Here is a 72089-nt window from a genome sequence, read left to right as displayed (position 1 = left end):
TTTGGAGGAAGGAGCAAGAAAATGATCGCGCCACGTCCATCGTCCCTTGCCACGTCTAGACATCTGATTATCACGAGTAGAATCTGGTGTGCATGTCCCAGCAACATAGTGTATCTTCATGATTATATCTGTTACCAGCATGGCCCCAACAAGGGGGGGGGGGGGGGGGCTGACAGGGCCCTAGCTTGGAGGCCTGGCCTCAGGAGGGGCCCGGCGAGGCGAGTCGATCAGATAAGTGAGATAAATACGCATCATAAATTTGCTTCACTAGTAGTAAGTCGCCTGCGGTGCTATTTCACTTCGATAATATTCTTATTTAAAATTATTTGGTTGTACAATACAATTTTTAATTGTGTAGCTAAGTATCAATATTCGACAACTCCATAATTCAAATGGATGTATTAAAATATACAAAAAAAAAACACTAAATATACACATTAATTTTACCGCGTACACCATTTGGGAAACGCTACTGTTTGGAAAGTATTACACTGTCTTTATCCTTAGCGATATGTAGGGGGCCCGCCAAAGATCCTAGCCTGGGGGCCCGCTTCAGGATGTGGGGGCCATGGTTACCAGAGTTGACGCGTGAGGAAACTCTAGTGAGGCAATCGTACTAGTGTATCCCTAAGGTTAAGCAGAGACTTCGATTTGAAAATTTCAAAAGTCGAGATCATTGAACCTCGGTTAGATTTTTAAAACAATATAAAAAATCACCTTGTCATCAAAGTTCAGTTAAGATTAGAAAATTGTCGATCTTCAACAGTTTTCAAAGACTGATTATCAAAAAATACAACTTTGGCCAGAGCGTTTGCATTTGTATAAATAATAAACAGCGGTTGGTTAACGATATTGAATTTGACCCTACACAATGAACTAAGGAATTGGATGAAAGGCTAACTAGTATTCATCGGCCATGTGCTCCGATTAGGATCAAACGTGGAAATTTCCTTTTTTTACATTATTTTTAAAATGTATCTGTATAAATAAATAGCTGTTTTAAAAATGTCCTTCTAAAGTCCAAGTGGATAAAACCGATCCTGATCATTAATAAATTCCATGAATATAATATCTAAGCAATATAATAATATCCATTTATATATTTTTATTGTTAGAAAGTTTAATTATAATATTGCATGAATTTGTCAATGTCCACCGATATAATATTTGAAGCCAAGTCATTTATCTCATAATACGAGTTGAGATTATTCATTTCATGAAGGCAGTATAGTAGTTAAATTTCTTTGATTCCGAGTGTATAATTATTTCTATAAGGAAATATGTTCGAATGACAGAAGACAGACACGACATTTAATAATTATTAATGTGTTTCTTAGAATAGAACCAAAAAAAATATTAAATTCAGCAGATCAGTCAGGCTGCGCAATAATTTTACTTTGACGAAGGTTCTATAATAATAAAGGACCTACGGACCCTCAGGCTTACTAGGCTTTATAATTCTCCATACCATAAACAATAATATTATTTGAAATAAATATATACTATCCACAGGCAAAAGCATCAAATAAGTGGGCAGGTATATCAAAAATTTGGCACAGGAATTCTTATAATTTGGGATTGCTTAAATTCGCCCGAGGGGACCGTTTATAAGTCCTTTTGATGAAATGTTTCGCATTCCGATATGTCCTTGCATACTTTTGATATCATAACACCAAGTATTCTGCTGTGGATTGTTTTCAAATTAAACTTTGTTTCCTGTTTTCTGTTTATGAGTTATTTTGTCTGTCGAAATAAAGCAGAATGGAAATATAACATTCGTGCCAATTTTCATATGATGAAATTAATTTAGCAACTGTATATAATTGAATACAACACATAAAAATCATTCTTAAAATTTTCACAATGGTCAAATCAATTATTATTTATTTGACGTATTGTAATGAACATAACAAATTATAAATTCAAAGCGTTCACAACGTGACATAAAATAATTGTTAATAATTTAAAAAAAATAAAAATACAGAGAAATGTGAGTTAATAATATAATAAGTAATAAAATAAGAAAATAAATAAAATAAAATAACTAAAATAAAAGTAGATGGAAGCACACAGCGTGAACTTTGATAGACCCTATCTTAAAAACCTATAAAACAACGTTCACCTAAATTCACCCTCACGTAAGTGGAATATATCAATATCCGAAGTGATTTAATTAAACATGGTTATTGCCCTCCCAATTGGCATTACTAATTGGCAGATTAGTTCTGCACCTTGGGAGAACAAACAACGGATGCCCTCGATTCCTAAGGTAATTATCAGAGACACACAAGCCAACAACACCAAGAATGGCAGAGTTCACATTTACGCTACGTATAAGTCTGAAAAAATACGTAGCTTAATGAAGATCCCTTCTAAATTTTATGCTACAGTATGTAAGCATCCCTAAGAGAAAATCAGTCGGATAGAGCCACGGATAATATCAATACAGACGAAAGTAGAGGAGTCTCGAAAATTTCTTTTGGATTCTATCCATCATAAGGCCGTACTTCAACTGATGCGGGGCCTACACGATAGACCCACTCTCAAGTCTGCTTCTAACTAAGGAGTTAAAGGTATAGTTATAGGAGTTATAGTTAATGGTGTGACAACCACAATTATTAGCTATTGACTATTTTAACAGTCGTTGTCTCATAGCTGAGGATCGTGGCCACTTTAAAATTAATTATTTGTAAATTAACCTTTGTTAGTTATACGTATTTGTTTTTATAGAACTAAGACTACAATTCAGAGATGGTGTTAGTTATATTTTGAAAATCAATTAAACCTTGCCTAAACCAAAATTATAAACGTTTTGGTATACTTTGCGAGATACGACAAAATTTTGCACACTTTTTCATTCATACTTATTTTGTTTTCGTTGGATTAAGAATACATATTACACACATTGTTGGTTCATTTATTTAAATTTATTAAGCCCCGCCTAAACCAAACTATAATACATAAAAATATTATTCTATCTATGAATAACATCCAAAGTTATGTATGATTTAATAAATTGCATAATTTTAGATATTTTATAGATAGATGAGTATTTTCTGACTATTATCTATTATAGCTTGGTTTTCGTAGGGTTTAATTGAATTTGAATAATTAACCAACACAAACTGTACATTGTAGTCTTATTTCAATGAAAACAAATACCTACGTATGACTGATTAAGATTAGTGTGCACTATTTATGGCGGATCTTAACAGCCTACCTCCACCCTTCGCCACTGATACATACCTATATTAAACTGTGCTCTATCCAAGTAAATCAAAAGTTTCGACGCCAGCACTATATTTCTAAAATATCAATTGCCCTTTGTATTTGGTCCCATGTAATTTACAACTTATTTTAAGTAGCGTCCCAACTCATTTAATACATAAATAATGTTTACAGATATATAAAACTATACTTTTATTGTCTCCTAATGCGGTTTGTACGCGGATATTAATTTTAATTAGATATTAATTATAACTGAATTTATAACTAGGTTACTAATTTACAGAAAATATGAAAAGGAAATACACTACGTTGATTTTCTTAATAATAAAGACGTGAATATGGATATACCTTCAACTAGAAGTGTATAAATAACCATTTTTATGGTGAATAATGACATTAAAATTAGCAGCTGTATAACTAAGAACAGTTTCTTTGATTTGATTCCCAGATAAGATGATAATCTGAATAAAACAATCATTTCCAGGAAAATTTTAGTCGTTCGTTCAAAATCAAAACATTGTTTGAATATTCAAACATTTTTTTTCGCAGACGGCGCTGTCTTTGCGCTGTTTTTACTGTTATAAAAAAAGATAATTAAAACAATAATTATTTTAATCAAGAAAACCTTGCGAACGAAAAAATGCCGTGTTTTGATGCTCAGAATTTTAGATTTAATTTATGCAAATAATATATTACGACGGTGCACGTTTGTCATATAAAATATGATTAGGTATAGATAAATAATATTATCAGTGCCGGACTAAGAAGGTTATTTACCTGGGGTGTTAATTTTTTTGGCCGTTTATTTAATGGAAAGAATAAACTTGGCATCCAAAGCCTGATATATCATTATATTATACAAAGAGTCTGAATTAAAGATAATATCTAAATACAATGGAATCATAATATGAACTTTTTCAATCAATATTAAAATTTGTTTTTTTTTTTTTAATTTTCTGTATTTTGATGTGATATTTGATTAATTAAATTATGGTGGATTATAATATAAATATTTTTTAGACTTTTAAATTTATGAGCAGCCTCAGAAAAGACATCTCGAATATGTGTGAGTAGGTATGATTAAATTATAATTCTTTGTTTCGACCATGTCCCATCCTAAGAGAATCATATGGGCCCCTTTAGAGTAGAGGTTTGTATTAACAGATTTTGTTTTTTACGAGAAATGGATGTCAGCCACTTGCTCAACCTATTGGGTCCATACCCTGACTTACTCGCAAATTGTAAAACAATATGTGTACTTGCCAGACCCAGGATTCGAATCTGAGACCCACGGCGTGATAGTCCAACGCTTAAACCACGCGGCCACCGTGGGTGTTAATTATAATTAATTTTAAGTTATAAGTTAATTATAATTTACTTTTCCAAAATGTTTTACAACTAATTTATTCATTAGCCTTAGTAACTCAGCTGCACTCTCACGTATAAAACCTCTATTTGCTTAGAAGAAGCTTTATCTTTAATATATTAATTGAAGTATTATTGACTTTACTTTTATTAGGTACTTCTTTGTGGAATGCTATAATATTTAATTGGACCATACATAATTAATAATCACCACCATAATCATCATCACTCTGAATCTATCCACTGTTGGATGAATGCCTCACCAAGTTGATTCCACTCCTTTCCGCCCTGTGCGTTGCATTGCAACGTACATTCACAGAACTTAACCATTTCATCGATCCAGCGGCCTCTAGGTCTACCTTGCAGACGTTTTGTACCTCTTGGTTACACTGGATGACTAGATTCGTCCAGCGATTATCTATTATTCTATTATAATATTATATAAACTTAAACTCAAAGTAGGTGTTGATACTTGATAAACCTCACGATTTTATTGAAGAACGTAATATGCTGAAATTATTATTATACCTGTTGAATTCCAAGTGAAAATATAAGACAATATTATGAAGTTAACTTTTTTTATTCAAATAATTATTCGCAAGATTTTAGTATTTAGCAATCTATATTGATTAAACATAATTTTGGAAACACCTCAGATATACCAATATAAAAAAAATATTCGAAAAAATACGATACCAGGTAGAACCCTCATCCATTCGATTCCGACCAATTTAGACACCTGTGCCCTACCCAATTACGACGAAATTAAATAGTATTCATACATCTGAACAAATTAATGTAATTCTTGTATGGCTGTATGTCATGACAAGTGTTTTTATTAGTGTTTTGTACCAGATTCATGTCAAATGTCGGTTATGTGCCATGGAATGTAACATCTTCGATATTGGAAAGATACTATTAATTGAAACATACAGGAAGATTTTTTAAACTCATATTTAACCCTTTGAAGATAATTGGCGCCAATCTGACGCCGCTGTTGACCAAGTGATTCTGGAGAATCGGCGTGAACTTGGCGCCGCTAATTTTTGGTATTTTTTAAATATAATATTTGGTGAAACCCTACAAATTATATATTATTGAAATTAAAAGACTTTATATTTTAATCTTCCAAATAGCACCCATTTATTTGATGTCCGGATCACTGTGCCTACCTCTTAGTTCGTTACTGCGTATAATATAAAGCTGGTAGTCTTCATATAATTCGCAGTTACCAATTAATCAGTGTTAGTTAGCAAAATAAAATGAATGAGTAGCCTAGCGACAATAATTAATTTAGAGTCTTTTTTGTTCAAGGACTAACCCGCTTCTTGTCGTTTTAATGAGCACCTATGTACGATTTTTTGGCAACTCATTAATATGAAACTTTTTAATACATAATATTCATATCATTCATGATAAACTCTGATATTCATGTTTGTAGGTATTTAATACGAATATCCAGGCTCTTTCAGAGAAAACGTTGGAAGAAACATAAGAAAATGAAGCTGTTTTATATGTTTTTATGATAGGGTCTACCTAGTTCACTCGGTGTGCTTCCATGTAAATCTAAATACTTGTTTTACTCATATTACGCCGTATAGATATTATTTAAGTTAAAACTCATTTTTCTTTGATTTTGAAATTTTTTATGTTCATTAGGTATGTATATGTAAAAAAATGAATTTGAAAATACGAGGCACGGGCCAAGCGGTATTTTTTCGTTTCCCCGCCCTTCATAATTTAAAACTACGAGAAAGAAAAAAATATATATTTATTTATTTATTAAAAAAGACACGTTGAGCATATTATAACAAAATATTAATTCAAGACGTTCACAACATGGCATTTAGAATAAAAAGTACAAGTAAATCAACTAGAGAAAAAACAAGGTAGAGAAAAAAAACAAAGCAAAAAATAATTTTATAGAAAAGAAATAAAATAAATAACTCAAAAAAAATACAAACCAAACAATAAAATAGTATTTTTAAACAGAATACTTAAATGCATCGCTAAAAATGTCTACATCTCTAGGGAGTGCATTAACCAGCCGCACAGCCCTAAAATAGGTCATGGCTGCGACCACGCATGTAATTGACAAATTCAAAATTTTCAGAATATCGGGATCGGAAACTATGCCACGTGAGAGCAGCGAAAAATGCTTTATGGGCAGAAGTGACATACGAGCTTCAAGAGTCTTCAACATTTAGGTACAAAATTTGTCTAACAAAAGCTTTTTACGATATCCTACCAGAAAATTTAGTATTTATTTCGGAATAATCAAAACTACGTGCAATCTCGCCAGTCTTGACTTATTATTGATTGTAGAAAGCTTTTAATTCTTTTCAGTAAGTAGGTTAACAAAATACGTCGTTATGAAAATCGTACCGCTATATATTATAACACATGAAAACAATGAGATTCGCTTTTCATTTCAAACAAATTTAAAAATTGAGACCCTAAAATTGTGAGGCCCTTGGCAACTATCCCTCCTGTTTTCTTCTATAACCTGTAAATAGCAATATCCCATGAAAAAAAATATTGAAATATTGAAAAAATATTTATGGTAAAATTACCGCCCGGACAATCCACAACGGATGGAAACTAATGTTATATTTAAAATTCAGGATTAGTTACCTTTATTTTATTCAGAAATTATAACAAATTAATTTGTATTCAATATCGTAGTGGATTCACATATCTTTGAACTAAAATAGATGCAGCTGATCATGGCCCCCATATCTTGAAACTAATTTCGTCCCATAATATATCTACAAGATGTGTTCATCATGAATGACGCTCGAGCAGGGCCGGGATAAGTGGAGTGGACGTACAGGGACGCGCCAAGCGGGGATGTTAGGGGTCGTAAAACACCCGGGTGATAGGATTCAAGGGGTGGCAAAGTCTGAAAATATGTTATTAACGATTATGTTACTTAATTACATAAACTGAATTTTATGATGAAATATATGCCTACATACGTTGTTTGATGCCGAAATGCGGCACTTACCATAGAGTAGCAAATCGAAAATTCAGAGGGAATTATAATTAAGAAAATGATAAAAACGTCATAAAAGTGCAAAATTAAAAAAAAAAAAAAAACATTAAAAACCACTCTTTTGTCTTCCATGCGAAATACTCGTTATTTAATTATTCTTTTGTTTATAAAAATAATGTCACATTAGAATTCAGTTTTGTTACATGATTATTTTGATGACAATACAATAACTTCTTTAACCATTTTTTGATATCTTTAATATTTCCACATTTTTTTAAAAAATTCTGGGGCTGGAAAAGGGGCGGCAATTTTAAGCTAGCACCTGTGGACATAGTGAGACTCTCTAACAGCAGTGGTAAAAGAACAGAATAAGGTAGACTATGAAATGCAAATATTACGTTTAGGTTACGTTATCATAAATAAACTGTCCATATTATATTAGATACCTACATTAATATTATCCTTGACTTACCAACCAATATATTTATAATATACACATACCTAGTAAAAAATCTGAGGCCTCATATAATAATATATGCATACAATAATATTATGTAAAATTATCAAAGACAATCAACCGCCTACCTGTTATAAATTGCATTTTAACATTTCCTAATCGTATACACAAGGACAGGAAATAGAACGCTCATGAAATCATTAATATTGTTTTACGTAAAACAATATTATATAAAGGCACTCGAAATGGCTAAACTCGCGTTATATTATGTCAATTAAAATATTTTAAAAATGCGATATCATTTATGCTTTACTGTCAAAATGTTAATTAGTTATGAGAAATCACCTAAAATTGAAATATCAATAGAAAACATTGCAAGAAATAACTATTAACCCCTTCACATACGTATCACCGATATCAGATAAATTTGATTGCATAATCATTCACTTATAAACCGCCCTTATATTTTTTGTTTTGATATTCATCAGTGATGGTTATATAATATATTTGTCAATGTACAAGACCTATGGCCCCTGCAAGACCCGTAGAACTCATCAATTGGTGCAACAATCAGGGGCATCCTATGGTTGCATTAATATTCTGATGCAACATGTCTTAAAGTTGGTAGACAGAAACGAAAACTACCGATCCTAATAATTATGATAGTTAAGCCAAGCGCATAATATGCGCATATCATATTATGATAACTACGTGCGGTTGCGACAGTTCGCAACAACCCACAGGTGAACACCCTAAGTTATACTTGCAGGTCAGGTGTTAACCCTTTGGCTGCTACGATGTTGTGCGAAATCCGGTCGAGGATTGCTACCAATAATTGTCGATAAATTAAGGTATTGTATTATTTTTAGACACCTTACCATTCTAATTGATTTGAATTGAAATCGGAATATTATGAAAACACGTTTCGTAATTAACTTATCGTTTTGAATAGATAATGAGGCAATTAGATATCCCCCGCTTCATTTGCCGTTAAAATTAATTAAACTTTTCTTTCTCGCTTTATCATACTGACGATCACGTGTGCGAGCGAAACGAACTATCGAGTTTTGATTTTTAAAAGCTATTGGAAACAATCGGTTACTTCAAAATATTATTTTAATTCCATTCGATTGCGTTAGCTAACAACACGTACTCCCCATAACATCTTATTGAAAAAATAATTCCTCATTCGGATTATAATTTTAATTCCTGCAAAATTGTTACGGACAGCGTAATAATGGCAGCTTTTCTAAGAACTCGAAGAATTAGCAGCTCTACCGATTCTGATAGTGAATTTGTGGATAATAACCAACTCATGGGTGATAGTGACAACTCTTTATATGACTCTGATGTAGTATAATCTTTAGTATTTTTAGGGAAACACTAATCTAAAATACTTTCTCCACTGTTTCAAATGTATAAAATTAAATAAAAAATTGTCATTCTACCCAGAATTTGACTGTAAACAAATAAAAAACGAAATTCGTTTATATTGTAAACTAAAATTTTTATTTGGAATTAATGCTTTTATTATAAAAATGCTGATGTGATGAAAAAAAATACAATAGTTATAAGTTCTAACCATACCCAGTCACAAAACATATATAAATCAAGTTATATTACACAACAATAAATTAAATATATCAAAAATGTTTCATACTGCTGGAGCAGTAGTATGTTCCAAAATTAACTTAACATTTTAGGCATCAAATGCAAAACGACGATCGTTGTTAGCATTTCTGGCCATTATCAAAAACAACGATATATCGTTGCGTAGCATTCTAAGGGTTAATCGCTAGACTTAAAGTGCGGAGGGTCTGGGTATGGGAACTTTCCTGGAAAGTGTAGGATCCACAGTTTAAGCGATGAGAAGCTATAAGCAGTGGATTCACTTGCTAGATATTGTTAATCCCACCCTTTCTCGCCGCCTTAAAAATCAATAGAATAATATTATGGATTTTTGACCCTCGAACCGTTTTTCTGTTCATATCTCGTAAACTGACATAATGAGAATTACGTAATATGTTAACGGTTAAATGTGATTTCGTTCTCAGTCACATTGAGTCCTGCTTTATATGCCTAACTGTGTATAAATATGCTTTAAAATACGTTTGAATCCTGGTCAAAACAAACGAGTCCTAATATTTTTTGAAACATAAAAGTCACTGTAGTATCTATGGACTAATAAAGGATGGAAACAATAATTGGAGGCTGCACAAAAATTGTAGGGAAGTTTCAATCAATCGGGGGACTGCACTGTCTAGGTCAGGGATCGGCATAAGCGGCTCTTTGCATAGACGTTTGCGGCTCTTCAGACATAAACTCCAATTTCACTTCATCTCAAGCAGCAGATAGAGAAAAATGAAGAACTATTTTGGTGAACGTTTTCACCAGTTCAGAGCAAATAAGACTACATTAGCTTTTATCGTACGTCTTCTCAAAATAAATGTCAATGAACTTAACTTGACATCGTTCGACACAGTGATGCTGGTTCACTGCAGATGCAGTTAATAGATTTAAAAAGCAAGGAACTGTGGACCAACAAATTCACAGATCGGACCAGCCACTTGGAAGAACTCGAAAGAGAGAAATCCAATATGATTTCTCAGCAATAAGTAGACAGCTATAAAACAACTGCCTAAAATAGAAACAATAATATTAATTGATACGTGGAATAGTTTGCCTGAAACACATGATGCTTTAAAAAAAACTAGCTTTCGATATTCGAATTCGAATATTTCGAATAAAATAATAAATATTTATATACTTAATTCTTTTTTTTTCAAAACTATTGCAACACAGTATGGTGATATAACAATATTTAAGTATATTAAAACAGACAGTAACAAAAAAATATAATTTAAAAATTCATAAAAAACAACATAAAATTCGATTGTTTATCGAAATAATAAAAATAAATTATTATATGAGTTTTCAGTATTATTTATAGATCTTCCAGAATTTCAAAAAGCAATCTCTGGAATAACAAAGTTAATGTGACTTCTGCTGCTGCTTATTTGCTATAATAATAAATTGATAACCGCGGCTTCAGCGCAGTTTTAGCAAGATGAAGCATTTTGCATTCACATCCATTCGGTTTCTTTGTTTTGTTTTGATTAGTGGCATGGTCGAAAAAGCCTTCTCACACGAATATGTTGTCGAAAATGCAGATAATTATTTTATAGCTTTAAAACTTAAAGTTGGATTTTCTTCTTTCAGGGAAATCCAAAATTGAGACAAAGTTTTTGTTTTATATCTCGACCATGGGCCCCACATCGTGAAGCGGGCTCCCAGGCTAGGATATTTGGCAGGCCCCCCTACCTATCGCTAAGGATAAAGGCAGTATTGGTGTACGCAGTAAAATTAATGTGTATGTTTAGTGTTTTATTGTATATTTTAATACATCCATTTGAATTATGGAGATGTCGAGTATTGATACACAATTAAAAATTGTATCGTACAACCTCATAACTTTAAATAATAATATTACTAAAAGGAAAATAGCACCGAAGGAGACTTTTTTTTGACCATTAAAGCAAATTTCTTTGATGTGTGTTTATCTCACTTATCTGCTCGTCTCGCCTCGCCGGGCCCGTCCTGAGTCCAGGCCCCCAGGCTAGAGCCCTGTTAGCTCCCCCCCCCCCTTATGGGGGCCATGATCTCGACACTAGAGTGGCATCAGAAGACAAATCGATAAGCGTTTCCTTTTCTTGATTACTGAGTTAGCATGAATAAATGTCTTCTATAAATTTCATTTACGAGGATCTTCTTTATTGAGGTAAGAGTGATTAAATTTTTTGATTAATCCCGTTTAATGTTCATCAATTATTTTTAATATAAATTTTCGGTTTACATCGAAATAGTGTCATTTATTCCGGAAATGACTTGTTAATTCATTGTGAACCCTCGTGCACGAGTTCTGAAAGATATTCATTACTTGAAATTTAATATAAGCTTTTAAAAATGGATACTAACTATTTTTCAACTACAGAATTTTTTTGCGGCCCATCCAAAAATCTTCGCGGACCACCGGTTAAGAAACTATGCTTTAGAGTACAGAAATAAGAAGCTGAATAGAGGCAGGTAGACATTGTTATTGGAAGAAGCCAGAATCCAACCTGAGTTATCGAGCACCTGATGATGAAACTGCGTGCCGGTTGTTAGACAATTAGAAAGACACCACTGTGGTAATAATTAACATTTACACAATATAGATTGCGCCGGTTTTTGTCGTCGGTGTGTCGGGCCTTAAAAAGCTGTCGGTCATTGGGGCGTGATGGCAATAATTGTTGTTTCTTGATAATTCCACCAAAGATGGCACCGTTATTATTTCTTTAATTACTCCACGACTCCTCATGCATTATTCATCAGTCGCCAGTGCGTCAAGTTATTGCACGCCACGCCAGTATTTTTAACAACACTTCTTGATTACTAACATTAAATTAACATTTTTAGGAATATTGAGTTTGAGTAATTATTATTTTTGTTCAGTTATTGCTTCATGGACAGAAAAAAAAATCATAAATGAACAGGTACTCACTCAATCTCACAAATAAGTTAATAACGTTAAATTACCAACAATTTTCGCTCCAAGAAATAATAGGTATATGGGCATTTTAATGTAGATATATTTTGCGATAAAATCGGCATTTTTTAATCTATTCACACAATCGACTGGGTCCATTTATACTAACTCCTGTATTCAAACAGCAAGTGAATAATCTCACAAGGCTAGACAGGATAGACCCCCCAGGATCAAAAAAAAAATACAAATTATTTAAAAATTAATGCAATATCTCTTTTTCATCGTCAGGACATCCGAATGATTTAGGTCCACTCCTCTCGGTATTCTACGACACACAAGACCTGTGTCAGTGAAAGACTCGTGGTATTCCTGAATTGGTGCAACCATCTGAGGCATCCAATAAGTTTGCTTTTATATTCTGACGCGGATGACATAAACGTACATTAACGATCCTTATAATTATGACTGTTGGACCCATGGTTGGCGCCCCCCCCCCCCAACCTATCGCTACGCTTAAGGGCAGTGTAAAATAAAGGGTATTCTGTTTGACCCATGGCCCCCACGTCCTGAAGCGGGCCCATAGGCCACGATGGTTGGCGCCCCCACCCCAACCTATCGCTACGCTTAAGGGCAGCGTCTCTTGGGTTCGCGCCCTGTGCATTACCACTATGCTACGACTGCCATGCTCAATTGCGACATTTATCGACAAACTATTGGCCCTTTTCATTGTTGAATAAAAAAAATAGTTAATTAAAATTATTAGAAAGTTCAAGTAAATTACAACAGAAAATATTGGAGTGATCCGTGACGTCGGTTAGTAATTAAAGTAATAATTAATACTCTAATTTTGAATACGAAAACCGATCGCCCACTGTAACTTGGAGATCGCGTATGAGATGGTATTAAAAAGGCCAATAGTTAAAATTTGTTACAATTAAGCATGGCAGTCGTAGAATAGTGGTAATCCACAAGGCGCGATATCCAAGAGATGCAGGTTCGATCCTGCCAGGTGTCTTACTTTTTTCAAAAAAAAAAATCTATTGGCTATATTTTCTCATGAGTGTTTTCAAAATTATGTATGTAGGTACGAGGGTGGGTCAATAATTCCTTAGAAAAAAGCATTAAAACAGTTTTTATTTTTGTATTTTTTTTTTATTTCTCAACATAATCTCCTTGGAGCTCAATACACTTGGTTAGACGTTTCTCAATTTTTTTTAAACCGTCAGAAAAATAAGTTTTCGGAAGGTCCTCAAAATAAGCATTTGTCCGATCGATGACTTCTTCATTTGAAAAAAAACGTTGTCCACTTAGCCATTTTTTTAAGTTTGGGAAAAGGAAAAAGTCACTGCTAAATCTGGCGAATACGGTGGGTGGTCGACCAATTTGAACTTAAATTCTTCAATTTTAGCCATTGATCGTAAACATGTGTGAACACGGGCATTGTCCTAATGAAAGAGGATTTTTTTCCTATTTAAATGAGGCCGTTTTTCTTCAATTTTGTTTTTTAGCTGGTCCAATAAAGATGCATAATAATCCCCTGTTATTGTTTTTCCTTTTTCCAAATAGTCAACGAAAATAATTCCACGTGCATCCCAAAATACAGTAGCCATAACCTTACCAGCTGATTTTACGATTTTCGCCTTCTTTGGACATGGTTCGCCTTTCGCAATCTACTGCTTTGACTGTTCTTTCGTCTCGGGAGTATAGTGGTGTATCCATGTTTCATCTACAGTCACAAAGCGACGAAAAAATTCATCCGGATTGCGTTGCATGAGCGACAACAGGGCTTTAGAGGCCACCACCCTATTGCGTTTATTGTCGACTGTGAGCAAACGCGGCACCCATCTTGCAGAAATTTTTTTCATGCCCAATTTGTCATGTAAAATAGAAATGACGCTACCTTTTGAGATCCCTGTAACCTCAATTATCTCACTCAACTTTAATCTTCGGTCACTTAACACCATATCGTGGATTTTATTGATCATTTCTGGTGTAGTCACCTCTACAGGACGTCCTGAGCGTGGTTCATCCTTTATTGATGTACGACCACGTTTAAATTCATTTAACCAGTTATAAATAGTTGCAAGTGAAGGAGCAGATATGCCGTGAACTAAATCCAACTCATTTTTTATTTCCTTTGCTGTTAACCCTTTTATATTAAAATGTTTAATAACAGCTCTAAACTCAATTTTCTCCATTTTCCATTTTTCCATTTTCCACAAGCAAATTTTTTTTTTAAATGTACGAGAAACACACAACAACCCGACCAATCTGATTGAAACTTCGCAGCATACTGAATCGGTAGTGCCGCTGCATGAAAACAAACCGCTTACAGTACTAGTCGCGCCACCTGTCGGCTTTTCTAAGGACTTATTGACCCACCCTCGTACATAAGGATTTTTTCAAAGAGGTTTTTGCCATTGTTCGTCGTTTTATTTCTGATGTAGATATTGCCATACATGAACTCTTCTGGTATATTAAAATGTCGTCAACAACTAATCTATACAGGTAAACGGTAATTACGGGATGTGGTCCATATGAATGACGGCAGCACATAGCTGAAGGATGTGATGCTGTAAATAAGAAGAAACAATTCGAAATCACAAAAAACAGTTTAACGCTCTTGTATTTAGATAAACATTTAGATATTATTTTATTTTTAAAATCCTTGAATCAGAGGCGGGAATTTTAATAATCTCGTATCATCAGATGACTATTGTTGTATTATGAGCAAGTTTGAACATTTTAATTAACGAAATAATGCCTAATTTGAATTTACACAACTTCATGTTCTTGGTCGTAAAATTTGAGAACACTGCCATTATGGATGTGTATCTGCTATTAAAAAAAAACATATAAAGCAAATGACTTAACTGTATTCTTATTATTTTGTGTAATACTTTTGTGAATTAATGATGTTTCTAATTTGAGTTATGTATTTGCATTCACGTTAATGGTTAACTATTTTCTGAGAGTGTGAGAAGCAAAATATTTTAATAAAATTAGGTCTACGTTAAATTTCTAATTATTTCAATGAATTGCGTAGATATTTTTGTCATACTTTTTGCAATATTTTTAAAACTTCCTTATCTTGAGATAACTCGCTACTAGGGTTTGCAATTCCGGTTAGAATATTTTGTCCAGGGATCCCGGAATTAAAGAATTAGATGAAAACTGATATAAAATGGACATATGTAAATAAAAAAAACAACACTAAAAATATATTTATTATTCACATGTTGTTATTCAATGTGAGTTTGAACCAGATTATGGACCTAATAGGTTGAGCAAGTGGCTGACATCCACTTTTCGTAACAAAAAATCTGTTAATACAACTTCCACTCTTTTTAGAGGCCCACGTGATCTTCTTATGCTTGGACATGGTTTAGTAGGACGTAAGTTCAGATATAATATAATATTCTAAAAACTCTACTATAAAAAATCTTTGAAACAAATTCGACTCCCTGCACCTATATATTACATATGTATATAACATATTATATGAGGTGTTTTCAAATTATGTATATTAAATAAAGAATATTAATTACATTCTTAAATCTTGTGAATTATTCGTTCAAAAAAAGAAATAGTTTATCATACTAAAATCGCTTTGTAAAACTTGAAATAAAGATCATCAATAATATCGTAGGTAATGTCATTAATAATACGTAGCTGGGATACGTGTTCCGGATGCCGCCAAAGAGTGCAACACTTCTTACCCTTATGGCACAGCTTCAAGGGTTCCGTCACCGTGGCCAGCCCTCCCTCACCCTGTAGCGGTGCTATAAAAATGACATACGTACTGCGGGTCTGACATGGCGGGAGGCGCAAGAGTTGGCGATGGACCGAAGGAAGTGGCGCGAACTTGTGCTTGCCCTATTCCCCAATGCTGGGTCGTGACATGGTGGAAGAAGAAGAAGAAGGAGAAGAAAGAGGGTAGGTACTGTCACCACATGAAGAAATCAAGTTGCGAGCGAAATGAGATTTGACTTTTATCCAGTATCGAGCTATTACGCCATCACACGTGTGACATGCACCTTTTCCTGTATATCAAAGTTCTAGAACCTATTGCATTAAAGTTTTTTCCTAGTTGCTATTTTTAGATTATTTGTGACAGATCCAGCCGATGGCTAATAAAAAATATTTTTGTCGTCAATTAATGTAAACTGTTTTAATTTTACAATATTTCGTTTAATTACGTATAGTTATATAGGTAATAATTAATTAATACTCCAAAAATATTAATAAAAATAATCAATTTAAGCAATGACTTTTATTTTTCGAGTACGCCCCTGACATATTGCTTACGACATCGGAAAAATTATGTGACAAGCAAAGCTGGACATGTCCAATTTAATGACAATCAAACCTGGACATGTCCACTTCGTTGACAATCAAATCTGTACATATTTCATCTTTACTTTGAAAACTTTCCAAATTCAAATGCAATTTTAACTTATTTCCACTACATATATATTCTATCTAAAAAATGTTATTAACGTTTATAATGTGTAGATTATGTATATGAAATATTTATTTATCTTTATCATTGTGGGCAAATCTAGTTACAGAAAAGTACATTTATCTCTGAGGGACGAATAGTGGACATGTCCAGTTTTGAAAATTAACCACTGATTTATAACGTTCACTACGTACTGATATGCAACAATATAAACAGAACCTGTGCAGCTAACTTTCATGTTTTATCTTTACGTTTATTTATGTTCTCCCAAAAATGTATTTGCACTTATCCTCCGTCACTCGGACCTGTCCCTTTCTTTTCAAGAAGTGCCGGGGAGGCGACATATCAGTATATTATACCAGTGGCAAGGATGGAGGTAGGCGGTTTAGATCCGACTTAAATAGTGCATACTAAACTTTGTCAGTCTAACGTATTTGTTTTCACTGAACTGCTTTTCCCTCCACCACCCGCCACGTCTCCACACCCGTTACGCAGGCGTATACCGTGGCATAACGAACGTTAGGCGATCTTCAAATTTGTGCCAAAAGTATCGAAGGAGCAACTTCCCAAGACCTTGGTTGGCGTGCACTAGAGTGTGCGTGATTCTACTTCGATATAATGTATTGCGGTCAATTCTCTATGAGAAAATACCTTCTCGCTCGCCGTAAAATGCCGCAAACTTTTTAAAAGCTGAGAAATCGTCCCTCGTCATTGAACGAAGACTATAATGAGTAGATAGTGTTTGTTAGTTTTTAAAATCCCTTTTCATTGAACTAAGACTACAGTGAATAGATAGTGTGTGTTAGATTTAAAATCCCTTTTCATTGAACTAAGACTATTTACAATGTGTAGATAGTGTTTGTTAATTTTTAAAATTCAATTAAACCCTCACCACTGGTATATGAACCTATGAACATATTGTGACTAGATATCTACAATTTAAAGACAGACATATATTTATTTGAACTGAAAACTTTATAATGAACTCATAGACAATTTGTTAATTAAGTAAATTTAAATAGATGTAAAATGTTATTGTTTCATATTTGAACAATCATACAATACAAATTAGAGCTGCTAGCAATTGGATAAGTAATAAGTATCATTACGAGACATTAAATTTAGCTGCTCTGTAGTTAAAGTTAAATCTAGAACGTTTAATTTTCCGACAAAGCCAGATTTTCTCCGCATAATGGCACATAGCGCTTTTTAGATCTCCTCTGGAGATATGCCGATTTTGTCCGATCTCATTTTGTCGGTTAGGTTACTTCAATGCACAAATTTAACCTGTAGATATTGTTTTGTTTGTTAGTGTTACAAAAAGTCATTTGACTTGCAAAGTTAGGAGAATAATAACCTATAAGGTGGGAAGCAGTGGTGGCGCCATTTAAAGTTCATGGATGGCAAAATTAGATTTTTTATAAATTGAGTATTTATTATAACAACTAAATTTGTTAATAATTATTGTTTAAAAAATAAGTATAAATATATTTTCATGAGCATAAGAACGTTTAAAAATATATAAACAATATTTGCCGCATGATGGTACCTACATATTAAAGATTACAAATTACGGACTTGACGATAGTGTCATGACTCGCTACCATAAAGCAGTACCAGGGAGCACAAAATTAACGGGAACTGGCTTACCCTACTGGGTGTGGTATAACAGGTTAAATATCTGGAGTATGGAAAAAATGGGATAAACTTAAACACGTGTTAAAGATATTGATATTTTCAATGGTAAATAATATGTACTTTCGTTTGTCACGTTAATTTAACGTGCTTTCAATCTTCAGGAACAGTCGACGCGGTTTTTTTTAGTTAGGTTTTATGGCTGTCAGGCCATAAACTACCCTGCTTCAGAAATTTGGTCTATTGCGATGGCTTTTATATTTATGAATCTGTTCTGTGCGCAGCAACAGAATGCAAGCGTCTAACTAACTTACACCCGTGGCTAAAACAGTTTCACTCACAGAACATGTAATAAACATAATAACGATTCTGTATATACCTACCAATACTGTACATTTTAACGCAGGGTTTTGAATGTGTGAGCGTCCTATGAAAATAAACCACGCATTATAGACGTGCAAAAGTGTGTGTAATACACCAATATTAAATGAGCGTCAATGCATAAACCAAGAGCAGTTGTCAGTATTCGGCGTATGACGTATTTTTGACACGTGTTTAAATTTATCCCTAATTCTTCCTTACTCGAGATCAGTTGCCTGCTTCTCCTTAGCCGTTAGATATTACAGTTCCCATTATTTCTGAGTTCCCTGGTTTCGCTACATAAAAGGTTGGCCAATTTCATGTTGATTTTTTATATATTCTAAGGAGTGGAGTGCGGATGGTGACATTTTCCATTAACTATGAGAACTGGAACAATTTAGCCGGCTCGCACATCACAACTCGCCTCGTGTGCCTTACCGCCATAAATCAAATTTTCTGAGAACAGGCGGCCAGTGTTGCATGACACAACCTCGCACATCTATCTAGCGACAGTCAGTCGCGCGTAGCCTTCGAAACGTATTGATATTTCAATGCGGCGATCGGCGAGCCGGTATAGGAATGACCAATTCGTATGTGTTTCTTTGTGACTTCGACCCTCCGACTCGGAGCCTGAGAAGGATGCAACATGTCGAATGCAACAGCCAGATGTTTTTTTCAGACGAAACATTTGCATTCGGTCGATCTGCGAAGCTCTATTTGGCAACACGTGTTATGTTGTTTCGTTAAATAACGATGACGTCACATCGACGTATTCGACACGTTTTTAGGCGAGACGAGTTCCAATGTGCGAGCCGACTTAGCGTCACCATCTCGGAGTTGCAATTTCGGTGCCAACATCTTATCGTCGGGATAACTAGACGATTGCCAAGTTGCCAGACGTTAAATAGTCCTAAGCTTGAAGTGGATTTATTAAAACAATTAGTAACTTAAGAAGAATCATACTATGGAGACCTTTATTTAGTAAGCCAAATAGTAGCAGCTTAAATTATTATAACTATGCATTATACCTTTAAGTAGTCTCGTGTCATCGTTTCACCGCCACTGTCTTGCAGGTACGGAGAGCGTCTAATTAGGTCCCCTGACTGCGACGGACATGCATTGCTGAGCAGGTGAATAAATTCGATTCGCTGTTTCGTTTCTTCCTCCCAGCTGATTAGCATATGTGTATTGTTTTGAGGAAATGCTGAGAATTCATATCAACGGCTTTTAAAAAAAATATGCCGTATTAAAAAAAAGTCTGTCCATTTTTTTGACAAAGTAATAAAATTCCAGTAGACACTGCTCTAGTATCCAGACAATGCTATGATGTTTTCTAATTCAAATTCACTTTAAATACTTCTATTTAAAAATTACATTTTGCCAATATTGATTGATTTTCAAATATCACCTCAGATGCATAGTTAGGATTTTTTTGCATTGATTGCATTACATTTTACTACTACTAGCTTCTACTAAATAACATTCACAACTTGACGTGATAAGCGCAACGAAAAACAAATATCATATGTAAAGGATCTTGGCATTATGTTTGACAGTAAACTGACTTTAGTAGCCATGCGGCTATACCAGTCATTTTGGATGTTAGCGTATTAAAAATTCTTCATATTACTAATTTATAAGTAGGCTTGAGAGTGGGTAGGTATATTGTCTAAGCCACGCATCAGATGAAATACGGCCTTATGGTTTAGTATAGACTGTTTATAGGATTCAGAAAATCTTTTTGAGACTCATTTACTAACGTACGAGTTTAATATGCTGTATGGATACTATCCGTGATATTATCTGACCAACTTATTTTAGGGCATATGCTTACATACTGCTGTTTAAAGTTTAGAATAGATTTATATTTAGCTACATATTTTTCGACTTATATACGGTGTAAATGGAAACTTTGTTATTCTTGGTAGTATTGGCTTATGTGTCCCATACTTTATTCCTCCAATGTCCGGAAGTAATCTGACATTGTCAATGCTAATTGAGAGGGCAATAACTGTGTACAATAAAATAGCTTCTGATATTGATATATTGAAGAAAGGTAAATTTAGGTGTAGGTACGTTGTTTGATAAGTTTTTAAAATAGGGACTAGGTACCTAATTAATTTACTCGGCGTGCTTCCAAGTATTTTTTTTTATTCATTTTAACATTTATTTTATTTATATACTTATAGTTAACACTTATATTATTTGTCATGCTATAAACGACTTGAATTGTTATTTTGTCATATTAATTAATAGGTAGATACCTAGGTATATATTATAAAATAACTGAATTTCAATTTGAAAAAAATAGTAGTAAGTACCAACGTCCACCTAAATTCACTTAACGTCGTTGATGGAGTATTTTGTCTATTTAATAAGTAAGAGCGTCATTTAAGTATATTTTACAACGTTTTTATTAGCTCGTATTCTTGTTTGTCTAGTATAAATCTTGCAAACCGATTTTTAACTAACTTCCCGACTAGCTAGACATTTGAAACTTTTAGAATATACCAGAACACGATGCCAATGCATTCTTTTAATATTTTTAGCCATCTTTAAGCAGAATTGAATTCATTTTCAGTTAATTCTGTTTTGTATAGAAAGTTATTTCAGAAAAATCCGTAGTAAAAGACTATTATTGGTTGTTAAGAGGGTGGTCCTAGCAAGAAAATTATTAATATATACGTGCGTTACTATGGAAATCAAAATGAAATGTCAAAATGACATTTCAGTATTCTATATTTGTTTGTTTGTTTGTTTTTTATTTACTTCATATCAAGTACAAGTTTGAGCATAATAATTTAACAGAAAACTTAAAAAAGTTGTATATAAAAAGTTCTTTTTATCTTGTAATTATTTATGTGTTAATTCTATTTTTTCGAAAGTAAGTGAATTCATACTTAATGTCATAAAAATGAACGAGCTCCTTGAATTCGAATGACGCATTGTGACATTTACTTGTAAAAATGATGGCCATTGCAAAATGTCAATTAAAATCACTCAATCGTGGTTAAGCGGGTTATAAAATTCATTGGAAGTTTTAATTATTATGTCAAAATAAAATATGTAAATAATAAAAACACACTGAAATGAAGGATACGTTATTAGATACAATCAAGTCAATAGGCGATTTAGGCACATACGTACATAAACTATAAATAATATTTTTGTGTGAACTCAGAAAAATATAATATAATAATTTAAAAAAATATTGGTGCCAAGGAACCTATATTTTTAAATCTTTTTAATTATTCATTAAATTAAATATAGTTAAATCATATGCAAAGATCTATAACTTTTAAAAACCAACCCCCATCCCAAAAATGTAACTACTTACATGAACCAATCGTTTAGAATGGTACAATGTCAATATGTCCGATTTAATTTTGATTTTTATTCATTGTAGTAAAGGGTTTTACAAAAAAGCTTTCATTTACCTCGCCTAAGTGGGAAAAAATATGTAGTCAAATATTTATCTCTTCTGATATTTTAATTATTCCATATATGATAAGCATGCTCAAGAAAAATCAGTCAGAGTTGGTATTATTTATAAAAGCATTCAATCATAATATATTACCACAAATTATTAAGTAGATAACCTGCTGAATCTCTTGAAAAGAAAGAACAATAGGTATGTGTCGCTAGATTTCAAAATCAGCCAAGTCCACCTTTAGGTATTTTTGATTTGTTTGTGAATTGCCGAAGAACTACTGCTTTCTAACATTTCTGCATTATCAAAATGTGGAATTTATTAATTTTAAATATTCTATACTCGAAATAATATAAACTTTCACCCTTGTGACTATGTATTTGAGAAAACAAAAAGCTGTTTCTCCCCTATTCATCTATTATGGACTTGGCTGATTTTGAAATCTAGCGACACATATATTCTTACCACGTTTTTATTAGCTCTTATTCTAGTTTGTCCGGTACATTTTTTTTGTTTGTCCAAGATTTGTATTGGAGGATTGAAGATTTTTAACTAACTTCCCGACTAGCTAACACGACGACAATGCATTCTTTTAATACTTTTAGCCATTTTTAAGCAGAATTGAATTCATTTTCAGTTAATTCTGTTTTGTATGAAAAGTTATTATTGTTGGTTGCTAAGGGGCTAGCAACTTTATTATTAATATATACGTGCATTACTATGGAAATCAATACAAAATGTCAAAATAACATTTCAGTATTCTATATTTATTCAGTATTTCTATCAAGTACAATAAAAAGTTTTTATTAATATATAGAATTGTCAAGTTTATATGATTTAACAGAAAATTTAAAAACCTGGTATATAAAAAGTTATTTTTATTTTGTAATTATTTTAATTAAATTGATTAATTAATTAGAGCAATATTTTTAGGACACTTGTCTCTAGTGGCAAATCCTTATTGTCTTGTCACTGTGTTTCTAATATTACATTATCTGTCTACATAAAATATGGGTAAATTGACAAGTGATGTAAAAATTTAATATTTTTCTATTGCATGAATAAAACAATTTAATTATTGGTTATAGTAAAAATGCCCGCTTAAAGGTATATTCACACTAAATTATTACTAACGGTTGCACACAATTATTTGACGACTTTGATTGCGAGCCAAGTCACGTTTAGCAATTTTTACGATTTGCTATTAAAAAATGCAAAGAGGACACGGACATATTGTAGGTAGGTAGGTATGTAATAATTATAATTATTAGAAATCTCGTATTGCACAAAATATGACGCCTCATTCAACTTTTAAATTCTGCAATATATCACAGTGCGATGCTCTCGAAAAGTGGAGTAGTGATTACACATGGCAGTGGTTCTCAAATAAATATCATAATTTATTGATAATTAAATGTATTAGGCACCTACAATGTCATATTTGATTCAATTATTTTAATATAATTGTTATTGTTACAATAAGTGCTAATACTTCGATACAAACCTACCCAAGATATCTGCCTTAGCGGCCGAAAACAGAATATGTACAGAATAGATGCGCTGTTGTGAAAATATGTGTTTTTTTTTTTAAATATTCAGGTGTATGGCAGCAAAGTGTACGCGATAGCATAAATTTTTTTACAGAAACAGCATCATATTCACCAATAAAGACAAAGGTAGGGGCTCAAACAAAAATAAAAAATAAAAAGAAAAATAAATAAAATAAAAATCTTTTAATTAGGCACAATTTATCATTTTTTGGACCCCAATATTTAATATCAGTCTATTACCATGGTCATATCCGGATTGATAGCTTATATAAACAGGTCGAAACTACATTAAAACATACTTCTTCTGCCGTATGACATGGCAAACTAATTGAGTATTTTGGGCAGATATAAATTATATATAATTTTAAAACATCTCATGCATATACACATTAGAAAAAAATATTTTTCATGTAACAACTACTAGCTAAAATCGTCGCAATTTAATAAGATGTCCGTAGCTTATTTGGAAATTCATACTGGCGCGAATCCAGCAGATACTGGTTCATATTCCGTCCAGTATCGTATTTTTTCTAGTTTGTATTATGCATGAGAAGATTTCAAATTATCTATATTCAATATAGGTACCTATAGAATGTTACAATCTCAAATCTTGTCGTTGAAAAAAAAATAGTTTATTAAGACAGATATAAGATAATGAAAAATGACACTGACGATAATAGGTATGTTGATTGATTATATGTTTGAGAGCCGCTGGTTTCCAGAGATGGTCAGCAAAGTGTACCTACCTATTTCGCAAGCAAAACTGTGAGCCTAGAACAATGGAGTTGCGACACTCTTGAAAGTGACTGTTATAAATGTATCAACATGTCTTTATGCTAAGAATTTTTATTACATTTTTTAATAATAAAAAAATTGCAACCAGTTATAGATGCAATCGTACCGTGTGTAAAATACTTATGTATGCTTTTGCAATTTTATGTAAATTAATACAGTTTTGTCATAGCTATGAACAAGTGTCTACGCGTAATTGTAAAGTATTTTTCTAATAATACGATTATTTATTTTTTCAAAGAATTAAGATGCTTAATATTAACGTAGTGTATACTACATATAAATAAAATAAAAAATTCATCATCTCACACTTATTTATTGATACGTTAAGCAAGATTCAACCATGTAAATTCTTTGAATGAAAAGTTATGAGCATTTTATTCCTAATTCGATTACAATCCTTGGACTTTCATAGTAACATATATTATCTACATTTTGGCTTGAATTTTTATCCTAAAAATACAAAAAAAAACATTGATAAACTAATTATAGAAATATATTTCTTCATAATGTCTGGAAAACCGGCGTTACTAAAGTTATTTAATAAGCCACTGTATCTACGTAAAGACCGCATCATATGAAACTAATAATAATTGTCTGAATAAAAAAACTACCGGCCCCTAAATAAGGGTTGCTTTTTTAATGATAGCTCCAAAGATGAGCTCATATTGTTTGTAGCATCACGGAAGATAAATGCGCCGCATCAACTCCCAGTTAAATTCCAAGGTAATTGGAGCCGAAAACCTTCAGGTTTTAATTTTAGAGATTACACGAATATTATGGAAAACGTGATATGTACTTATTATTACAAAACATTTTATTTCATTTAATATTATACCCTACGGTGTAGTAGTGACAGATTGCCTGTCTTTTGCTGGGTTCGACCCCTAAGATTTTATTATGTTGATTTCAATTTTAATTAATTAAAGTTTTGTATTTTTTCATTTTAATCATTTTTGTAACTCGGGTATCATGTAGAAAATATCTCAATTCGTTTGCCGGTTATATTACGTTTGTTATTTGAATAGTAAGCATGCATAGTGTCCGAAGATGCCAAAAGGTGAAACCCATGATTGCATGCAGTTTCTACTACCGAGTCTTTGATTTTTTGTAGACACTAGACATAGGTATTATTAATTAATAAATTATTGGATTCAGCATGAATGATCTCATTGCATAAGGATCAATCAAAATTGTTGTTTACAATCTCATAATGAAATGGTTAATACTCAGAAACAGTCTTGATTATAAAATGATTAATTTCATGTGGCGCTTTAATTTTCTAGAACGAGAAGTAATTTAGAATTCTTCGAAGGTTAAAAGTCATGAATACCTATGTTGGCAATAAATTAAAAAAATACTTTTTTATTATCGATGTAAAAATATAATACGATCAAAATAAAATGATTACCTATGTGGCTGCATACTTACCTGCTCCTGTATTTATTTCACAGAATTTTGTGGTTTTTAAAAATAAAAAAATATATATTTAATATCATATCCACGTTAGATAGAAGTATGTGATGTGATGATATACTAAAAAATCTTTTCACAAACCTATTAATCATCACTGTCAGAAGCTAATTGTCCCCCAAATTTTGTATTTTAGAGTCAATCATTAAGAGTAAGAATATACTATATTCAGTTAAATAGTAGTTGACGAAACAAAATAATATAAATAAACAATGCTTCATCATCAAAATAATACCTTCCTGAATAGAGTCTTTCTCTCGCTCCTTTACTTTTTTTGTACTAACTTAAACTATCACTGCATTAATTTAACCATGTTCTTCATCGACATGATTTTAAAGTGGTTCTTTGTCCATTTCGTACTTAAACCTCTTGGGTCATGTTGTATGAACGTATTAAACCAGCCGTTATCCACTCTTTGAAACATAACAATTTTAACTATTTATAACATCAACCATACTGCTTATTCTTGTCCGCCTTATAATCTATTGGCTTATTTTGTGGTCTCTCCGCGTTATGCTTAACACTCACCCTTCCATGTCTCGTTGAGTTTTTTAGCTAGCATTTTTATAGCTGAGGTAATAAATCGTACTAGTCTTAGCAGATTAATACTTTGTTTTAATATATATTCTATAGTTTCCTGGAAAATATTGCTATGTAACTTGTCTAAGGTCATATATCTGATATACAGTCTACACAATCTCCAGTCAAATCATTGAACAATATGTCATTAAAATAAAAAGCAGTGAATGTCTCTGCTTTTTCGTTCAAGGTGGCTGTTAATAATTTTGAACAATCACAAACACCTAGGCTTTAATAAAATCACATAAATATTGTGTCCTGGAATCAAACCCAGAGCCCCCGGATGGAAGGCCAGCACTTTACGCACTACACCACGAGAGCCGCCAGTATTAGGTGCATTTGTGCAAGAGTTCTTGTGATCTTAAATGAAAATATTTGAAAATTTCTAACCCTTACAAACTTACTTCTCAACTTAAATAATATAATGTTTTTACTAATTTTTACCGTATTTATAGATAAAGATAAATATCGTATTTAAAGATATAAAAACGGAAATTAAATATTATCCTATATCAGTTATCCATTTGCCATTGGTGAGTAGTATAGTAGATGAAGATGCTGAAAGGCGAAACCCATGTTGCAAAAATGACTCAAATAGAAAAGTAAAAAACTTAAATTGTAATAATAATATATAAATTTGATTATTAACGGTAACATGGAGATTATATTTAGGTACGAGACCACTAATATAATGGACATAATATTGTAGTGTAGTATGTACCTATTTAAAGAAATGAAATCTGCTAATATTATGTTGATTGTATTTTTATATTTTTATTTTTTATTAATGGTAGTCTGCTAAATATGTAAGTATATGCAGCGGCGGATATTATATCTGGGGGTGTTGCGGTTGAGTAAAAAGAAGAAAATGTGTATTTGGATTACATTTTACTACGGTATTATGTACCGGACCAAGCTCCGAGCTGCGATATCCGCTCCCCTCGCCCCTCCTTTGCCCATTTGAGCATATTGCATATTTCTCAATTGTCTTGGAGGTGCTGCAGTTACGCAGTACATATAGACGAGACGCCACTGGGTTTTTATGTAAAATATGTATTTTAACTGAACATTTGATAAAAATTAACATTTGTGCATGTTTTCACCCTAATTTTCTGTAAGTGTTTTAATAAATAATAAAAATAAGAACGCGTTGCTTTACAATATGAGTTCGAACAGACTATACGTATCAGAAAGAAACAAGCAAAATGCCGGTAAAAGTGAGCCTGCTGTGATAACTGGCATTTAAAGAAAAGGGGATCCATTTTAAATTGATACACTTAAAATTTATTTTATAACGTATAATAAAGATCCGTGATAATTGCGATATAATTAAGTGAGATTATTACATCCCTACAAAGTGAGTACATACTACCTACATAATATAAACGAAATTAATTTAGAAAATAGTCATTGTATATTGCTATCTATATATACCAGTTTTAAATTTGAGTGTCTGCCAGTCTGTCCGTTTGTTCAGTAAATATTACTCAGAATCTACCAACTAACATCGATGAAACATGCACTATTTATAGACTACAATATTTGGTACCAATTTCGTAGAGTTTCATCTCGATACCATCTAAAAAAGTTTAGAAGTTATGCTTAAATAACGCATAAAATAATGCAAGTCATGACGAGTGGGTAAAGTAGTCAGATAGTAGCGGTGGAATGCTGAGGTGAGGTGAGCGTCTCTAGACCTAACCGTTATCTATTTGATTGATTAACAAAAAGAATTGAGTGAGTATATTATTTCTTTATTCTGTATATTTTTATATATTTAATTTTAATATGAATTTCACGCAGATGAAGTCGGGGGCTGTCATTAATTTTAAATGAAAATATTGAATTCGATAAAAGTTATTGTAGAAAAATTATGAAGTTATTTAAATAAAATAGTTTTTTTTCCGATATACTGTGTTATTATATCAATCTAATTTATATAAAAATACTATAACTTTATACACTGAGAGAGAAAGAAATAACCTTTATATAATACAACGATGGTATAGTTACGACGTGTATATTATTTTTTTAATATTTGTAATGTTTAGGTATCAATTATTATTTTTAAGTACCTACATAACAATATATTTTCAATAGATTTTCACACATTCTATACCTATACCAAGATCAAGTCTTTGGTGGCTTTGAAAAAAGCATAATGCCGACGCTGTGTATTTATTTTGAATCTATGTGTCATTAGGTATATCAGCTTTTTTTATTTTCATTTATGCAGTTTCATCATTTTCATTCACTACTCTGATAATATTCAAGTTAACCAAACAGTCAGTATTATACATCTAAGACGTAAAACCCACTTAACGCAGCAAGTGGGGCTCTCGCGCCAAATTTCACAAGTGGCGCGTAAATCATCAAAAATACAACGTAATCAAATACGCCAGCGCACACTGGATTTGACAACGCATTATGCGCGCCCGCCCCATGAGTCATCGTTTTTTGGCTTCTCGACGATACGAATGAACGAAAATACAACGTAGTCCATTCATTGAACGCGGCGAGCAAAATCACGCTCTGGAAGCGTCGTCAATCGACGGGCGAGAAGCCATTATTTAATAACAGAGAACTCATTGTTTAATTTTATTGCGTGTCCGATATTTCGCTGGTAGAATAATGTCATCGTGAATATTAATTACAAGCCCTGAAATAATATAATATTTTTATTGCTTTGTTATGAGAGACGCTGATAAAAATAATTATTTTGTGCTTCTTGGGCCCCTTATTACATAGGTGAAGGGTAATGCGCGGGTGGGAGGGGGCCTACTCGGTAGTGAGCGCATCGAGCGCTTTTTTGGTGGGCTTTATGCCTAATAGTAAACGATTCTGCACGTGCAAGCATTACCGAGATTCAGTCCCAAAAAGGATGACGAACACCTGAAAATCTAGTTGTCGTTCCAGCTACAGAGTCCCCATGCTAGGGAGGAGAGGTAAATATTATGGAGGTTCACATGGTAATTAATTTAATCTAGGTTTTTCTGATCTAGGTTTGCTGCAAATGTGTACATAGTACATAGGCAAACTATTAATACTGAGCTGGTAGGTACTCCCCCTTTCATTCTTAGTATCACTATCAGGGCTCGAAATGGACCGGAGCGCACTGGAGCGCCGTTTCTGTTCGTGAAATCGGTAAAATTATCGCTCCGTCTCGTGGAAGAAAAAATTGACCGTCCGAGCTAGATAGGCCATAAAATAGAAAATCTAACATACTTATTTTTATGAAATACACATAAAAATTGATAGCTTTGTCTTCTAACTATGATAAGTATGTATTGTTCTTCAGAAAACTGTCGAGCGCTCCGGTTCGTAAACTTTTCCATTTCGAGTGCTGATTCACTATTATGCATTTAAGTATAATATTTTAACTCCCTTGTTTTAATTTAATCATAATATACCTAATAATATACCTATAAGTGTATATATGTCATTTTTGTTTGGACTGTGCCCACTTGAGATACATAATATAGTAAAATAAATCAATATACATTATTTGTGGCACTAATTGAATACTGTTGTTAGTAATTTATGTTATAAATGAATACTCGTAATTGTAATGGTTTGGTATCGACTCTTCACAACTACTGTTAAAATGTAGGTACTCACGTTTATTAAATGTATTGAGCTTCTAATCATTATAAAACAAGGATAAAGCTTCCGAAGCTATTAAATTAAATACATTTTAAAGACACTATTTTAGCAAAATGGGTATTGTAAAGTTTAGTACATATTATTTATAAAATGTTGGATATATAATAAAACCGTCATTTATTTGATAAATTCGTCTCATTTAATGGCAAATTTGAGAGGCTGGCGTTGCACATTACCTTCAGGTATTTATAATACACAAAGTATCTAGTATTTTTTAATCAACAGTGGCGCACCATGAAAGGGGGAAGTGCGTATACCTACTAATAAAATATTTAATAAATTCTCTTTCAAAAGTGAATTTTCATTAAAAAAATCTACTACTAGGTTCCTAAAACACTTTGGGTTCCATAAATGAAACCGGCTAACCATTAAAATAAACAAAAATATATGAATAAATGGAAACAAGTTTTTATAAACAAATATAATGTATAACTAGTGATTATGAAAGTCAAATAACCAAGGAAAAAAATCATTGAAAAAAAAATTATTCAATATATTACGTTTGAAATCAAAGAATAAGTTAAAAAGAAAAAAAGGTAAGGTAAGTAGGTTTTTTTTTTTTTTTTAGAATTATTAATAACCATGTCCTTGCTTTTTCGTACAAGGTGGTTGTTAGTAATTTTGAACAATCACAAACACCCAGGCTTTGAGAAAAACACATAAATGTTTTTGTCATGACCGGGAATCGAACCCAGGAACTCTCGGGTAGAAGGTAAGTAGGTTGGCGTATTTTAATTGTAAACCAAGGATTTCACCATCGTTATTTATATACGAGGGTATAATTTTGTATTGTATCCGTCTTCACTTGAAGATATAATGCTGAGCTCTACGGACTGTACGAAGATTGCAGCGCAGTTCAATCAATTAAGATTGAGAGACTGCGATGGCTAGGTCATGTGCACCGTATGAATGACAATGAACCGGCAAAGAGTGATCTCCAGCAATCCAATAGGGCGTAGAAGAAGAGGCAGGCCAAAGATTCGCTGGTTGGATGGAACTGCCAGTGACTGCCGTATTCTGGGGGTACCGAATTGGAAAGCGGCCACACTGGATAGGGACATGTAGAGGGAGCTGTTGGAGGAGGCCAGGACCCACACCGTCTTTACTTAAGTGCTTCTCATTACACTTTACTTGAATTGAATTGGAGAAATTTATATGAATTTAGAATTTAATACCAATTTGATTCCAGATAAAGCGACTGAGTAAATGATGAACAACCCTTATAAAAAATCAGTCAACATGATTTAAAAAAAAAAAAGTGATTTACCGTTTTTACACAAAAAAAGAGGTAGTCCATCTAATCTTTGTATTTCAATACTTGACAATGGTTCAAGAATGTTTTTGCGGTGTGATTGAATTAGTCACGAATAATTAATAGTCTCTATGAAAGCATGGACACTAAACCAAGAGATGTCACGGAGACTTGAAGCTTTCGAGATGTGGCTGTATAGCCGCATCCTCAAAAGTCCTTGTACTGACCGGGTGACAAATGTTAAAGTTCTCAAAAGAATGAGGAAGGATCGAAAAGTTCTACGTAGTATCAAAACCAGAAAACTACAGTACCTCGGCCACATTATGAGAGGACAAAAGTACAACATTCCCCAACTTGTCATTCAAGGAAAGATCAATGGTAAGCGTAGCAGAGGACGGCGTCGTATTTCATAGCAACACACTCACTGCTGACCTGTTAATTAATTTTTAATTACCATATTTAAATATCATGTTAATTGTATCTAATGGCCAAGTAACGCAAACGTACTAGTCGCGGTGTCAGCACTAAATGAGTTAAGAACCTCCGTAATTGATATGAGTGCAGCTCCACTGAACTATTCCGGGTAGTAGACGACAAATCCAAGATCGCATTTATGGTGGCCGACCTCCGCTAGGGGATGGCACAATAAGAAGAAGAATAGTCTCTGTGTTGACACTCAGTCTCAACTTGATTGCAATACATTGATACTTATCTTGTTTGTAAGTCATAGTGTTGGTGATCTGCAGTTAGCCATATTATGATAATTTTATAGCAGAGTAAAAGTTGGCACTGGCTATAAATAATACATTAATGTTCTGAATTTCAAGACTTGTATTTTAATCATATTATATTATATAAAAGCTCCATTCATACATAATAAGGTTTTTTCAGCATCTATAAACTTAATTAATAATGCATAGAGTATGGATAATCTTTGTTAAAAAAATTCAAACCCTCCCATCAAAAGATAATTATCTCCTTCCCTGCCAGTGGCACACACCGCTGGTCTATGGTTATTTCGGACGGTAAAAAAGCGCCATCAATCACCTACGAAGAGACTGAAATAATGATAGGTATTGTCCTCTCTTGACCGTTTTCACGAGATGGGATTCAGGTGTAATTTGACGAACATACGGAGAGAGGGGTCGGCACGACACTGGGCTACACTAGATTAGTGCTTTTTAATGAAAAGGAGGGATTCCAAGTGTAATTTACACAAGTTTTTGTTTTTTAAACACATGATTTATGGATGTTGAGGAATCTCTAAAAACACACCCACTGGATTACTATTTTGATGGTATTAGTACAAATGATCAGTGTAAACAATACAAAATTAAGTAAATTATCATATTCCATGTGTTACTATGGTAAAATTATTTTATTATTAGTTTTCTATTTAGTAGTTCTATTTTTTTTTACAATTATTAATAACCGTATCATTGCTTTTTTGTACAAGGTGGTTTTTAGTAATATTGAACAAACAAAAAAGTGCCCACCACCACCCGTCAATATGCACAGCCGTAGATATGCACGGCCGCTTTAAACGCGTCTGAAAGAAGTGATTGTAAGTGCTCATTCCGTCCCGAGACGGAGCCGCACGGGACTGATGCTGCAACCATGCACCGTAGTGCTTAAAGAAGAAAGTTAAGAAAGAAATTAGTAATATTGAACAATCACAAACACCCAGGCATACATAAATATTGTGTCCTCACCGGGAATTGAACCCAGGACTCTCGGGTGGAAGGCCAGCGCCTAACGCACTGCACCACGAGAACCGCCTAAGTAGTTTTATTACCAACAATAAGTGGCTGAATTCACGGCATCGATCCAAATTATTTTATGTAACTAGCTTATTAGGTACCTACCTGCTTAATTTTATAGCTACGCAATATAGATTTTTTATATTATCAATAATCATATCCTTGTTTGTTCGTACAGAGTGGTTATTAGTAATTTTGAATAATCACAAACAGGCTTTGAGAAAATCACATAAATATATTGTGTTCTTATCGGGCATTGAACCCAGAGCTCCTGGTTGGAAGGCCAGCGTCACGTACTGCACCACGAGAGTCGCCTACGCAACGTTATTGTAGAGCTTCCATATTGTAGAAATTCAAATGCTCTTCATCAGAATTTAAAAAAAAGTTAAAATACTATTTTATTTTCTAGGTGGAGCATTTGGTAATACTCGTATTACCGAACATTTTACTAGGGAAGATTGTTAGTCAATCGCACAACATTTATTAGGCCCTTTCATCACATTGAAGAAAGGCACATTTTTTTTCAGGAGCAGGTGTGTATCCACCGAATCTAGACGAATTTACTAGAAGGGCGTTTACGTTTATAATAACTAAAGTTGGTACTGTTTGGTTAAAGCGGATACCGCGGAAAACGCATTTCGAAAATAGCCAATAAACTGGATTATTTGTTAGGTTAACCTAACCAAACCTAACCAAACCTAACCTAACCTAACCTAACCTAACCTAACCTAACCTAACCTAACCTAACCTAACCTAACCTAACCTAACCTAACCTAACCTAACCTAACCTAACCTAACCCAACCTAACCTAACCTAAACTAACCCAAACTAACAAATAATCCAGTTTATCGGCTATTTTCAAAATGCGTTTTCAGCTGTATCCGCTTTAACCAAACAGTACCCTAAAGTTAATATAACTACTATAGATATACCATCATAAATTGTCAAGTGTTCGAATTTAGAACTAAGCTCATCACAGTATAAAAAGTATTGATTTATATGTCAAATGTTAGCATGTGACGCCTTCATTCATCGGATAACGTATACCTACTGGTAGATCTATACTACTACTACATTGAGCAAGCAAAGATCACTTCACTTCCCTCGATCTATTGCCACGTATATGCCTATCGCAATATGATACTTTTGTGAATCGATGTACCTACCCACCAAATTTTAAGGATGCACTGCTACAACAGCGTTATCCATACAAGAGTAAGTTCATGTGTTGGCACGCCAGTCCTCGATTATTAACGTAATCACAGAAAGGCACTTCTCGTGGCCTAATTTGTTACTTACTACAATTTGTGCTCATCTCTCCCATAGGTACCTTAACTTAAAGTCATGTAAATTCAGTCAAAACACATTAATTGAGTGCATGGTGACCTTAGTATTGGGTAACTGCTCCTGAGACATTCCCAGTCGTAAAAAATATGCTTCACACCAAACGTAAGGTCCCGTGATACGCCCGATTAAGACCAGGTGTTGTGCGGGGCGGGTGTAGTAGTGCTACAAAGGCTAATAATAATAATATAAAGAAGTGTATAAAAAAACAGTGTGAATATGACTAGCCAGCGGATTTCGAAACATAATGAACTACTTATAGATTGTACTCTATATTATGAAAGTAGGTACATATACCAAAACACCAATATTTATTCAAAGTAATACAAAATTTGTATTCAATATTATTTTCTGTCAAATTGTACCAAAATAACAAAGTATTCTTGTATACATGGATGCTTTAATTTAATGATTTCATTAAATTTATTATTCAAAAGATGCTTCGCTTATTTACGTGCGAATCATAACAGGTGTTTTCGCTCGAAACAAAAGCAATCCTTGATCAAAACACTTTGCCGCGATTGCAATTACCTGCGAGAAAAAAAAAGAAGGTGAAAATACAATGTAAGAAAAGGCTCCCGAACTTTTGAATTCATTACCAACATTTTATTATTAATATTAAGGGGGGACATGCTCGTCGACGGTCAAAATTGAGTTTTTATTGTATATTCAAACCATGATCCTGGACACTCCTTAAACGTTGTAGATGATCTATTTATATAATTTTGAAGCCTTATTATCCTTTATAGTTATTTTAAACATTTGATGACTGCATGAAGTATTTTTGTTACATAAAATAGTATTCTTTTAAACCTCTCGCTCTAATGTTTTAGAATATAGTCATATTTCGGTACATAACTGTGCAGTGGTGTTAAGATTTTTTACAATTATTAATTTTTAAACGCATTTATAAAACCATTAGCATAATTTATTACGAGATAATTTTTGTAAAATATTCACGATAAAAAATTATATTGATAATCTCTGTGATCCCAAATTTGACAAGAATTAGGCATTTTATTATTCAAAAAATCGGCAAGATTAACACATTTCAAGATGATTCTAAAGATATTTATTATAAGCTTTGTCTTTGACCATTCAAGTGTGATAAACATCTTATGAATAATGATTGCTTTATAATAATTATTGACCTAAGAATAAGGTAGTGTTTTTTTGAAATACGCCATTTCTTTTGTCATTCCCCAGTGGTTAAGCTACAACATACGGCCGTAGACATAAATTGACAAACTATAATTGAAGTAGGGAGTAAAACGATATTGACGCGCGTGTTTGAACATGTACCGTTTAAAAAAAATAAAAAAAAATTCGGTTAAGTACATGTTCAAACACGCGCGTTAACATAATTTTACTCCCTACTTTAATTATAGTTTGTCATTTTATGGCTACGGCCGTATGTTGTAGCTTAACCACTAGGGAATGACAAAAGAAATGGCGTATTTCAAAAAAACACTACCTTATTCTTAGGTCAATAATTATTATAAAGCAATCATTATTCATAAGATGTTTATCACACTTGAATGTTCAAAAACATAGCTTATAATAAATATCTTTAGAATCATCTTGAAATGTGTTAATCTTGCCGATTTTTTGAATAATAAAATGCCTAATTCTTGTCAAATTTGGGATCACAGAGATTATCAATATAATTTTTTATCGTGAATATTTTACAAAAATTATCTCGTAATAAATTATGCTAATGGTTTTATAAATGCGTTTAAAAATTAATAAATGTAAAAAATCTTAACACCACTGCACAGTTCTGTACCGAAATATGACTATATTCTAAAACATTAGAGCGAGAGGTTTAAAAGAATACTATTTTATGTAACAAAAATACTTCATGCAGTCATCAAATGTTTAAAATAACTATAAAGGATAATAAGGCTTCAAAATTATATAAATAGATTATCTACAACGTTTAAGGAGTGTCCAGGATCATGGTTTGAAAATACAATAAAAACTCAATTTTGACCTTCGACGAGCATGTCCCCCCTTAAGTAAAAAATATATTGTAAATTCAAAATAAAATCTACTTAAATATCATCATATTTATTTTGCTAAACCCGTTTTAATAATGTAAAATAGCAGGTACCTAGATAATACTATTGTGACTATTAATAATTTAATACAAAATAACATCTGCAGCATGTAGATTACATTTGTAGCATCGCTATAAGATAGTAAAGGGTCCACTACAGCGATTAAAAACGTGTGGCAGAGACGTCCTCTCAGGCGGCATCCGGATCACATGCAGTTATGTGATCAAGTAATAATAATAATATGTCAACAAGAACTGAGGTGTTAAGTTATGAGTTTGAGTATATGTAATGAAATCATATCATATCATTGTATCTCTTAAGGCCTTGTCCAGATAGCGCGGAAAAACTCGCGCGCATTCCAGATACAGGTGACCTCATTGAGCTGTCCAGTGTCCACATGCACTCGCACCATATCGCGGCAAGACACGCGTCATGTGGACAAGCTCTAAAAACCTAAGATGATTCGGCGCAGACATCGAATTTCAAAGCTCAAAAGTCAAGAACTTTCGATCCTGGTGAGCGATGTCTCACAGCCATACACAAACACAACATGCACAAGGAGCAGAACTAACCTGCCATTGGTGATGCCAACTGGGAGTGCAATAACTCTGTTCAACCAAATCGCTTCGGATGTTGATATATTCCACCTACGTGAGAAGTATAGGTGGATGTTGTTTTATAAATTCTTAAAATAGGGTCTGCTTAACTCATCCGGTGTACTTCCTTGTAGGTACCAATCTAAATTATATTTTTTTGTAATGTTCACTATAATTATATAAAAACAATTTTTTTTTTTTTTTTGAAAATTTGAATTTTAAATTTGTATTGAAGTGGCATTTTTGGTCTACGCATAATATAATTTTAACAACAAATATGTGGCTCTACTATGCCCATGCGAATCCCAAGTTCACTATAAAGATTGCCTTTGGTAGTAATTCCCAGTAAATGTCAAATGCATTGAAGAATCTTAAATAATATAATTCTTTGAGAACATTTTTATTGGGTGTGTTTATGATCGCGTGATAAGAAAAAATATGAAGTATTAGGGTAGCATAATCGGTGAGGGTAGTATCATAAAACACAATTTTCGTCATATCGAGATGTACCTACATAAGTTAGGAGTGCAGACATTATTGGAAGGATGTCTTTTAATTTAGCTGAAAGCTCGGGAAGTTTGACAGCCATTATTGTGGTTATTATAGGGGAACTTAAAAAATACAGAGCTTTTAGTAAATAAATTGAGGAAAATGGAATCAGGATATATCAAATCTTTCTTAAATGAGATGGGTTGTTTTAGGGAGAAATTATGGAGACTATTGTCGCGCTTTACCTTATTTACGCATACGAATGACAAAAGCAATAGCCATGTGAATTTTGGTTTTGCATATATATTTGTTTTTCCTTTATATTAATCACTGCTATAACCTATGAGGGGCGGCTCTCGTGGTGCAGTGCGTAAGGTGCTGGCCTTCCATCCGGGAGTTCTGGGTTCGATCCCCGGTGAGGACACAATATATTTATCAAACAAGTGTGGTGCCATCGGGAATTAAACTCAAAATCCCTAAGACGAGAAACCAATGCCATTATGAAATTGCACCTCATTCGGGCAGGTGCGAGATCCATGATTATAGCCTCAATATAGTGTCTTTATTAAATTTAAGACAACTAAATCACTGTGTTTTGAAAGACCACTAAATACCATACATAATATGGTGCTTACGGCAAAGCCAGAGGATGCTAATAGCACACCTGAGAAGATACTAGAAAACAATGGCAATGCTACATGGATTAAGATAAGGAAGATTGTAAGTATGTTGATTTATTTCTGGTCAAATCTTTTTATTTTGTTTAAAATCTTGCTGCCATGTTAGTGAATGAATAAGTCTAAAACAATTTTATTCTGAATCTTTCCAGAATATTGGTATAGGTACCTAATGTTAATTGCTGATTTATGTATACCAAAAAAATAGCAAATCAAAACATTTCTATTATCATTATTATTTCATCAGAAAAGCTTTCCCGCGCTTTTTTAATTCAAAACGACGGTCGGTTTCAGTGACAGGAAGCGGAAGTGATTTTCCCGCCGTTGACGTCTGAGACAATGGCGTCATGACGTTGACAAAATAGAAAGGGCCGAAAGTCACGCCCGGCAATATAATAATTATGCATTGACCTGTCAATTTGTATTTTTTTTGATTGTATAAAAATGTTTTCGGAATAACAAATAAACACGTCGAAGAAAATAAACATGTCGACAGATTCTACAAAAATTGTAATTGTGACAACAGTGATGAAATAATCGATACGCCTTTTATATAAAAAGCCAGCTTTATATTATGTTTTTGTTGATTATTATAGCACATAATGATGTTTACAAAATGAATTTAGTTTTTCGAATACTATTTCTTACAGTCATGAAGACTCCAACGAAGATTAATTATATGGATTGTTCAATGTTATAATCGGTATAGTTTGAAAATTAAATTTATTTCACATTCTGCGACAAAACGGTTCCATGACAAAACAGAACAACGATAAATATAACTATGACCTTTCAGGAAAAATATAAATTTAATATTGAAATTGTCTTATCTCTATCATGTTGATAGATTTTTAATAGCACAGATTTTCAATATGCCATCATAAATCAAATTATATACCTAATTTCTGCATTTCTAATCGCTAGAAAACCTCAAATAAACGGCTTTGCCACAAGCTTAAGATATCTCATCTTAATCAATATACTATGTTCAAAATGATTGGATGACTAGATACAACGAAATAATGACCTAACCTAACCTAACCAAACCTAACCTAAATAGATTCCACAAAAATTAATGTTTCATTTTTCACCAGGCAATTCTGTTTTGTCATGTTCTGTTTTGTCGTGTTCTATTTTGACATGTTCTGTTTTGTCCGATTACCGATAAAACATAGGGCAAACATGCATCCTGCCATGTGAAACCAGCAGCGTGCTATTGTAGTATCGCTGCAGGATTAGGAAGGGTTGGCCACGTTTGCTGAATACTCAGTTCTGTAACTTATGATTGAAATATGTTGAAAAAAATATTTTTTAATGAAGTATATAATAAAAACTGATTATAGTAAAAAAATTACCTTGGCATATAGATAATACAATGATTTACAAATAAAAATAAATTAAGGTATCATTAAACCCTCATCAGATCCTACATACTCGGCCTTACAACAAAAAGATAATTTCGTGGTTTACTGCAAAAAATTGGTATACCTATTAGACTATTGATACATGTATACCTATCTCAAAATCATGTTATGGAGTAATATTTGAAGTTTGACATGCCCTCTAAAATCAGGCATAATGCTAATTTCCTTGTGATTTATGTACATGTTCTATTTGTAGGATGTTGTTGATTTTTTTTTCTAGCATACATATATATATCATGGCCCCCATAAAGGGGGGGCTGACAGGGCTCTAGCCTGGGTGCCCGGACTCAGGAGGGGCCCGGCGAGGCTAGTCGACCAGATAAGTGAGATAAACACACATCACAAATTTTCTACGTACACAAAGTTCCTTCAATAATATTGTTGTTTAAAGTTATGTGGTTGTACGATACAATTTTTAATTGTGTATCAATACTCGACATCTCCATAATTCAAATGGATGTATCTATTAAAATATACAATAAAACGCTAAACATAGATATTAATTTTACCGTGTACACCATTTGGAAAACTCTACTGCAGAGCGTCACACTGCCTTTATCCTTAGCGACAGGTAGGGGGGCCCGCCAAAGATCCTAGCCTGCGGGCCCTCTTCACGATGTGGGGCCCATGATATATATATAGGTATATAATATTATATAGACACAGAATCCGTTGTTAACTCTAAATACCTCAATTATTGACTTACCAACTTTTGGCAGCAACCCCACGAATTACAAAAAGAGGAAGCTGGATGACTTTAAAGGAATAAATATATCGATAGATGTGTTTTATGAACAGTATACGGAAAGATATCACATGATCAGTACAATCACAAATTATACCTATATATTCAGTGATTCCCACATCACCTCTTACATCAAAGTGGTTGACTCCGTTAAGCAAACAATTGCTCAAAAATGGAAGAGACCTAACCCACCGAAGAGATAACTCAATATAGCCAAAAATAAAATGAGCTCTAGAATGTGGTGGTTGAAATAATTATGTAAAAAAGCCACAGCTTTCTTGAGACAATATAATAGAATAGGTTACATGTAAGTTGTACTTATGCAGTTCATCGTGGGACACTTATTCGTGCGCCGCAGTACGTGAAACATGAGTTCGTATAACAAGTTCTTCGTTGAACATTTCACCGTGGAATACGGTACATTTTTCTACGTATCTTACAAAATGCGGCGATAGTTTGCCAATAGTACTGTTCCAATTAGATTAACCCTAACTTAACCTAACCTAGTAAAGACATCTCTACATGTTGTAGCATATGTACAAATATACTCCACGGTGAAATGTTCAACGAAGAACTCGTCATTTGATTAAATGTTACACGAACTCAATCATGTTTCACGTACTGCGGCCCACGAATAAGTGTCCTGCGGTGAACTGTTTACGTAAAAATTTTCGGATACGAGTGGAATAAACTTACGGCAAATATAAGGGAGTGGACCCTCTTGAAGGCAACTAATATCCATTGTCTGGTACATAGGTATTGGTTTGCAATGTAGACGTAGAGTACGATAATGAATAGTACAAAAAATAAAGATTGCTATTTTGTGATTTTATTTCTTTGCTATGGTTTCAACAGTGTTAATTAGGTGGGCACCTACCTAATTTTTATTTATTGACAGTGATTATTAAATATTAAGATTGTTATAAACATAAAGTTCACTGATGAAGTTTTATGAACGCGTTTCGAATAAATTTGAAAAAAATGTCTTATTATTATTTATGCCTGTGACATTTTATTTAAAAAAAACAGCACACCCACAAAATGACATTTTAAAAATTGAAAATCGTAAATAAAATAGTGTCTATCGTAAATAATTAAACTATTCAATAGTGTTGGGAGAGTAATAAAAATAAATTCATAATTTATTTCGTACGACAAAACGTATAACTAATAATTTGGTGACACAATAATTACTATTGGAGTCGTAAAACGAAATAATAAATAATTAATGCCAAATTTTATTACCTATGTTGTCTGTGCCATTTTGGGGGGCTTTTATTCATATTAAATAATTAAATTTGGAAATAAAAATTATATTTATTTTATTTTAAGATATACGTCATATACCTATCTATTTTCCTTTTGATAATTCGTCAAATGATTACTTTCTGACTGGCTTTCTACAAGGCATGCTTACTTTTCACTCTGTCGAATCTCGTAGGGCTCTTCTGCTCTTGAAAGACTTTTGCCTGTTATCGCAACTGATGGTTTCCAATCCTGGTGTCCTAATGAATTTGAATTTACATGCGCCTGTCAATTACCTACGTGGTCGCAGCCATGATTTATTCTGGATCGGAATCGTTACCTCGTGTCAAGCCTATCAGGCATCATTATCAGATTTATCTTTTACGAGGTATAAATGAGAACTCTGCCATTCTGGGCAGTGTTGACTTGTGTTTATTACTTAGAAATAGAGACCATCAGTTGTTTATTCTCCCAAGGTGCAGAACCAACATACCACTGGTATTGCCAATTGGGAGGGCGATAACTATGTTCAATGAAATTGTTTCGGGTGTTGATATATTCCACCTACGTGAGAATGAGTTTAGGTGGACGTTGTTTTATAAATTCTTAAAATAGGGTCTGGTTAACTCATCCGGTGTACTTCCTTGTAACTATCTAATTTATCTACTGATCTATCTCTTTTTTTATTGTTATATTTATATATCTTTGTGTTTCTTAATGTCTTGTTGTGAACGTCTTAAACTTTTAATTTGTAATATCCACAATATGTTAAAAAAATAAATAAATTGAAAATTAAAAAATAAAATTGAAATCATTAGATAGGGGTGCAAGACTAGGTATTTTGTATTCGAAATTTTATGTTTCTGTATAAAATTGTACTTAAGTACCTAGATATGTATTTATTTTCATTTTTAAAATTATTAATACATATTCCATTACATATTCTCTTCTTCTCTCTTGTGATGGTAAAATTAATTGTTATAATGTAAATCTCATGTCGTGTACGCCTTGACTTTAGATTTGTTATGTCCACAATGTTTTCTTAAATTCTTCTAAATGTAATTCTTAAATCATTGCAATATTATAAACACCCTGAAATAAACTATTAAAAAAAACGAATTTATTATTAAGCAAAGTAAAGTACGCAGAATTTCTCTCTTTGTAGAATGTTGAGGAAGGTAAGAAAACTAGTTGATTGGAAAAATAAAACGCATTTGAACATAGACTTCATAACGGAATGCTCGGGTCTTTTAAACTTCTTTCCTGGTCTTCCTCATCTAGTAATAATTATTCAATCTCAGAAAATTAGTCTTCAATAAATATATATCCTTATAATATATAGCTATTTCTTCTACGCAGCCATTTTCTTCGGTACCGAGGATCCAAACACCTCAGTCATTTTCAATGAGTCCGCTCTAGATAAGGCAATAAGGTCCTTCACATGGTCACTGCAGCGATTTAGAATCCTTTCATAGTCTATACATCTTCCGACATGACCATCCAATCGAGATTATCCGTGCGTTCAAGATAATATAGGTACTTATAGAAACTGAGAATGCGCCATATGCATAATGCGGAAAGGCAATTCTGGATGTGAAGGTCCTGAAGAGTAGAGGTATTCATGCGCTTAGCCGTTTATGGAATTCCGATAGCACAAATATTCCATGACTACATTTAAAATGTAAAGAGGAAGTCTTTGGCATATAAATGACTAAATATGTTTAATTTTTAGAGCTTTCCGATAGGAGCTTTCGTACGTGAACATAGTTGCGTGGCTGGTCGAAAACGTCATGCCCGGCATCATGGCCACAAGGGGGGAGGGGGGTGATAGGGCCCTAGCCTAGGGGTCTGGCGAGGCGAGTCGACCAGATAAGTGAGATAAACACGCAATTTTCCTTCAATAATATTATCATTTTTACTATTATTATTATTATTGATACATTTTTTAATTGTGTATCAATACTCGACAACTCCATAATTATTGAAATGGACGTATTAAAATATACAAAAAAAACACTAAATATACACATTAATTTTACCGCCTACACCATGGTTTCCCAAACTATGGGTCGCGACCCACCAGTGGGTCGCGAGCGAATATTGAGTCGCGAGCGAATATTGAGTGGGCCCTCGCCACTGTATACATGAATTTAAAAAAATAGGAAGTGATAAATTTGATATTTCATTCAGCTATTGGTAACACTTATAAAAAATATTTTTTTTATTTCAATTAGAACAAATAAGACAGCATTAAGTAGTTCCACGACCCGCCACTAGGGAATCTGAGCATTACCAGACAGCTAAGAGATGGGTCCCAAGATTGGAAATTTTTGTTAGATGGGTCGGAGCCCAGTCAACTTTGGGAACCACTGGCCTACACCATTTGGAAAACGTTACTGTACAGCATCATACAGCCTTTATCCTTAGCGATAGGTAAGGGCCCCCACCAAATACCCTAGCCTGGGGGCCCGCTTCAGGATGTGGGGGCCATGCCCGGCATGCTACGTGCCTGTTAATATAAATTATATCTAAAAAATTAAGGTTAGATGTATGGAGGTGTAAAAGGACTCTAACGAGACGTGACGGATGAAATAGGTATCTAAGAATCTATGATCTAAATTCTAGCTAGACCTACGCAAGAAGTCAATATCAAAATGTGTTATGCTCTCCTAAACTATTCAAAATAATTCCGCCATTCACGGATTTATCCGTTTGTTATTCTACAATGTCCTCGAATATAATAACCGTGTACCGAAGGTGCAATTATTTTTATATTTTTGACAGATTAATAACAAAAAAATCTACAATATAAAATAAACATCAAATACAGAATGGCAAATTTAATAGGTGACCTTCTTTTAAGACTACCAAAATGATAAAATCTTTAAAAACAAACAAGTAAAAGTTCATTTTTTTAAACGGCCATATTCTCACAGTATTTTATAACAATAAAAATATATTATTATTTATTCACTATCATAAAAGTGTCACCGTAACTATTTGTATAATAATTTAAGCGTAGGTATGTTTGGCACGCCCTGTATCTATAAAAAATGAAAGGTATTTTAGAACAACCCATAATATTATTGTCACGATAGATATTTTATTATGACATAATTTCTGTTTTTTTTTTCTAAATGAGACTTTAGAGATAATTTTGATTAATTGTATTTGTAATAGAGGCATAATTCGACCTTGCGATAGTCAAATTAATTGAAGAGTGACATTCCAAAATGTTTGTCCAAAATTGTGATTTTGAGTTTCCTTGTCATGTTTTTATGAGTTATAATGTTTTATGATTTTTTTTGTACTTACCATATCTTTTAGCAATTTCTTAGAAAACGTAGGATTAAAGGTGGATACGTCTTAGAACTAACATTCAGAAGTGCCTATATTAAAACTTGCTTTTGTGGCATATATTATGGCGTAACGAACGTTTGACGCTTTTCAATGTTTTCCAAAAAGTGTGTTTCAGCACTCTTCATCCGTACGCTGTAAAATAAGTTATTTTTGAACATCTACATATATTTACTTATTTAAATAAGTATCTTTAAAATAATATATCGATTTCACCTTCTATTTTCAATCGATTTAAATATTCTATTTTCACTTAAACTCAAAACTGGAGATCTGTGCACTAACCATTATAATATGTTATAGCCATCAAATCTGTTCACTGCGGATCAGTTAATTAATATTTAATTACCACATTTAAATAACATGCTAATTATATCTAATGACCGTCTAATGCCAATACGGCAGCCGTGTCGTCAGCGCTGTATGAGTTAACGCTTTGAATTAATAATGTTTTATGTAGATACTTACAGAAAAGGTTTTTTTTAAATAATTTTTTTTCTAGCTACACTGTCTCTTGAAATTTTATTGAATTATCAATCAATGTATTCATCGTGCGCCTAATTTTCTACACGCGTGCTTGTCCCGTTCATTGTCAGCGTCGATCAATTTTCCGTGAATCGTCAAAAGCTTATTGCACAAGCTGCGATCCGAGCGGCAGGCGCCAGCATCGAGTCAATCGCATCCGTCACAGATTCGTCACCTGAGGTCACAAGCCTCACGAATCTCGAAATCTCGGGACCTTGCGCCGCGATGCGAGCTGACTGCCGCAAGGTGGAAGGTTAATTCCAGCGCTGTGGGAACGAAATCCGGTCTTCTGTTTTTATTACGATCGTCTAATCAAACTTCGTCAATACGTCATCTTCGGACTGTCTGTCATTGTAAAATTTGTTCAATAACAAGTTTCTACCCATAAACTACCTCACGATATTTTTTTTTCTATATGGGCCAAAAATGTGTAGTAGGTACTTACATGGTAATGTCAGATTTTTTACATAAGAAGAATCAGTCAATGTCATTATTTCCATACAAAAATATCACATTATATAGCATTTGAAGCCTACAAGGCAAAAACAGAAACACCGACAAAATGATAATTGTGCAGAATAACATCATCATTGGTAATATTTATATATTGATTTCTAATTTATTTTGAAATATAATAAAAGTAAATCGGAGCAATAAAATAATATATCCAACGTTTTTGTGCAGATTTATACCTTCACAATGAGCTGATTTTTGCCTCGACTACACTTTCTTCTCCCTTCATTTATGAATTAATGTAATCGATTTCGGTAATTTAAATGATAACTTTCTTGAGCACTTTCTTTGCTGAACAAATTGGTATTTAAATCTCAAAAATGAAAAAATACGATGAGCCTGTTTCTGCTGTGTAGGTACCTTTCATTTTACATACGTACATCACAATAATTTTATTATAGCTACATAATATATTTATATAAACTATATTATATTGACTAAAATAATGTCATATTTCCATTATATTTTTTAGAAATCTGGCTATAAAGTATAAAATAAAGACTATTATTTACAATATTCGTTTTAACATAGGAATTATTGAGGTTTTATTCGGTTTTCATACATAAAAACTATTAAATAAAAGAAGCTATAAGTACTCACAATAATTTGTATTCATTCGCTCAGAGAAGAATTTTCAACCGACAATTATTTATTTTACACTTATTCTTAAATTTAACCGACCTACGTATTATTTACTTTAAATAGCAATAAATAAATCCGTGTATGGCTTATCAGCGAATACTGGATAGAAGAAACTGATATACAAAACCATAATAAGACAAGTGGTTACTTGTGGTAGTAAGCATGGAATATGAATCAGAATGAAGAAGAAAAGCATGAAAGAGTCTATAGAGCTCTTGACGTCGCCATATGCCATGCAATATCTTTTGCAAGATTCAATGCTCAAAAAGCTGTGAGTTATATAATTTATTACAGTTAAATAACAAAAAAAAAGTAAGTAGGTTTTGTAAAAACGATAAAAAGGCCAGTTAAAACCGACTAGTTGGTAAGTACTATTACGAAAAATCTTTAAGTAGGCAAAGAAATGAGATTAGCTTACTTAATTCTCAACTGTAAAAGACAGTTGACGATAAATTTAGCTGACCATGCGCATTACCGTATCACGTAAATTATTTACGTTACACTTTACATTTAATTATAGTCTTACGTGGAAAGTTTCCAAACAAAATGTATCAAAAGAGAAAACATGAGTAATGATAGAAAAATAGGGCTGTCACTTGTAATTTGTGACAAACGGTTAGAAAAAATATATCTGATCTATGTAAGTTGTTTTATCAGTAATCTATAACCGAGTCAATGCAGTTACTTACTGTTTATGTATTAGAAAGATTAAATTTAGTGGCACAGGTGTTTTTGACAGTAATAGACGTATACATACATACATATTATGTACAATGTACCTACCTACATGTTATAATAATTGACGTATTTGTGTAATTTTTAGTATTAAATAAAATTATCAGATAAAGGTGAATATAACGTGGAAATCATAAGCAATGCCTCTACAAAGGTTTTAGTATTTAAAATAATAGAAATGATGAATAAATATTTTTTTTCACTTATTATATGGGTTCCGATGAAATCCCAAAGGCAAAAATTCCCGTTATATCACAAAAAATAAAATATTACGTACCTATCCTCTGTAAATAATATAATGTAAAACGCATTAAAGTACGATTTCAAATTGGGTGAATAACTTGAAAATGGTAATTTTGTTTCTTGGATAACAATCTCTTTCTATGTTTGACAGTTTGACTCATTACTGAGAATGGGGTTTAATGAGTTTAGTAATAAGTATCAGATAAACAGTTTATAAGAATTATATCTTCTTCTTCTTCGGCCATAATCGAGAGCATATAAGTACAACCACGCGCCAGGCGCCTCCAAGAATACCTGTCGCTCGCCAGTTTTCTAGCATCGTTCCAGATCAAACCAGCATCCCGTAGCTCCGCCGTATACACTCTATAGATAGTCTTTATCGGCCTACCAGGACGCCGGAATCCGGTCGGCTTGAAGAACAGGCAAGCCAAGTTAAGGCTCTCTTCTGGCATCCGCAGTACGTGGCCGAGCCAGGTCCAGCGTCGCCTCTTCACTCTCAGCGTAATGAGAGGCTAATGCTTGGTGCGGTCTCTTATCTCCTCGTTGCTCCTTGCTTAAATCATACCACCACACCGCACATGCAATATCCGTCGCAAACATCTGTTTTCGAAGCTCAGTATATGGTTTCTCTGAGCCTTCGTAATGTGCCATGATTCATTCAGTCAGAATGAAAGCGTCGAATAGGCAGCATTTGATATAAAGATGCAAGTGATAATACTTAATTCATTAAAAACGGAATAATAATTTATATAATGATTTTTTTTTTTTTTTGAATAAGTCTGAAAAATATTTAACAAAGTGGTCTCCCCGATTTAACATTTTAAATGAACACGTATTTTTACATGTAAGTACCTATATACAAACGATACATTTTTGGCCTTCGAGATTTTGGCTTTCGTGATTTCAACTTTCGTGATTTCAGATCTCAGGATTTTGGCATTAGGGATTTTACCCAGTTGGGATTTCGGCGTTCCGGATTTTGACTCAAACCCGTAATATATCAGTGCGCAATCATGGTAACGAGTGACTAATTCGTTTGGGTAAACTCTCGATAGTCAGGTTTCAAAATGAAATGATTATTAACATATTTTTGTTGTTTGTGTATTTTATTTTATTTTATTTTATTGTATTTTCATAAATTTCTTAATGAGACTTCATGGAGAAAAAATAAAGACATTACGATGAAGTCTTTTAATAAATAGATTTCTAATTTTTGGTTGTAAATTCCTTAACATAAATAAAAATATTAACACCAATAAACACATTAATTACAAAAATTACTACATATGCACCATTACCAGATTTATGTAATTACCCGAAAAAGATGTTAGCGACTTGTAATGTCCAAACACACATTGAAAAAACAACATATGAATTTTCCCTACTCGGAATATGAAGTCCTACGTCTTCATAAACAGACACTTTAATGCTCGTCCACTAACCCCTAATTGCTCCCTACTTCTCATGATTATCCTATTAAACATTCCCACTTTACAACAATTACAACTTGAAATTTTAACAAGTAACCGTTTTCTACAAAATTTATATCTTTTTGCACCCCCACCCCCACCCCCTGCCACTACACAGTATTGACAATTCTAATTAGAACATTACACGTGCCGTAAAAACAATATTTAAATGTGGTAATTATGAAGTTATAAACGCATTTTATAAATTACTAATTTAATACCACTAGTAAAAATCTTTTTGAAAATAACACGACGCACAGCAGGATTCAAACCGACGCCCCACGGGATTCGCGCCCATGTGAGCTGAACACTAAGTTTTATGTGTCCTACCTAATTGCGACGAAGTTAACTAGTGATCTTTACAATTCTCTCTGAAACGCTTTCTAAATTGCGGTCATTTTTGGCAATCAGCATTAGTATTACCTACAATAATTACCTTAATTACTAATCTATATCAGGATCGCTCCAAATTTTTGTTGTAACGAACTTTCACTTGCTAATAATTTAATAAACTACTTTTTTATTCAACAGATAATAAATTCCTTTGTCTCAATTAGATAGGACACGTGTAGCTTAGTGGTCAGTGCACACGGGTACGAATCCCGGAGGGCATAGGTTTGTTTTTTCATAAACATTTCTTCTAATGGTTATAAGTATATTATAATATAAGTGTTTTCAAATTATATATTTTTAATTAAAGTAATTAATAGAGAGGTAAGTTGTGTAGTTAAGCATTTTGAGTCCTGCAGTGTCTAAAAGTAGCTATGATTCTCAGTCATGAAGAAGAAGAAGTACATAAATGTCAGCTAAGTTCTTGTAGGCGCAGCACTTAGAGTTTAGACTATGAAGACGATAGCCAACACCTGTCTTGCATGTCAACGTTTTAATATAATCCAGTCGTCCAGTGCGCGTCAACCAAAGCGTGACAATTCTTGCCTTTTATATTATAAGTCATCTGAATACGTTTCCTGTCTTTTTACTCTCCGGCCAGGCGGTACCATAACTCCGCATGAATATGCATGGGGGTACTGGCCTGCGACCACTGTCGGCCGTCTCTCGCGAACCAAATCCTATGACTGAATTTTAAATTCTATCCGCTGATAACATCTCTCTTACATTCGTATCATGGGAATATCAACTGTCTCTAGAGAAGTTGGTGATATGTTTAGAAAGGTAAGCTTTTTGTTTGTGTGTTGTATTAACAGTTTTTTGGGTACAGTTCGGTTATGAGGAATACAGCGGAAAACACATTTTGAAAATAGCCGATATACATGCAAATATAGATAACAGCAATAAAACAACCATCCACTTACATACTTAGATACAATATTATATTATAATTGACCTGTGTTTGGCACTGTTCTGGATTCTAGACAGAAAGACATGAAAAGTAAATATTTTCCCCTAAAGTTGACGCAAACTTAAATAAGTTTTGAATAATTGGGTATATTATGGTAACCACACACAATAACAACTAACGTGTTCGCGACAAGTTTCAACGAGAATGAATTAAATCCGCAGACTAAAAGCAACAAGGCGCGGTAAGGTGATTGGCGTTTGACAAATGACAGAAATGCACGTCACTAACATAGTGTATACGGGGGACTTACTATGTCATAAAAAGTTAAATTTAATCATAATTATGATAATAAAATTACATTATTTTAAAGTTATCGGATTTGTATAAACCTAATTACTCTGAATTTATCAAAAGGTCACAAATTTAAACAATATTTAGCTGATCGAAGCGATTGGCGAAAATTTCACATCGTTAAATACACCGGAATGTTATAACTATTAGTTTCATAGGCCCTGGCCAAATTCAAATTAGGAATACCCGATGCGGGTAGATGAATGGTTTTCAATAAGGCATCTTTCTCAGCTGGCACAATTTTCTTTTGACTAGCATCAAGTAGAGTAGTTTGCGTGCCAAAGCCCTTACAGAAACCTCGACAGTAAATGCGAGGTATCCATAAAGGCACCTAGAAAAAAACTATAAGGTACCCACCCTACTTAAAATATGATGTAAATGTAATTATATTATAAATAATGTAAAATTGAGTAATAAATTGGTAAGTACATGTAAATTGAGGTAAGATTCTTTGGTATAGTATAAAACACTGCCCACTCTATGATATTCTTAATCACACAGTTTGGTGATTGTCGCCTCAAGACACAAAAATAATGTATGTGAGAAAATGTGCCCGACGGTCCCTGCCACATAATTAAAAGACAATTAATTCATTTTCTTATTGCGCATATTTACATTTGAATTCAAAAAAATTCTCCTCCAGTTGAATTAAATTTTAATGTGGCAACGGACTTGTATGTCATTCTTAAGGAGGGGACAGATATGCTAATTTTATTCTTGACATGACTTGGCCATAATTTTATCTCTGTATCTAAGGTAAGAAAAGATAAGACGCCTTCGTAATGAACATATTTTTAGAAACTACATTTGTTTATTAAAAAAATATATATATTTCATAACAGTGATTACCCAATGCGCTACTGTATAATGTAGATAACCACTTACCAAAAGTAAAGTAACGGTAAAGGGTAATTAATAATTTATTATTAAAATTAAAAAATGGAAAATTCTTTTAAACTATAATCCGTTTGAATTTCTACAAAAAATACAATCGATACTAAAGATGTGTATTATAATAATATGTCAATTATTACATAATTCAAACGCATTAGAGTTTTGCAGTTCTTAAAACTTTATGGTAGGAAAATCCGTCAATGTGTGGTAGGCATGGCCCCCACATCATGAAGCGGGCCCCCAGGCTAGGATTTTTGGTTGGCCCCCCTACCCATCGCTAAGGATAAAGGCAGTGTGACGCTCTACTGTAGCGTTTTCAGAAAATGTGTGATGTATGTTTATCTCACTTATCTAGTCGACTTGCCTCGTCGGGCCCCTCCTCAACCCGGGCTCCCAGGCTAGGGCCCTGTCAGCAGCCCCCCCCCTTGTGGGGCCATGGTGGTAGGTACCTATTTAACTGAAAACAGGCTAAACAGATTTTGAAAACTGAAAGTCTTATCTCAGGAGTTCGATAAGCGCCATATCAAGTCTTGGGTTAAAATCAAAGGATCTTGTTGAGTATGACTAGTGTCAGACAAATTTTAAAAAAATATTAAAAATCCATGTTTAAAATTTGAATCGAGGTACCTATTCGTATTTTTTTTTTCTTTCCCTCATCATCAACATCATCATCAATATTAATTTCGGCTTATCCACAGCTGAATGAAGGTCTCCCCTGGCTCCCTCAACTCTTCTAGGTCACTAGTTCTTCACTGCCACGTACTCGTACATCTACCGAAATTTATGAATTCGTCTATCTAGCGTGTTTTACGACGTCCCTGTGGTCATTTAGTGCTCCTTGGATACCACTGTATGACTGAATCCCACTTTTATCGACTTACCTATCTCTATCAAATCGCGAAGGTACTCTTGTCCATTGGTTTCTTTTATTGTTTTTCCGCGGTATGCTCAACATGCACCTTTGGTAGTATGCAAACTGGTAGTATACATTATTTGAACACGTCATACGTCAATAGGAGGTCACTATTGAAAATAATATTCAAGCGCCTGAATACACTTCATGCCAGTTTGGTTCTGTGAGCAATATCGTCATACATACCACCGTCAATTGACATTAATTGTTGTCGAAGACAGACGTAGTTGTTGACTCGCTGGATTTTCAGTGCCATTTAGATCGTTTTTAGTTCAGAAAAGCAGTTTATCATTACTTTTGTCTTGATCATGGCTCCTGAATCCTGTTCTGAAAAATACATATTACACATATTTTTGGCTCATTTTTTTAAATTCATTAAGCCCTACCCAAACCAAACTATAATAGATTTCAAAGTTACGTATGATTTAATAGCATAATTTTAGTTATTTTATACATAGACGAGTATTTTTTACTATTATCTATTATGGCTTGGTTTCACAGGGGGTTTAATTGAATTTTAAAAACCAACCGACACCATCTGTAAAGTATGGTCTTAATTCAATGAAAACAAATACGTATTGACTGACAAAGCTTAGTGTATATTATTTATGGCACATCTTAACAGCCTACCTCCACCCTTCACGACTGACTTATATCCAGAGGCCTACAAAGTCTTAACTCATCCATAATATGTGCGACTAATAAAGAAGATATCGTTTTTAGTGAAAAATAATTTAGTACCTACTTATATACTCGTATTTAAAAAAATACTCTTATAAGTTGCACTGCATTAATTGAAACATATATTTTATACAACTTATTAAAATGCATCAGTTATTCAATGAATAATATCACCCTCGCTACGTGTAAAGTTGTTTCTCCAACGCGGAATACTAATATGCCAATAAAGCAACAAGTCGACATATCCCCAGCAAATTATTGTGAGAAAAATCATTAGCTATTCAGTATCGTACAATTAAAAGACAATTATATTATTATATTATTCTCTGCAGAACGATATCGTGTCAGAGGACGGTAAGAGAAATAATTACGAAGCTAAGTAATGTATTATACTTACAGATAGGTTATAATTTCTATACATTAAATGAAATAAAATAAATTATTGTGAACTTTTCAAATGGAGGAGTCGTTTAATTTTTTTTATTCTCATGGTCTGTTTCGCGAAGACAAACAGCTTATATATTATGAAAATGAATTTTAATATAATATACAAGTGTGTTCCGGAAATATCCCAAACTTTTTTTAGCTTGCCGCCCCTTGTTAAAATATTTATTTTTCAGTGCCAACCCAACAATTTAATACTATTTTTTATCATATACATTGAAACTAGCGAAGGTAAAGTGAATCGCAAACAATTTTTAAACTTTGCAAATGATAAATCTTTCTTGTTTTTCTCACAGAATTGTCGGAAAACTCAATTTTGAAGTGGACTTGATATGATGAAAATTTTAAGGCAATATTTCCATGTCAAATTGACAATCTATTGCATTTTATAAAATATTATATTTTATGAATTTATAAAGGGTTATCAAATTAGTACTTCTTTTAGTAGTTAGTAATTTTTTAAATGTCACCAAGAAAATTGACATTTGTGTTCAGTATCTATTGTTTGGAAAATCACGATGAAAAGATACACAATAGTTCTGTATATTTAATATTATCTCTTATTTGATAACCATCTGTTTCTGTAATAATTTACTTATAGAATTTCATGCATTTCCATTGATTTTCATTAAATTCAAATTAAAATTATTATATTTTACATATAGTGAACATTACAAATTATAAATTTAAGACATTCACAACATCACATTTAAAACCAAAGAAATAGTATTAAACAGTGTAAAGAAGACATAAATATATACAGTGTCACAAAAGCAGTATGAAAAGTAAAAGCTGCAAAAATTATAAATTATAAAGCATGGAAGTACACTGAATGAGCTAATTGGACTCTATTTTAAGAACCTATAAAACAACACCCACCTATACTCATCCTCACGTAGGTGGAATATATCAACACCGAAGCGATTTATTGCCCTCCCAATTGGCATCACCAATGGCAATTAGTATTTTACTGTGCCATCCGTGACGTGGACTCGAATTTAAAAACACTGACCTATTTCATTTTTTATGTCATATTATGAACATCTCTATTTTATAATTTGTAAAGTTCAATTTCTATATGAAATAAATAAAATTGAATTTGAAACTACAGTGGCTTTGACTAGATAGTAAACATACTATTTAACACATTAATTATTGAGTGTAAAATAAAAAGCCATTATTAATAGGTAATAGTTTGCTAATATTGGTTTATCAGTTTATTAATATTCAGACAAAACTATGCTTTTAAATAAATTAAAAATTCTGATGGATTGCCATAATTTAAATGCGTAAATATGATATTTTAAGCGTCGATAAAAAATATCTCTTAGCATTTTTGATCAATAGGTAAAAGCATTTAAAAATTTTAATTCGTTATATGACACAGCTAATCAACAAATGAAGCCGGCTGATAAGTTTATGTAAATTTTTATTTAAAAACTATTTGTCATTCCGAGTGGGAAAAAAGTGTGAGAATATTTTCAAAACACTGTTTTAAATACGCTGCTAAACTGGCTTTTTATATTACATTAATATGTCATCTTTTATATTTTTTTTATTTGTTTTTATATTATCATGATGTGAGTGAATTTTCTTATATAATATTTTAGCATGAAAAGTGAAAGGTTTTTGCTACTACTGGTTTCAGTTTGTACCTATGACTTAATCGATTTTATGTCAATACTATTAATTTTACGAAAGAAACCGGAAAATATCGCAGGCATATTTTTTTGCAAAATGATAATAAATTAAAAAAAAAAATGGTTTATTAGTCGATAGGAATGTTCATATCCATTTGCCGTATCACACTTCACCGTGAAATGTTGTATCGAAAATATATGGTCGTATATTAAAGACCTTCTAACCTCTTTGGGTCGTGTAGTACTGAGATACGTGGATGGTCTGTTTACAGGAAGCCAGCGGCAAACAAATTTTGAAAATAGACGATATACTAATTATTTGTTAGGTTAGGTTAGGCTACGTTTTCATTCTTGAATTGAAATAATGATAGCGTTATTTATCAGATATTTGAAACCAATCAATATCAAATTAATGTTTATACTGAATCTAATAAAATTTGAACATTATTGTCTGCAATGCTCCACGAACAACACGTAATTTTTTTATCATACGGTCATCAGCTCTTTTCGATAAGAAAGCTCACGGCGAATTGTGCTACTGTGAAATGAAATACGTACAATTTACATGCAAAAGAACCCAGTTTATTTCTGTGAATAAAATGATCACATTTATTCAACTTTGTCCTCTTGATTATTTATTTATTTAAGAATACAAAACATTGTGGCCATAACAAATCTAAATTTAAGACGTACACAACATGAGATTTACATTATAATAAATATTACAATATGGAATATAATAATAATAATAACAGAAAAACAAATTAAATCAAAACATACTTAAGTACAATTTAACACAGAAAAATAAAATTTTGAAAACAAAAAACATACAATTTTACAGAGAAAAATAATGTTTCAAAAACAAAATACAAAGTACATCACTGAAAATGTCTATGTCTTTAGGGAGCGCATTTACTAATCTTGCACCCCTCGCTAATGGTGCCTGATAGACTTGACACGAGGAAACGGTTCCGATCCAGAATAAATCATGGCTGCGACCACGTAGGTAATTGGCAGGCGCATGTAAATTCAAATTTATTAGGACACCAGGATTGGAAACCATCTCTCGCGCTAACAAGCAAAAGTGTTTCAAGAGAAGAAGAGACCGACGAGATTCAAGAGAGTGAAAAGTAAGCATGCCTTGTAGAAAGACAGTCGGAAAATAATCATTTGACGAATTATTGAAAGGAAAATAGTTAAATGTCTTAAAATAAAGACATCGAAGAAATTTCTTCTGGACGCGTTCTAAAATAAGCTTATAGGAAACCTCATTAGAACACCAGATAATGGACCCATATTCAAGAATGCTACGCACTAATGAGACGTAGAGTGTGCGTTTTACATTTGGATTCTTGAATGGTTTGGATTGTCGCATGATGAATCCTAGAAGCTTACTCGCACGTGGAGCCGTATAAGTTGATATTGATGTGATCTTAGACTATACGGTGTGATCTTCGATATAGTTATCGATCCTAATAAGATCATATGGGCCTCCACAGCATGGAGGTTTGTATTAACAGATTTTGTTTTTTACGAGAAATGGATGTCAGCCACTTGCTCAACATATTAGGTCCATACTCTGACTCATACACAAATTGAAAAACAATATGTGTACTTGCCATACCCAGGATTTGAACCTGGGATCCACGATGCTATAGTCCGACGCTTAAGCCGCGCGGCCATCGTGGAATGCAACATTAATTATTATTAAGTGTTGAATTATTAATTTAATTAAAATCTGACAACGTTTGTAATAGCTACATACGTCATATTATAAATATTATATTAATAAATCTGATTCATATCCTCTTCCGCACTGTGCATCCTGACTGGTCTCTCTGCTGCTGATGATGCAGACGATGAAGTCATCGCTTCTAAAAGTGTCGTCTCTGAGTGGTTTCTGCCGGTCGCTCGCCATGTGCCGCTCTGCGATCTCGCCACTTGAGATTTTAAGCGACGCGTGGTATCAATTGACTTGGACAATTGGTTGTCAAAGTTTGAGATGCTTTTACCCTCTTATATACCTACTAGGTACTATATATATATATATATATTATTTACAATTAGAGCAATTGAAGTATGATATATATCTACCGTCTTCCATCACATAGACAGAGACATGACGTCCATCTAGTTGACAGTCAAGTGGTCGGATTAAACGGAGGGGTAGTGGAAACGCTTTCTGAAGGATGCGAACACATTGGGTTATATATAGTACGGCGATAATGAACTGGATAAAAAAATCTACAAATAATGTAATATACGAATAATATTGGTGATAACTGACTTTGAAAATAATACTCTCACTTAATTCAATATGTACCCTAAATTCTAAATACAACTCTACAATTAATACTTATTGATTGATGTTGATTACCATTCACCATTCAAGTTGGTATGATATCAAGATTTATAAAGTTAACTATGCCTCCCTGGAAAATTCACAATTTTAAAATTAGTTTAATTCAATGCATTAAGCACATCAATACATTGTTTCACTACCGTTATCCCAAAAAATAAATCGATGAACTCCATTTTTTTTTACATTTCTATTTGTAACTAATATAGAAATATAAATATTAGTCAAGGTTTCAGATCATGGTATCGTGGTGTACAGTATTTCAAGTCTCTGTGTATATTGCGAAAATTGAATGTGACATAAAAATTTAACCTAATCTTTTATTTCATCTTTTTATACTATAGGGTGGATTGATAATAATTTTGATCAAGGCGATGTCTTTACCTACCAGAGGCACCTAACGAAAAAATACGAGCTTGCAATTTGAGACATTTTTTTGATAATTTACAATTTCAACTGTATTAATTAATAAATATGTAAGTAGGTATTTATCTGGGAACATTAAAAAGAAAAATATTTTTTTATTTTTAGTCAAAGATAAACTTACAATTATTGTAAAAAAATATTATAAAGTGTGAATTTGTCAAAACACCCCATCTTATTATTACATATATTTTATTGTCATATTTATTATCAATATTTAGTTTATTAAGTTTTATATGTTATACATAAGAGAGTTTTGACTAATTCATAATTTAAATATTTTTTATATTTATTTTTAAAAACATCGATTTTTATAAAAATATAAATGTGTACCTATAACTTTTTTTAAATTATTATAAAGCTTATTTAGGTATGGTCCCAATATTAAAGCCCGATTTTTTATGTATGCGGGTATTATGTGTACTTTTATTTATTTATGAAGTTTCGCTAAATCTACAAATTTTAAATAGGTAAGACGATTTGTATGTAGTCTTTATCCTCAATAATTACCGACATACACGGAAAATAAGGCTAAAAACATTGCGGACGTTAGACACATAACTGATATGGTACAAAATGAACAGTTACTTTGAATAGCTGCCCAATTGAGAATCTCTACCATAATGGACGACGTCGTAAAATATCGACGCACTCTCGGTGCATACCGACGCCGACGCTGTCTTATCTCTCCGTTCACTTCACTTGGGACACTCCAGTTCCATCTTCGACGTCCGGCGTCGCGTTAAATGATACGAGCTTTTAGACGCCGGTATTTATGACTTTATTATTAGAATGTATCCAATAGTCTATTTTTTGATATGATCGACGGTTTTTAAAAATATTATTCAGTTTCGTTGGTAGACAATTTGACTCTAGTTTTAGATATTAATAATTCACGAACGTTTCGTTATTGATATTGTAATTTTGTATAATAAAAGAAATGTTAAATTAGGGTCTTAGAATAAAATAAAACTGTATAGATATATTAACATAGACGTTACCAAGTCGATAACTTGTAAATGAAGCGAAAATCTCACTCGGTAAGTGGACAACTGCTAGATAATTGCAGTCATACAGTGGTACTCAAGTTGCATTAAACTCATAAAACTTGCGAGATCGACGATCTCATTAAATTCGGCAGCTTTGGACTAATCACCGAGATGAGTGGAATGAGCTACGGGTGCTTTTATCCAACAGTATATCGACTTCGGCTGGTGATGATATATAATATAAACATTTGTAGGTATATTTATTATATATTTTAATTATCATCCATGCCTTTAAAATCTACCATGAATCTTGGAAGCTTCTGAGATCCATGGTCTAGATCAACGTAGGTACCCATTGAAAAGCCGGCGAAGGGTGGAGGTAGGCTGTTAAGATCCGCCATAAATAGTGCACACTAAACTTTGTCAGTCATACGTATTTGTTTTTATTGAAATAATATTATAATTATTTACAGATGGTGTTGGGTGTTGGTTAGTTTTTAAAATTCAATTAAACCCTGCGAAAACCAAGCCATAATAGATAATAGTAAAAAAATACTCATCCATCTATAAAATATCTAAAATTATGCAATTAAATCATACATATCTTTGAATATTGTATAGATATAATAACATTTTAATCTATTCATAGTTTGGTTTAGGCAGGGCTTAAAGAATTTTAAAAAATGAGCCAGAAATATGTGTAATATGTATCGAGTCTTAATCCAACGAAAACAAATAAGTAGGTATGCATGACAAAATGTGCACAATTTTGTCGTATCGCCCAAAATATATGAAAACTATTATGGTGTGGTTTAGGCAAGGCCTAATTGATTTTTAAAAACTAACTAGCACCATCTGTAAATTGTAGTCCTAGTTCAATAAAAACAAATGCGTGTGACTGACAAAGTTTAACGTGCACTATTTATGGCGGATCTTATCAGCCTACCTCCACCCTTCGCTACTGCTAGATTCGAACTCTTACTGCATCAAAAGCGGATATTCTAATTAAAATTTTAATCTATACGTCATCCGTTATATCTTTGTTCATCGCACCCGTGTATAGTTGGGTTTCGGGAATTTCCCGTCGGGAATTCTCAAGAAATTTTCGAGATTTCCCATACCGAATCTCGAGAATTGAAATTTTTAACATTTCGGAAAATATCGGACTCGGGAATCTTTTCTCGGGATTCAGGATTTCTTTATTATCAAATATTAATTGAAAAAACGATTTCCTATATGAAAAAAGTGAACATAAAACACAAAATGTTCAAAGACTGACCGGGGCATTTAACACAATAATTAAGCCATCGTTGACTCAAAATTTGCGCAATCTTTAAAACATCAGGGAATTTTGTGTCTTAAAAGTGTACGCGATTGTCAAACGCAGCGGTTGACAGTCTATGTTTTTTGAAATTCTATTTTAATAAATAATGTTTCGAATTATTTTTGTTTTCCTACTTCTATTTTATTTGTTTTCTTACATAAATAAAAAAAATCATATTTTTGCAATTTTTCTGTTTTTACACTGATTTTAGGATTTTTACAGGTTTTTTTTTAAATTTTCCGATATCTCCAGAATTCTTTTTTGGTAATCCCGAATCTCGAGAATTCAAAATTTCATTATTTCGGGAAATCCAGAATCTCAAGATTGAGATTTTCTCGGGAAATACCCAACTCTACACCTGTGTATTTTGTTTTAATTGTATTAGTATTTTTAGCGTAACAATATTAAAAGATTTTTAGGGAACTATCCGGATTAAGATAAATAACCGCGTAAAATCCCAAATAGGTAATGGTGGGCATTTTCTATAGAAAACCATATTTTAACGGATTATTTTGACACGTTATTTAGTGTTATTCAGGATTTTACGTGATTGTACTCGTAACACTAACGCAATTCGTTTTTATCTTATGATAAATTATTAATGTCAGAGAATAGGTATGGGTGAAATTTGCTACTAATTAAAGAACAATGTCCTTTACGTCTTTTTATGTCTTTCTTTTTCACACCGCCGTCATACGAGTTAATAGGCACAATTAGAAAACATCGCGTAACTGTAAGGCCCCTTTCAGACGGGACACCGGTCTCGCGCTCGATATAATATAGGAAGCGTTTGTATTCTAATAAAGGGGCCTTTGTATTATGTTTATGAGCCCCAGAGCTAATGAGTCAATGCAGGTACACTTTTCCGTCGGCCGCTACATTCTCAAGCCGCCGATACACTTGTTTTTATTACCGCAGCCAGTTTTATGTTCTAATTTATAACGCTAAATTATGCGTTAACTCATTAGCTCTGGGGCGTTCATAAACATAATACAAATGCCCCTTTATTGGAATACAATGGCCATCTATATTATATCGAGCGCGACACCGGTGTCCCGTCTGAAACAGGCCTAATTTAGCATAGTACAATAATTATTTTTCAACTGATAGTAATTTTGCACAATAAAAATGTATACATAATATTATTATATGACAGTTGTAAAGGGCAATTTATTATCAATGACACCAATGTTCCCCTCGGTATTATTTGAGCAACAATGAATGCGTTTTTATTTTAATTGGGCACAATCCCAAAATTAAAAAATTTGACGACCGATAAAGTGATAAAGGTTGTCTTAATTGGTCATGGAAATTATTAAAAAAGACGTAACCCGGAAACAATGTTGTCACATGACACTTAAGAGAAAAATGGTTAGTGTATTGTTCTGTGATTGTCCCGCGAAGTTTCAAGAGATGCACGAACATTAAATTTATTGTGAGAGTATTTTTTTTTAATAACCTATAGGTATACAATACTATGCTGATTTATTTATTATACTTACAGAGTATTTTTTTTATTATTAGACATAATTTGAGAATTCATAATAAAGAATCAAAGTAAAATTATTATACAAAAAATAATATTTTCAACGTTGGTGGAAAAAGTTTTTTTTGTTTGTTTTTTTAAAATAAAAATATTTAAGATTTTTTAACCCCGTGTTTGATTCAAAGTAGATCATAAGGGTCTCCACAAAGTGAAGGTTGGGTTAACATATTTTAAACATAAATAATTAAAAAAAAAAAAACAAATAAGTATTATAACGACCGATTATAACCAATAGAATTTTTTTTTGCAAAAAGTAAGACACCGGAATCGAACCTACATCTCTCGGGTATTGCGCCCATGCACATAGACCATTATGCTAAAGGCGTCATAATTAATTGCGACAAATTTTAACTAATGGCTTTTAATACTCTCTAAAGCGTTTTCTAAATTGAGCTACTATTGGCGATCGGCTTTTGTATTTTAAATCAAAGAAGGTATTCCTGCGGGGTGTCTTACTTTTTTCAAAAAAAGTTTTTCCTATGGGTTATAATATATTTTCTCAGAAGTGTTTTCAAAATTATGTATATTCAATAATTAGAATGTCACATTCTTACTTCTTCTTTCTTTGAACATGTCCTATCTAATAAGAACATATGGGCCTCCACAAAGTGGAGGTTTGTATTAACAGATTTAGTATTTAGGTTTTGTGAATTATTCGTTGAATTAAAAAAATAGCTACCTAATTAACATATTTTAGTTTTTACTATGTCCATACTCTGGGCCCAAACAAACATGAAAAAACAACGTCGGTTTATTGCACATAAATTTTATGCACGGGGGCCTCCAAACTTGTCAGAGACTTGGTCATCCTCAACTCTTGTCTTTCCAAGTTCAAGCTTCTACATATTGGCGAATGATTTATAGTAAATTTACTATTATTGAAACTCTTCGTGAGTTAGGTTATATATAGCTGGCATGTAATTTAAGTGGGTAAGTATTAGTTGTAATAAAAGAGAGAACATAAAACAGCTGGATTGTAAAGATGTATCTGTTTCATGCATTTTCGTATGCTAAGGTATAAATTTCACATCGTGCCTTGTAATATACATTACCCCGTTAGCTTTTATTGTTTTATTGGCGATATTATTCTTTGGTTTTCTTTTAGAATTATATGTCAAATACTTACACGATGTATATTGTGTCATAGTTGTTAGAAAGTTCAATTCGCTTAATTTTTTTCCTTATAAATGAACTAAAATGAGTATGGATCTATCAAATACATGTATACTATACTTGAAGCAGTGGCAAAGAATCATTTTGATTTATAAATAAAAAATAATTCAGCTAACCACTATAAAACAAAGTAAATTTACACATTTGCCAGTATTCAAAAATAGTGTGATTTTTTTACTGCCAATTTATTCTCACTGTTAAATCTATAAAAAAACGCTTCCAAAATACAATTCCTAAGCGCTCGTCCAGGGTAGACGCTTTCGGCGGAGCGTTAAGCGGCGCGCGCAACTCAAACGTATAACCGTATAACCAAAAAAAGATTTTGTCTACGAACATTTTCACACACGGTTATACGTTTGAGTTGCGCGCGCCGCTCAACGCTCCGCCGAAAGCGTCTACCCTGGACGAGCGCTTAGGAATTAGCTTACGCTGGATGGGGCATTAGAACATCATTCGTTTGTAACAATAGAGAAAATACAGAGAGAGCATCGTGCACTCAGTCAATGCATGTTTTTTTTGTTTTTTTTTTTAAAGCCAACGACTTTTAGGCTAACTTACCTAATTTAAAACACACATTATCTATATTTTCATATATTTATTGATTACCATGTTATTTTAATTGCATAAAAATAATATTGCAGTTCGTTGTAATTATATTATATTACTATAGAATACGTACGTTCACAAGGGCTGAGCGGCATCATGCCGGCTTATAATGTTGTTTTGGAAAATTCACGTGTTATTTTTCAATATGTGTATTGGACCCAAAGTATTTATCGTAAAAACAAAAGTCTGTTAATACAACCTCCACTCTGTGGAGATCCATATGATCCATTGAGGAACGAACATGATGATGTATGCATTTAAGTATAATCTGCATTTGATAAAAAAAATAATTTACCACCCTTCGTCTAATTAACTTAATTAACTCAATAAATATTTGTATTCTTTATAGCTCGTATTTTGGAGAAACTATTCACGTTGCATAAGAGTCGCAATTTACTTACTAGAAAATGTTAATCGTTCATATTAATAATTATAATAATAAATTGGTAATTTCCTTAAAATTACGTACTAACTATATATTATATTTCACATACTCGTACCATTTATTAAAAATACTGATAATTTGTTATCAAAATTGAAAATACTGTCAAATTATATATTATACTTAACATATTATTAAAAATACTATCCGTTTGTCAAAAATACTGACCATTTATAAAATTATATAAGTATGTTGAAATAATATATCAATAGTTTATGGTTTTAATAATATATACTTACATTCGAAACTATAAATATCAATTAAATCTACTGCGTTGAATAATGTGTGCAATGCTCACACAGTAGGTCTATTTATTAGAGGCAATCTCTCTATAGATAAGCTCCCCTCTCGTAACAAAACAATATACTTACAAGTACCGAAGTACCAAGCAGTGAGTGACTAACTAGATGAGGCGAAAATGTTTTGGTGATAACGAATGTGCCATTTCCATTAAGCTGCCTTTGATAATCTTGGTTTGACGGGTTGAGTCCTGGAACAGAGTTTGATATGCCTAGGAACATTTTTATATAATAAATTATATTTATTTATTTGTGAAGATTATATTGAGTAAGAATATAAAAAAAAATTCATTGCATTGTTAATTTTTTCCAATAATAATTCCTAATGAAATCGATTAGGTAGGTATATATAATAAACGAACACTGCCATAGTTTAAATAACCAAATTATGACATATTGGCGGTAAGTTTTGTTTTTAAATTCTAGTGTTACAAAATTGTTAGGTAGGTACCAACATACCACTAAGTATTTTTGTTATTATTTATTCATTTATCATTTAATTTTTTGTTGCTATAAATATTTAGCTCTGAATTTTAGAAAATGTTAAATAACCTAAAGATCTTGAAACGCGCGGGAAAATGGATAATACTTTTCTGCGCAGAAATATTTTCTTCAATGCAGCGTGTAACAAAAACATGGGGAATATGAAATTCACTACCAGTAACTTCCTGTTTTATATGAAAATTCTTTCAACAAAGCTCAGGCGTATCACAGTCACAGTCACAGTGACACTAAACGAGTGTAAGGAAGTCATACACGGTAACAGTTTTACAAAAGGAAAATATTGCTGAAATCATCACAAAATGCAAAAAGCATTCAAATTTAATAGAATTTTTATTTATCAGTTTTTTCTCCAATGTGTTAAATTATTAAAATTTATTTGACTTTGATGTAATTAAAGAATTAGACATTTATTGAAACGAATGTTTTACTAAAGCATAAAATACCCAGTGCATATTATTTAACTATAAAACAAAATCAAAAATAAATTAACTTATGTTCTTTTTAATTATTCGAAATCATGAATTTTATTGCAAACCCCGCCTACTTCGAAGAAGAAGAGAAGAGTGTGTCAAATTTCCGTTGACTACTTTGTTCATTGGACCAAAATCATTATAATACTTAGTAGGTATAAATACATGATGACCAAACCAAATGACGATGGATGAGCACTATAATACATATTTATTCTACACAATATTGATGTGAAAAGACTTGAAAATACATGAAAACACATGGAAAAAGAGTAGAGTAATAGAGATATATGTTTTAATTCTGTTAAACTAAACTTTGACTATACTTTTGATTACTGTTTTAAAAAAAGAAACACTATGATAAAATATCTAAGATGAATAACAAACTTACGTAGGAGAGTTGAAAGTGTTAAGACGTTCCAGGGTTGTTAATTACACCCTTATTATGTGGCAAACTGTCAAATGTCACTCAGGCGGACCTACTAAATTGGCCTGATACTTTGATCGCCCTCCCTGGCAAAATAGAGTAAAGGCTAGTGCGTCTAGGGCTGTATTAGTCTAAACAACATATCGCAGAATCTTTAATTTTTATTTGTTTTCATCTGTGTGTGGAATTTTTTATGATAAGTTCAAAAAAAGAATCATTAATGTGGAAATCACTGGAAATTAACCGATATAAATTAAGTATCTACTAATTATTGTTCGCGGACTTCTCTCGTCTAGGTTTATTTTAGTAAACCCTGAATTTTATTCTATCTCTGGCATAGTAAAAACATTAAAATACGTATATAAGTAGGTACCTATATTATGTTAATGTGATGCACGATTTTTTTTTCAGAGCATGATTAAATAAAACTGGAGGCTATTAGTCACTTTATAAATGATACCTAGGTACTATTTTACGCACATGATTTAAAAGGGTAACATGAATTGTATACTTTAATGACCACGTAAAAAGTATCTATTATGTCATGGGTTTACTTTAATCATGCTTGAAAGATAGACTTTTTCTTCAAGACAGCGCATAAACGAGAAAATTTGCTTAAAAACGTTATTCCTATCAACTGAGGGTGCTTGATTAAAATTGAATTAGATTTCTAATTTATCATAATTATCAAGACTAAATACAACTTGCTTCATCATTTAAATAGGTAGATACTTACTGATTATTATCATTGGTACTCCAGACCAACATGGGTCCTGGCCGACTCCAAAATCTCCTATTTTTTACTATTGATATCTTATATTCTTCTTCTTCTTCGGCCAAATCCGGCCCTTAGTCGGAGCATATGGACACCACGCGGTGCCTCCAAGAATCCCTGTCTCTCACCAGTCTTCTTGCTTCGTTCCAGGTCAAACCAGCATCCCGTAGCTCCGCTGTATACACTCTATATATAGTATTTAGCGGCCTTTCAGGACGCCGGAGTCCGGTCGGCTTGAAAAACAGGCAAGCCAGGTTGAGGTTCTCTTCTGGCATCCGAGCAGAGCTAAATAATATAGTATTTTAATTGATAAGAGTTTTTTTTACTGTTTTATAGATTTTGATTTATCTCTCTACATCTTTGATGTATATCCTATTTAGATACATATAAGTATGTACACAGAATAAATCCAACAGCTTTCGCAATCAGAATGTGTATTAATATATTAGTAAAAGATATGTATTAGGTAGTCAGTTTATAAAAAAAGATTATCAATTTTAATACGTAGGTATATGATAAATTCACCAATTGGACTCTGGACTACCCGATGTACCTAAGTAAGTAGTGATAGGGCGTGCATAGACCATAGTAAATAATTTTAATATGATTTGATCTAAGTTTATTGCTATTTTATTATATTGGTCGTCTTTTACGTAAAAGTATTGTCATGTTTTGATACTGTAACCAATTGACAGTTTGATAACATTAATAATCCCGTTTAGATAATTAAGAGTCAATATAATTTTATTTTAAAGGCAAGATTTTGTAAAATAAGTACCTAATACCTATTATATACATTTGATTAATTATTTAGTGTGTACAAAATACTTTTTATACTGTAAATAGATACATAATAATATTAAACAAACGTATAACTATTTTTGCAGGAGGGTGGAATAGGTACCTACGTGCATATCCACATAGTGAAGATTGTTCAAACATATTTTTTTAAAATTAATTATAGTTAGCCATTTGCTGAAATAACTTTGCCAAATAATACCTTTTATCGACTGAGGGTACTTGATGGAATTTGAATTTAAATTGTAATTGATTTAAGTTCTGTAGGTACATACTATTTCATTTATAATCTTTTGCAACCCGGGTTACGCCTTTCGGCATTTTCAGGCCCTATGTGCACTTAGAAATTGTAAATTTAAGTATAGGTCAATGCTTTGATTCCCAAAAAATAATTTTAAAAAAATCGGAAATTTGATCCAATTGCAAGATTTGAATTAGTGATCCATGGATTTAGTAGCGGGCTATGATTAAAAATACCTGGCCCAGGATAGGTTGGTAGATAGATTGGTGCTCAACGTTCAATACGGAGGAATTTATTATGTCTGTTTGTATAGCTTCAAGTTACATGAATATGTTTTAATGGAATTTTTTTCGAGGATTAGTTTGATAGGATTTTTTTTTTAGAATTATTAATAACCATCCATGTCCTTGCTTTTTCGTACAAGGTGGTTATTAGTAATTTTGAACAATCACAAACACCCAGGCTTTGAGAAAAACACATATAATATTTTTTTGTCATGACCGGGAATCGAACCCAGAACTCTCGGGTGGAAGGCCAGCGCCTTACCCACTGCACCACGAGAGCCGCTTAGTTGATGGGAATTAATTTTCATGACATGAGAGCATTAACATAATATGGAGAAGAATCTGAATAACCTTACAATTATTTAATACTTATTCCAGAGATCAATATTATAAAATAAAATGAAACAAAAATATTAAATGACACATTACAACATGACAAGGGTATGCGGTTACTTGAAACTGGATCTATCTTCGGTAAGTACGTATATAATGTCTGTAAAAGCGTTTCACTTAAACGAAAATCTTTCATGGCAATCTCAAGAATACTCACAATAGACCCATTCCATAATGAAGAAAAACTGTCCTTTGTTTTCTTCTTCAATCGAAGAAATCGTGGTCCATCACGCGTGCGGTCCTCCACAGCCCAATCAAACAGTCAAGAGTTGAAGCAATTTCCTCGGAGACAACCGCAGCATGAAGGTCGTTACATCTGAGGATTCCAATTAAATTTGTTTTGATAAATAACTATTTACATGTGTACAACATAACATTGGCTTAAACAAAAAATGGTTTTTAATTAAGTAATTATTTTTTTTATTCAACAAATAATTCACAAGATTTTGAGAATGTAACATTCCATATTATATTGAACAAACATAACATGAAAACACCTCAGATGTAAACCCACTAGAAAAAATCATATTTGAAAAAAAATACGAAACTCGACGGGATTTGAAGCCGTATAACCATCGGTGTCGCGCCAATCTGTGCATCAACCAATTATGCTACGAGTCTCTTTTATAATTACGACAATTTAAACTAGTAGGTCATACATGAAATGCTTATCAAATTCCGTTCGTGATGTGTGTTTTCAGAATTATGTATGTTCAATAATTAGAATGTTACATTCTTAAATCTTGTGAATTATTCGTTGAATAAAAAAAATAGTTAATAATTAATTTTAATTTTTGTCATTTTATCTGACATATCTGTCGATAAAGCTTGGTTATTAATACTTTGGACGCTGAAGACGCACATGCGCGTAATGACCAGGCGGCCGATCGATGTAATTAACGTGCATTTTAAAGGTGCTAATTAAAAAGTCATTATCTACTCAGCAGCGAATGCGTTAAGAATACAGTAAAGGGTTCAATAATTACAAAAGTGTAATTCCGTAATATTTATTAATAATCTCCGGAATCATTTCATGGTATGGAATGTACGCGGCAAGTGCTGGGGTCACTGTCAAAGCCACAGTGTGGCTCAAACCACAATGGGTTATAAATAAGAGGCTGTGTGTTCAGTACAGAGTGGCGTGTGTGACGCACTGGCGGGTAATTGTAAATTTACCTTGGAGACTATGGCATTCCCTTGGGGCGATTTCGTCTCGGATCGTATCGATTGGGTGCAGGGACGTAACCAAGAACGCAAAGTAGGGGGGAGAGGTTTATCACAGAATTAAAAAAAAAATATATATATACTTAATTTCGTTGACGATTACTTTATGGTTGACGATACGATTAGTTTATGTCAGGTTAGTAAGTGTTTAGTCGATTTATTAAAAATATTTTTCAGATAAATTCGTGGGTCGGGATGTGTAGTCAGGTAAGTCACAAAACAGCAAAAATGAGATATGAATGCCACTATACTAAAAAAAAAAAAATCTTTCGTTTTGTGTAGTCAGGTAAGCCGTACGTCTCACCATTGGCGAGATGCAGTTTCAGTAAAAACATATTTTTTATTTTACGGGGTGTGTACACAGTTAGGTCACATGAGTAGTCAGATAAGTCAACATTTTGTGTGACTTACCTTACTACTCATAGTTGGCTTACATTCAAACGTCATACCTACTCAGTGTTGATTTTGGTGAATCTAACGTATTTTTTAAGATATTTTGAGAAATTTTGAAAAAAAAATAACAGAACCTAAGTAAAATAGTCATATTATATTAAATTATGACTTATATAAATAAGTATGTGTATTATTTGTAAATAATAAAAAAATATACCAAATTTATCGAATTTGATTTATTTAAATCTAAAAACACGTATACAATATCCAAACAAATAATCTTGCTTCTAGGTTCAACCACATACTCCAATAACTTGTATGTTGACAATTCATTGATAGAATAAAAGATCCTGATTTTAATATTCAAGAATTATTACAGTCTAATTTACCAACATTGAAGAACCACGCCCTTCATGCTCAAATAGTGCTTCCACGATTACACATCATAACGATGTTTTAACCTGTTACCCTCGTTCTCGATTGAGAAGTAATAATCACCAAAAATGTAACTTAAGGGATGATACCTTCAGAAATGATAAAAATGTTGCACGAAATACTGGCAAAAGTTACACAACAAGTACCTACAATGGAAGTTATGAATACGAAAAAAAGACGTATCAGTCAAAGCGAACCAGGAAAACAACATTTTCGCCAAGTAACAGTTCGATATTACTTGACTGTTGAACTGTTACGGAAACCAATTTGTAAAGGTTGTACTCAAAAAACATTAAGTGAAAGTCACAATTTTTTTGAATATGTTTTGAGGAAAAAATGTGCGACTACTTCCGGTATACTTATTCAAGATGATGCAAGAGGAAAAATATCTCTAAAAACAAAGATAGCGAAGAAGATAGGCAAATAGCAAAGACACATATACTCTCAATTCCATCATTATGAGAGTCATTACTCTAGAAGGGACTGTCAGAAAATACTTACCGCCACATTTGACAATAACTGTGATGTATTCTCAATCTTTGAAGAGTATTAGCTCTAATCCCATCAATATTCGTTTATACGCAGAAATATTCCATGGCATGAACTTAACATTCAAACGGCCAAATAAGGATACTTGCCAAAAATGCGATAAACCTAACGTAATTAAGAATTCCACCAACGATGAAGAAAGAAATAAAAATCGTGAGGAATTGAAAGAGCATCATGACGAAGCTGACTGCATATTCAGCTAAAAATGGTGATAAAGAGTACAAATTGTAACATTTGACATGCAGCAAAGTTCCCTGGCCTTTTACAAACGACATTTGACAGTACATGTGATATTAACTGCTAACTGCTACTAACTAGCATGGAATTATTGTGATAATAACCAGGGATATTGCTATGTATGCCATGAGACTCTTGCTAAGCTAACGATATCGCTTCATGCCTGTTCAAATACTTAACCAAGGGGATACATGATAATATTAAGCATGTGATCATGTATTCATGTATTCTGATAGATGTGAGGGTCAAAACAAAAATAGCCTCGTAGCTGTAATGTGCATGATAGCAGTAAAACATTCTGAGACTTTAAACAAAATTGATCACACTTTTTAGTCCCTGGCCACACACATATGGAGTGCGATAGTGACCATCGCATAATTGAGAA

Source organism: Rhyacophila brunnea, unplaced genomic scaffold (assembly GCF_057557595.1).
Source record: "Rhyacophila brunnea isolate RB1 unplaced genomic scaffold, BYU_Rbru_1.0 scaffold_19, whole genome shotgun sequence".
Classification (NCBI taxonomy): Eukaryota; Metazoa; Arthropoda; class Insecta; order Trichoptera; family Rhyacophilidae; genus Rhyacophila; species Rhyacophila brunnea.
Note: the sequence above shows the minus strand (reverse complement) of the source record.